Source organism: Gallinula chloropus (assembly GCF_964237585.1).
Source record: "Gallinula chloropus genome assembly, chromosome: Z".
Taxonomy (NCBI): Eukaryota; Metazoa; Chordata; class Aves; order Gruiformes; family Rallidae; genus Gallinula; species Gallinula chloropus.
Genome location: NC_140089.1, coordinates 37,756,633 through 37,828,073, shown reverse-complemented (window position 1 = coordinate 37,828,073; position 71,441 = coordinate 37,756,633). Strand labels below are relative to the sequence as shown.

Sequence of the window (71,441 nt, the reverse complement as noted above, 5' to 3'; positions counted from 1 at the left end):
TGGAGCATCAAAGTAATTAAGTGTCTGATACTTTTTTGATTGCTTAATCCCCCCCTTTCCTGGTTCAGTGTCTTCTAAGGACAACCAGGAAATCTTTCTTAGTGATTAAAATAATGTTTAGACACCGACATGGTTCAAAAATAGGCAGTGTTGTACCTTCATAAAACCTAACTGACTAAAAGCCTTGGAAAGTTTTTGGATCATAGTAATGCTCAACTGGAGAATGGCCTAATATTTCAAGACTACTTCAAAGCTATATTTGACTTAGATTGCATTAGGTGATTGCGTTTGCATGTATGTTTTAACAATTACCACTGTTGTCTTGTCTCCAGAACTTCCTTGTAGGCTAAAGGAAATCTGTTGTTAAAAGACTGTTCTCTTTTAATTGCTGAAATAACAGTATTTACATTTTCAAGGATGGTGCAACTGGCTGCAACAGTTTTATTCTATTGTAGTAATGCTGGAACCAGTCATTCTAATAAAAGAATAGCTACATTTTCTTGAGGTTAGAGATTTTCGAGTCTGGTTTATTTTCAAACAGAAGGTATTAATTGCGGGGGGGGGGGGGGGGGGGGAATATAAATTTATTAAGCTGACAGGTGATCCTTGACATGAACTGCATAAGGCCTGCGTGAATTTCTGTGACCTTTAGAAGACTGCTCCAGAACAAGGCAGTCTTATGTGTAAAACAAACAGCTATGGCAACAAGGATATAGGGAGTAGTTTGTAGGCCTGCCTTCTAACACATGGATCTTGCTGGGGTGAAGAATGTTTGCAAATGGTGAGTTACCTACAAAGGCTGTAGCACTGCAGTGGGCATGACAGGCTTGGTGTGGCTACACGGGCCTAGGCACACTAGTGCGTGTCACCTTCCACTGTTAGAAGGTTTGGTTTCAGTCGTGTGGCCATGTATTCTCTGAGTTGTTTGGGGATGCTTTGGGAAGTTCTCAAGCTTAATTTCTGCAGGGGTTTATCTCCCAGGTGCTTGTGTCGTAATAGAGCTGTTCAGCTGCGGGGTGCTTTTGTCATCTATCTGAGCCCGTCCTGTCCTCTTCCTCAGAACTAGCAGCACCACTTTAGATCCTTGCGTCTGCTTCCTTGTAAAGTGTGCCTGCTTCTGGTCCTCAGAGGCTTTGGAGCCTTCTGTTGCCCATTATGGCCTTTTACCAGTACTAGGGTTATGCTAGTCCCACTCTAGAAAGGTTTGAGTTTCTTTTCCTTTTCTGAATAGGTAAACTGGGATTGAGAACTTGCTGCATTTTTTTTTTCCTTTCCCAAACAAAGCTTGCATTTAACAGTAGAGGGCTGGGGTTACTTTTTTACTTAAATATTATGGAATTAACAAAGGTACTGACTGCAGTATATGAGAATTAAACAGCCTCATGCAGTGGCGAAAACCATTCCAGCTCACATAACAACTTAAACTATCAATGTTTGGGTTGGTTTGTAGATTTGGTTTTTCTGTTTGTTTTGTTTTCTATTAAATCAGATACCTGCTTTATGAAAGTGCATGTTGCTAGGGAATACAGTAGATTTCTGTTTCAGTCCAGTGTTAGATGACCCTTGGCAGTTGTGAACATATTTAGGATGTTTATGTGCCAAGGCTGGTAATGACAAGAGCGAGCTGTGGGAGCTCTGGTCTGATATCTGGTGCAGCATCTACCCTGGTGTGTATTCATCAGCTGCAGGCTTTGTTTTTAGGAAACATGAGCCTACCCAAGTGTTCCTGAATTTAGGTCAAGCATTGTCATTGTGTATCTGAGTGTTAGAACTGCAGATAACTGTGGTTCCTAATCTAGGCAGAAAATTAAACTTTCTAGTGATGTCTTTTCATGTGTATAATGTGAAAACGACAGTAAGAAATGCTGCATGACGCAATAGTAGGGACAATAAAAAGGTGCAAGGAAAACTAAGTTCCCTTTTTGTTCTGATTTTCTCCTGTGCCTGGTCCCTTCCCAGGCTGCTGTCTTTGCTCCTGTTTCACACCAACAATACAGAACTGCTTATGAGAAATTTCTTTGTACTTCCTAAAGGTGTGCAAGTTATCTCAGGTAAGGTCTTACATACACATCAAGTGTCAGACTTAGGATATCTAACTAGGTGTGGGCATGTTTTCATTAAGCTAAACAGGAGTTCAGATACTTTGGGCTGCTTCAGATTTTTTTCCTCAGATTGGCTCAGTAATACATTTCCACTAATTCTTTAACACCAGCCTGCATTGTATTGATAAAAATGACCCTGAACTCCATGTTCAGCTTCATCTAAACCAAAGTTGCATGTATTTTTCAAGCTATTTGTTGTTTGCTTTGCGTTGTTGTTTTTTTAGCTTTGTGTGGTTTTGTTTGGTTTTGTTGTGTCCATGTTCTAGGAGACATTAGAGAAAACCCATAAATCTCTCCTGCATGTCACTGTTAACAGCAGGGCTGTCCGTAGTCTGACTTGCTCTCTCCGTTCTAACATCTGCTTCATCATCAAGCTCTGCTTAATAGCCAGCAGATTTGACTGCTGGTGTCTCTAGCCTCCTTAGCACAACTTTGGATAAGCTGATTCTGAGAATCTCCAGGAACATATGGACTGTTCAGGCAAGGGACAATCTCTAAGGAGGGGCAAACAGCAACTGCAGTCTGGGAAGCTGTGTGAAAAGTTTCCAGGTCCTCCTCTTCCCTTGAAACCACTCCTGCCCACACATACCGCAAATCTGATTCTTGATGTTCCTTTGCCCCAAGACTGCTTCAACAGATGAAGCTTTAGTAGGTGTTGACTGTTTTTCAAATTATTTATTACCTATAGGGCCCAAACAAAACATATGCACCATCCTGAAGTTACCAGTTGTCTGTCATGTCATTCCCCTCACCTGAGAAAAAGTGTGTAGGGAGAGACCTTTCTTGCTCTCTTCATGGCAGAAGCCTTTGGTTTGTAGGTGTCAATAGAGATTTTTTGTTGAAGGAGGAGAAATGAGAGGATTTTATATCTTTCCAGAGATAGAAAGTAACTTGTGGGTATGTAGCAGGATGGTTGTCTCCTTTTTAGTTGAGTCTGAAGTGACTGAAGATGTCATCATGTTTCTGTCATCAGTTTACATGAAGTATGCTCTACATCTAATTAAGGGTGTATGACTGTTTTCATCTGTCAGGGATTAGAGCAAAAGGAAGCTTTCACTTTGATCTCGTGGATGTTTCTTTAATGCAGAAAAGCGCTGCTGTCACTCTTTCCCCATTCCTAGGAATATGACTTAGTTTCCCAACCGTGTTCTACAGTTGTCTTTGCGGTGCAAATGGAAATAAGAAAACTTAAGAACTGCTTCTGCAAAACCCATCTGTGGAATGGGCCACCAGCCAGATGGAAATCACAGCCCCAAGACTGAAATGTTGGTGGGCTTTTCTCCTGTTCCAGCCTAGGGAGCACAGAAGAGAGTAGGGGACTCTGGAACAGATAAAGAAAAGCTGACAGTTCTCAGAGGCCTATTTCCCTGTAGTGCATGTAGCTTGGTAAGGCTCCAGTGTTGCCACGATGCACTGCATGGTCTTGACAGAAATGGATTTTCTTTGTTTTGTAAACTGGTGAGTAACTGATGTTGGGCATCCACAAGAAGAGGGTTAGTGCAAAGTACAGTGAATCACAGAATATTTTAGGTTGGAAGGGACCTCAAAGACCATCTGGGTCCAACCCTCTGCCATGGGCAGAGACACCCTCAACTAGACTAGGTTGCCCAAACCCCCATCCAGCCTGACCTCCAACACTCAGGCAGGGAGCATGCACAGTTTCACTGGGCAACCTGTTCCTGTGCCTCATCACCCTTATGGTAAAGAATATCTTCCTAACATCTAATCTAAACCTACCCATTTCTAGTTTGAAGCCATTACTCCTTGTCCTATCGCTACATTCCCTGATAAAGAGCCCCTCTCCTTCTTCCTTGCAGGCCCCTTCAGGCACTGGAAGGCTGCAGTCATGGTGTCCCTGGGGCTTTTTTTTCCCCAAGCTGAGTGAGCCCCACTCTTGCAGCTAGTCCTCATAGGAGAGGTGCTCCAGCCCCTTGATCATCTTCCTGGCCCTCCTCTGGACTCACTCCAACAGCTCAATGTCTCTCCTGGGGACCCCGGAGCTGGATGAAGCACTCCAGGTGGGGTTTCTCATCAGAGCAGGAGTAGTCCCAGGAGTGCCTCCAAAGAAGGCAGAAATGCCTCCCTTGACCTGCTGGTCATGCTGGTTTTGATGAAACCCAGGATACAGTTGGCAGTGAATAAGCAAAGAATCTTTTTAGCTGAACTGTTAGACAGTTTCTTATGGTTATCTTTTTTGGATTTGGCTGAGGAACATGAGTTCCTGAAGTTGACACAAATATCTTCCTTAACAGCTTAATTATTAGATTTATGTTTGTTCACTTATGTGTTCCCAGTTAGGAAAATTGCACTGTGTTCTTTCCAATAAAACTTGGTGTTTGTTCTTACTGAAAAAAACACACCACCAGAAGAAGGGGAGTGGATGATAACTCCCTAACAGGAAACAATGGATGAAGGTATATTTTAGACCTTTTGTTTTGCTCTACAGATGCTACCCCACACAAACAATGGATGTACTAGTACTAGCAGCTTTGAATTTGTTTTCAAATAAAGTTGAAGGAAGTTGATAAAGTATGAGTCAGGCTTACTCCCTCTAGATACCCAGAGATTCTGTGCACTGTTTAGCCAAAAGCTGTACTTGGAAGTAACTTGTGCTTACTCTGTGACCTTGGCTTCTCTGTGTGCAAGGCCAGCTGCGGCTTTGCCTAGAGACAGAAGATGGACCCAAGATGCATTAAATGGTTTTTAGACTTTGTGTAGTTGCCTGGCTTTTAAAAGTACTTTGGGGAAGTTTTTGTAAGATCTTTGATTTGCTTCTTAGATCTACAAGGGGAAAATTTTGGGCTAAAAATGTGTGTGTGTGTGAATGACAGGGAAAAGTACCAAAGTTTCATAGGACAGGTAGTGGTATTAGTGATGATTCTAGCAGAACTGGCTTTGAGGGAAGGCTGGATTTTACCAAAGTATTTCTGCAATTAAGTAAAACTGAATGTTACCATAGACTACTATAGTCAGAAGGTTCCAAAAAGCTGTAATAGCCAAAACCCTGCCTGATTCTTGTCCTTCCCTAGTCAGTATTGCCTTTACAAGAGAGTAGTCAAAGCTATCAGAAGTCAGGATGCATGCAGGCTTAATGACGTTAGCGGTGCTTGCAGACTTCTAGTAGTACTTTGCTTTCCTAAGCTTCTTAATACTTTGTACACAGATGTTTGAAGTTGTAGTTGAATGAGGAGGTTTTTTGAACGTGGAGAAGTACTTCTTTGTTTAATTGAATTTCTAGTGTTTTTTAATATATTAATACACTGCAGATTTTTAGACTGCATACTCCTTACATATTGGCATACCATCTAGGTAGGTGAAACCATATTTTCCCTATGATAGTTGTTTGTAGTGGTACTCCCTGAATCCAAAAGATGCTTGATTTTATTTTGCTCTTTAAGATCAGCCCCATGGGTTACTATTTAGTAATGACTTGAGATAGCTCAGTCTGCAGATGTGACTGGATATTAATACAATCCAGTATTAATAAACCCAATACAAGTCACACAGGACTGTAAGTAATATAGAACCTGGCAAGAGCTACACAAGTCTTCTTGTTAAGAGCTAAGTATGTTACAGTGTAAGTATTGAAAACTGTCACTTTTCATTTTAGTGGTTTCTAAATGAGTAGCATGCAATACAGAGTCAGTGATACAGAAATATAGACACGTGTAATAATACTGGGGGTAACTAAAATGCACTGTTCACAGAGGGAGACTTGTGGCTGAAGTCCTTGTTCGTCTTGTCTGGTTTTTACATTTTTTAATTTGTTATTGCATAAACACATTGGTTTTCTATAATATATATTATTATATATAAAACATTCATATCTTGCAAATTTAGTATCTGAGTAGCAGTACAATGACATTACCATAGTCTTTTTACATAATCAATTACCCCTCTAAATACTGCAATTTGACAGTGCTGCAGCGTTTCCAAAATGTCACTGTGCCTTCAACGTGTACATCTCTCTCCACCTTTGTAGTTAGTACACAAGGTCGTTGGCACGCACAGTTACTTACCTCATGGCTAGAACAATTTTGACATAGCAAGTGGCTTCTGGCATAGTGTGAGGCACATTTGAATGACTAATAGGTATTATAATGGGAGTCTCTAGCTTTCTTAATTCCATACAAGCCACATAAGGAAATGTTTCTCCATGCCTTTTCTGAACAGATCAGATAAATCTCTTGCAACACTTCCAGTGTACAGGACTTTCTGGTACTGAGGAGAAAAGTTGATGCAAAATCTATTTTTATCTGTCACAGTGTCTAAAACAGTCTAAAGTTTTCTGTGCAGCTCCCTCTTATTCCCTGGATTGCTTTGAGAGAGAACTTACCTAGTGCTCCATTAGTACTTGAAAGATTATAGACAGCAGAGATTTAGCAAAGGATTAGTCAATTGGAGAGTGTGCATTATCCGGCCAGGCTTAGAACCGTGATTGTCTCTTCAATCATTTTCATTAGTGTCTTATTCAAAGATTGAATTATGTAACAGTGACGTTTCCGGGGAATCTGTTAGCAGTTTTTCTTGGGTTTCTCTCTCCTGCTAACTCTCCAAGCCTGGGAGAGGGCGAGGGGGAAAGCATTGTTTTGATGCTTCAGGCTCACAGCATGGTTTAAAGAGCAGCAGTTCAGATAAGTGGAGAGACATGACTTCAGTTGCAGCATCTGCATTTGGATGATAGCGTGTTGGAACTCCTGAGAGAGGCGGAATGCGGTACAAGAAATACATAACTATTTTAGAGGCAGCAATAGGTATTACTCCCCTTAACAAGAGGGAGCTGCTTCCTGAGGGTAGACATGCAAATCTGTGGCAACATCCAGGGTAAGTGTTAAAAAGCTATCAGTAAGTAACTGTGGGAAAACCTGGGCTCACCTTGAATCATGCAGTATTGAATGATGTAGCTTCTACAGTTGTGGTTCAACTTTGTGGTTTCATTAGAGATTTTTGTGTACTACTTGTCCTTAGCTAGTAGAATAAGTAGAAGGTGTTATTTCTAAACCAGGAGTCTGTTGAAGAACAGAAAGGATAAACAGGTGTATACTTCTCAGAATGAAAATGGAATGGCTGTTGTGTTTGTTGCTCACTGCTAACCTGGTGTGTGTACTCATGTTCTCCCTCTTCCTCATTTAAAAATGTGGGCGTTTTAATTTTATCCATGAAAGAACTAGCAGCTTCTAAAATTGGAAAAGAAAACCACTTTTCTCTGCGTATGCAACTTCCCTTCTCTGCTAGGAAGCAAAAGTTCATCGTTTTTAGGAATGCTGTCTTTTCTAAAGGAAAATTGCAGTTTTTAAAAGGAGTCAGTTAAGGCTACTAATGTTCAAAATGTGAAATACTGAGCCTTCTGGTCTTGTTAAAAACAATTCAGAGTGCTTTCTTTACCACACAACTTGAGTATTAGGCCTCAGGAAATTATTTCAGTTCATAACTGTTTCCCTCAAAATCTTACGGTGTGTGTGAAAGGGATTGGTGTCCTTTCCCACCTGCTCCTACATGAGTAGCATTGATGAATGGGTGTCTTCACAGCCCTTCTAGCCTCTCATATTTTTGTTAAGTGCTGGAATGCCTTGTTTCAGACATCGCAGAGGAATACAAAACATGAAAGGCTTTTGTTCAAGAGCAATTGATGTTTCTACTGGTTTGGAATAGTTTTGTGTTAGCAAGACTTCAAAGAAAAGCTTGGAGTAAAACTGTGGCTGTTTGGCTGTAACCAAACTCAGATTTATCCAGTAGTTTTTCCACAAGAGCACATCCTCTGATGGTGGTAGCAACAGTAAAAGAAATTAAAATACAGTGCACCAACTGATTTATTTCCCCCAGCTGTATCATCAAAACCCCAAAAACCAGTCCAGAAAATATGCTCGTGCCAACAGTTTCCAGGACAAGTATTCTTCAAGCTGGTCCTAAGTTTCTGGTACCATATTAGTGCATGCTTGTAGGGCTTTCTGTTAAAAATCTGCCCATTAGGAGGAGTTCACAGTATAATGTAATTGGACACATGACAGTGGAGTGTCCTAGACTGTGACTTCCTTTGATTGTTTCATGTAAGTTATCTACATGTCAATCTCTTTCAGTTTTGCAGCCAGTCTTTACATGCTGATAAAACAGTATGTGAATGCTCTTGGTACTGTGAGGAACTGCGTTGGAAAGAAATAGTACATTCTTGCAGAATTCCTTTGTTTTCAAGTAGGTTTGGCCACAAACACAGCTTGAAACAAGCCATCTGAAAATGAAACTTGCTTAACTGCAGGATCCATTGTTTTTTGTTTTGTAACTGGGACGGCTTGGCTTTCATCTGCTTCTGAGTGTTGGTATCAAAGGGCAAAAGACACTACCCCATTAATTTTTGGTTTTGTTTCCAGCATTCTTAATTGGGCATCTCCCTCCTTTCAGGGAGAGGTTTAGTTAATGTGATTGTTGTACGCACTTGGAATTCCAACTGGTTAAGATGTATTTGGATTATGTTTGGATTTGCCATTCCAACAGCTTCACAAAAGCAGAAAAGCTGTTGTCATTGGACTGTAATAGGGATCCCTTTTGTTTCTCATTAAAACTCTGAGGGAACTAAAGGTTGGTAGCCAGCAGTGGTGGCAAAGAAAACTGAGTTGAAGAAAAAGCACTCTTCTTTTTGTAGCCGCAAACTTCTTATTGAATATAACCAGAATAAGCAGATTAATAACTCACTTTGCTAGCATCAGCTTATCACTCAATTTCTGAAATACCCTGTTACATTCACATAAAAAAGGTGTTTTAAAAGTGTGTATGTACAAGAAAAAAAAAAAAACAAAACAAAAGCCCAAAACCATAATGAGACACATTCAGTATTAGGTTTTGGAAACTAAGATACAGACATCCTCTTCTCTCACCTCCTTACTGCACAAATTCAGTTACATGCTTAGCTAAAATACTTAATTTATTTCTCTTAATCATCTCCAGAAATAAAGTAGCATCAGAGTGTGATGCCAGCTCCAGTGCTACCAATTTTAAGCTGGGAAAATTGTGATTAAAACCTGGACTAAGGCACAAAAGAAAGCAGAGAAGGCAAATGTGTTGTTGAATTTATATTTCCATATGAAAGGCATTATAAAGTATGTTTTTCTACCTTGACTTTTGCTTGGGAATAGTGATGTGGTTTCTGTGACAGAATGATAACTTTTTGCCTCTTTAGGCAAAGGCAGAATGATGAGAGCAGTGCTACTTTGGGTTTAGCTTGCTTGTGTAACTTACCTCCACCTTCCAGAATAGCATTCTCTGCCCAGCCTGGAACAACAAAGCTGATGTTTCTTCATAATGCACAGCATAGCTCTTGCTTCTCTTAGTGATCATGTAAGATCCTGCTAAGCATATTTTTTTGCTCTGTGACTTGCAAAATCATACTTTGGTTTAAAACAATAGCTTATTACTTCTAGAAAGATGCTTTTATGCTGGAAGAATCAGCAGGGAGGGGAAAGGATCTTCCAGTTTCACAATATGATATCTGGCAGGTGCTTGCGCTTTTGATGTTTTCAAGAACTTAATCTGAGACCAAATGTATTGTAAATGTTTTAGAAGTTTTGAGTTTGCTTTTTTGAATTGGGGTCTCCTTCAGTATGATGCTGCTCAGGAAAAAGTGGGTGTAGCGCACAAGACCTCTATATAATGTGGGGGAGACTTGTAGATGATAGGGGAAGTACTGCAGAATTCTTTCAGTATCTTTTCCTTATGGCTCTCCACCTATCTAGAAATGACTAATGGGAGTATGAACCAGACTTTGAGAGAGTCATATCTGTTAGAGGGTAAAAAAAAAAAATCAAGAAAAAACTCCACAGAAAAAAACAAGCTATAAAGCCAAATGTTGTGGTTTTGTGTGGCAAGGTTCTGATGGAGGAGGGGGCTCTGCAGGGGTGGCTTCTGCAAGAAGCAGACAGAAGCTCTCTGCAGGCCCCACAGAGCAAACACCAGCCGGCTCAAGGCCAGACCTGCCGTTGAGGCCGAGCCCATCAGCGATGGTCACAGTGCCTCTGGGAATCACATTTAAGAGGGGAAAAAAAACCCAAAACATGCAATCAGCTGCTTTTTGCCACCAGAGAAGGGAGCGAGATGTGAGAAACTCTGCAGACACCAAAATCAGTGAAGAAGGAGGGGGAGGAGGTATTCCAGGTGCTGGAGGAGAGATTCCCCTGCAGCCTGTGGAGAAGACCATGGTGGAGCAGGTTGTCCCCCTGCAGCCCATGGAAGATGACAGGGAGCAGAGATCCCACCTGCAGCATGTGGAGAGACCCCACGCTGGAGTGGGTGGAAACATGGAAGATGCTGTGATTTGCGTTGAAGGAAACCTCTGGCAAGACCTGCAGCCTATGGGGCAAGTCCCATGCAGAGCAGGTTTGCTGGAGAGACTTGTGACTGGGGGGGGGGTCCAGGCTGGAGCCTTTCTGGGCCTGAGACTCTGCAACCTGTGGAAGTGACGCACGCTGGGGCAACTGGTGAAGAGCTGAAGCCCCATGAGAAAGGACTCATACTGAAGAAGTTTGTGGAGACTGTCTCCTGTGGGTGGGTCCCCACACTGGAGCAGGAGAAGGGTATGAGGAATGCCCCCCTCTCCCCTCACTAAAAAGGAAAAGAAGTCATGAGCGAACTGAACACCCCACCCTCGTTACAAATTTAGGTAACCTACTCTTCTAGGAAAGCGTGGCTGTACGGAACACTTTGGGAAGATGCTGTTAGAGAGGAATTAAAATGATCGAGATGTGTGTTGGTTTTCTTTCAAAAACAAAACTCAAAACAGCGAAGACTAACCACTGGCTTCTGTTTCTATTTCTGTCAAAAGCTCCTCGTTTGTCTTAGTTAAACCATTAATTTTCTTTCTTCCTACGCGGGATAATCAAGGGCTGGAACAAGGGGTGGGGGAGAGGAGGAGCCCTCTGACAAGGATGCTAAATGGAAGCTAACATACTGCCTGTGTAGAAGAGGGGTAGCTCAGGCCTTTTGAGCAGAGGAAGGAGTAGAAAATGACATTGCCAAATGACAGAAAATAAACATTTTTCAATGGGAGTTGTTACATTGCCAGTTGAAAACACTGGAGTGGGTGTATCTCACTGTTCTTACTGAGGTTATGCTTAAGACATGATGCTCTTAGCTTAGCTTGCTCAAGATTGTACAAAGTTATCAGACTAAGAATACATTAAAACAGAAAGGCCAAATGCTTTGTGGAGATGAACAGCAGCATGACAAATGTAATATAAGCATGCTTCCTTTCTATACCGTATTTACTTTGCAAAAGTGCATTGCTGCCTTGTGTGCAAGCTTGAGTGGATGCCTGACGTGGGTCGGTGCTTGAATTGAAGTTTGCAGTATTGCTGCAAGTGTAAACATTGCCAAGTATCTTCTTTATTCAAGCATTGTTTCCACTTGATTGCCAGGGAAGCTAAAGCATGCCAAACCAGGGAAATATGTTTTATGGCCTCTTTAGGACTTGTGTCCCAGGCTTCAGTCAGTCTTCTGTGTTTTTATGTGACTTAAATGATTTGTTTTTCAGGGAGCAAACTACTGCACTGCCATCTCCTTGTGAGTGGGACTGGGAGCACAGCTGTACGTCAAACCCAAAGCACCACACAGCAAGTAAACAGAGACACTCAAAAATCGTCGCTCCTCACAAGGTACTAGTCAAGTTGCATCAGCTAAAATTGGCCATTAGTTTCAAATGATGGATTCCTGTTGTGTGCTAGGTACAGTGCTAACTCCTTCAGCTATGATTTTAAAAGGTTTCAAGAAACTGTACTTAATAGAGCACTAAGTTGAAATCAGAACTAGTTTGGATTCCTGAAGCAACTTAAAATGAGCACACGCTTTTGCTGAAAGCTTGATGATGTACAACAGGCCTCTGGAAGAGGAGAGACTTCTCCAGTGATCTTAATATTCTGCTGAGGTTATGCAAATAATAACGCACAAGCCTGTACTAGTTCATCTCTTAGCTAAACATTGGTAAAGAATGGATTTAATCTATGGTGATGTTTTCAGCAAATATAAATATTTAGCATGGATTTGGGGTTGGTTAAATTACTTTAAGCATGGAGGGTAATATTAATGTGAGTTGCATAGTGACTCAGTAGAGTCCTGGGAAACAGAATAGCCACACACAGGGAGAGTTGTTTTGCTACATATTTTCTTATAGTACATCATTAAGGTAAATATAATCCTTTTGGCATCTTAACCTTGCTTTTGAAACTTTTTCTCAAGAGCTTCCAGAGAGAATATAAAATGCGTCATTAGTTTTATGTGTTGATCAAACATGCTTGGCTTGTTTTCTTAAGTCATTAACTGATGACAATTTTGAGGGAGCAAAAGGTTTCATGCTGGTGTGTTGCAAAATCGTAATTGACTTATCTTTCATTCTTGAGAGATGGATAGCTATGGCTGCTCTAGTAATTTACTTGGAAATGTGGATATTAGTTGTCCTGTCTTTCCAATTTGTGATATATTTAACCAAAGCTACTCACTAATTAGCTTAATGTTCTGTGAGTGGGGGAAGAGGGTAGTAGTTAATAAGTTTCTAAAGACACGAGAGAAAAAAGTTGGCATTATAAAAAAAAAAAACAACCCCCCCAAAAAAAGCAATCACTGTTCTCTTAGGGCACTGTGTGGTGGGAAATATGAGAATATCAGCAAAGCATGGCTAGACAGAAGTGTCCCAGCTGTGGTCGCCAGCAGACTCTTAGCATTAGCTTTTAATCATACAGTATGCAAATTTATACCAGGGAATATAGATACTTGCAAACCCAGCTTTTAGGGAAAGATACTCTAGAACCAGGTATCCACTGGAGAAAGACGCTTCAGAAGCTGCATCCAGCCACCTTGCTTGTGGGCTCCTAGGAGGTATGGAACTGGCAAGCGAATGATTGGGGTGTCTGTGTGCATCTGTTTTCTATCTTGATGATAGTTCTCCCTTGGACTCTCACCAGCTCATTTCAGTCCTTCCTGAAAAACAGCACCTAAAATGAATGTAGTACCCTAGTTGGGGCCTTGCTGTTGCTGAATGGGTCTGCAGAACTGCTTTGTTTCTTAATGAGCTCCTCAGCAGGAGATTTGCCAGTATAAATAGGATGGGGAGAGGCAGAGCTTTGAAGCATAGTTTTGTGCTCTGAAGGACTAACTTGGCTGAAGAACTACTGTCTGGAGCTTTGTTTTTTAAATTAACCTCTGTACCAGAAAAGAGAAAAATTAGCAAGAAAGTTCTGTGTATGTTACATCTTGTGCATTCTGCATATTCTTGTGCTTGTTGTTAATAAGAATAATAATCTCAATGAGAATGAAATCTTTTTCTTTACCGTGTTACCTTAATTTGAGCTGTAACAGTCAATTACCATGGTAAAGTTTCTGATGTTGTACGGCTCTAATTCTAGTGAGGGAAAGCAAATAAATTGCTAAAAGTAGAAGACTGTTTCATAACCTTGCAAGGAGTAGTCAAGAAGCATGGAGAAGGGAAGAAGGAAATGAGATGTAAGCAAAATTTACGTTCAAACAGAATGTGCTCAAAGTGGGGCCTTCTGTTTAAAATGAACAAGTTAGCAATGAGATTTCCTTTGAAGTGTTGATACACACTTTCATATGGTGTTTGAGGAGAAAAACAGTATACATTTGTGTGGTTTGGATCTGTTTAAAGTACTTTATATTGTTCTTCAGAATAGCAGCATTGGTTTTTGTGGCTGCTTAAATTAATAGAGGTCAAAGTGCTTATGCCAAAGAAAGTTGCTTCAGTTTGCACAGCCTGTGGGGGAAAGCGTGTGTCTGTGTCCATGTGTAGTCAGTGTCAAGTCCCGTTTCACTCTAAGCAGTAGGTCACACTGTTTAATTTCTTTACCAGTGTAATTTTCAAGATGCTACAGTGTAGTTTAAAACGGATGAAGTAATACAATCCATTTATGCTAAACACCATCTCCCCACTGTAATTTTTGTATTGACTACTATCCAAAACCTCTGCATAGCCTCCTGCAGACATTTAGTCTGTGACACATGCTGTACATCCCTATTTCCTAATTCACATATCCTTCACAAAGATGTAGTAACCAACAAAACAAGCAGTCTTCTGGGTTTTAGCTGAATAAACCTGTGATGTGTGGCATCTGGAAGAACTGATGATTAATATAGTGTATTTTTCTCAACAGTTTTGAAATATTAGTGTATTTCCTACTATTAATTCCTCTAGCACTGTTCCTAGCTGTTCAGCATATAACAGTGCTTGTCACCAGTATTTTTTGTTTAAACTGGGTTTTGTTTAAATTGAGTTTAGAACACTGGGCTTAGAACAGTGCTGCTTCTTGCTCTAAATCATCTACACGTCTAAATTGTGAAGTGTGTAGGTAAATCTGTATGTCTAGGCTTAAAAAAAAAAGCTTACTATGAGACCATCACAGTAGGTGGCCAGGTGATCCACAGAGGATTTTGTACTATTGATTACCCCAGGAAAAAGTATGTGTGAAGCGTGGGATACTGTTTATGTTGGGCTCTGCGTTTCTTCCTGGGACATCTGTCTGTGCTTTCTAAAATAACAGCCCAAGTATTGCTGCTTTGAAACCTGGCAAGTGTGTATAGCTGTTCATCCTGACACTAGACCAGCGACAGCCAACACACTGGCCCTTGCAAGCTGCGTGCCAAAATCGTTATGCTGCATAATCACAAGCTGTACTTCAGAAGTGGAGACGAGGCAGGATAATGAAAACGTCACTCTGCTTTAAGCAGGCACTTGCATCATGCAGTTGCCCAGAAATGACAGACTAATTCAGGTGGCAGGGGACCTCAGGAGGTTTCCAGCCCGACCTCTTGCCAGAACAGGGTCAGCTGAGAGATCAGGATAAATTGCTTGGGGCTTTTACCCTGTTGGGGTTTGAAAACTTCTAAAGACAGAGATGGTACAATATTCTGATGGTACAACCTCTCTGTCCTGGGCCCATGGCTTGGTTGTCCTCATGGGAAAAAAATTTCCTCCATAAATCCATCTGAATCTCTTGTTTGAACTTCAGCCCATTGTCTCTTTCTTATCATTCCATCACATGCCACTTTTAAGAGTCTGACTGCATATCCTGCTTTCTCCTCCTGTCAGCATCGGTGGGCTGCTGCTAGGTCTTCCAAAGCCGTCCTCCTCCAGGTTGAACAAGCCCAGGTACCACAGCCTCCTCTTTCTTGCAGGGACAGTGCTTCGGCCACCAATGTCTTGGTGGCCTTCCATCAGATTTGCTTCTACATATGGTACCATGTGCTGAGATAAAATCAATCAATCATAGAATTGCAGGGGTTGGAAGGGACCTCGAGAGATCATCAGGTCCAGTCCCCCTGCCAAAGCAGGCTCTCTGTCATGGGGATGCTGCAAAAGAGAACCCATGAATACTAAGATTAATGTGCCCTGAGTGTGACTTAACCCCAGTGTAGAGCTGCATTGGAACCATACATAGCTCCTGAGCAATTCAAGAGTCGGAGGTCAGGTACCTGCACATCCTCTAATCCTGAAGGTTGAATCGGTTAGGGCCCAGCTTACTATATAAAGAAGCGGACATAATTGGATTTATGAATCATTTAAGTAGGACTGGGCTGACTGATTTGTGTGATTTTGCAGGCTGATGACAAATGGCAGTCTAAAGAGATTGCCTGGAAGGGAAGAGGGAAGGGCTGTTTCTAAAAATACCGTGTTGCCAAACTTCTACAGTGCCTTTCATCAGAGGGTTGTGAACACTTGCTTAAAAACAAAAGCAAACCTGACATCTCTGTTCAGACAGTTGCACTAGCAGCCTAGTATCTCTTGCTGAAATCGATTCCCAGCTCTTTAAGGAGGTTGCCTGTTTGCCATGCGGTTTAGCAGCAAGTGTTGAACTTTAACATTTTAAACAAAGGAAAAGAACCGATTGTCAGAGCGGCTGGTTGGTGGTGGGAAGGAGACAAACAGAGCCTGAATCACAATGCAGTAACCGATCTTGGTTGCTGTAGGCAAGTCGTTGAAAAGCCTTATTTGTTTGTCAGGAGTAACTGTGAGAGGCAGCTGTCTGTTTTAAGTTTGCATCCTGTAGTGTTAAATAAGTGTTCTTCCTGCTGGTGCTGGAAGCAGCACCACTGCTTCATTGGCAGTAGCATTAGATGATTTACAGAGTGTGTCCTACGTTTAGCGTGACTCAAGCTACCCCAAGTGATCCCTCTAAATTAGTGCTATGGTAGATTCAGCCTGATTGTAGGCAAACAATGTCTGCCTTGATTACTTAAACTGAAAATGTCAATAGGAAATGTGGTCACTAGAAGTTATTTTCATGGTTCTCATAGAGTTAATACCAATTAATGTTTCCATGGAAGTTAATTTTAAAATCTCTGTGCACCTACATAACATTTCATGAAATCCCCTGCACATGATACTGCTTTGGGTGATTGCACATGCAGAAAGCCATTGCAGAGGACAAAGCTGCACATTTATAGCCCAACCTGTGTAATTTTGGCATGGTGTTGACACCTAGCTTTTATCCTTCATGATGCAGTCTACAGCTGTGCCTGCATGTCTCATTTCAAAGGGAGACAATGAGGGAGAAGTGCACGGAGACTTGCCTCCAAACACTCTGAAGTCCACGGAGACCTGCATAGGCAGAACAGACCACCATACTGATGGGTCTCTAGCCCCTCTACTGCTTGTGCTGCTGTCCCAGGTCAGTTTTGGCTAGTTTGTAGGTAATCTGTGTAGTCACTTGTGATACACAATGTCTTGTGGCATTTAAGAGCTGAATTGGGAGCAAAAGTTAGATTTAGTTATTGCTGCTTTGAGTTGCCATGTAGGGGGTTGGTTTTATTTTCCTTTGGCTTTCAAGGAAAGAGAATGGGGATGCCTGTGGCATAGCTGTTAGGGAAATTGGGTGCTTTGAGTACCTTTTCTCCTTTTTCCTGCCGCAGGAGGCAGGAGCTTGTGATGGCAAAAGAGCTCCTGCAGCTCTTGTCACTGGTTACTCTGCAATCTCCTATCCTTGCATCTTCTGTTTAGGTGGCATTATCTTCCCCTCATAGTCCTCCCTGTGTATCCACCTTGGAAGGATAGCTTGGTCAAAGGGCAGAAAGCACTCAGAAGGTGAAAGTCTGTTCTCTGTGGTTTATTTGCTCCATAAGTAACTTGTAAATTGTGATTATGCTGATAGTTAACATCAGTCCATGCCATCAGTATGGGCATCTGGGCACTTGGCCAGGCTCTAGCCTGAGCATGAGCACTAGAGGTCACTTACTGCTCTCATCTGCGTGCTTGTATGGAATGATTTATCTGCCCATTGTGACAGAATAGCTGTTTGCTTTGAGAGAATACGTAAGGCAGGAAAAGATGTGTCCTCTGTACTCTTACAAGTGAGAAATTTTATGGGCAAACATGGGAAATACTCTGATGAGCCCAAATGGATTATCTTCTATCTGTTGTTGCAGGAAACTGAATGGAGACAAATTCATAGGCCCTTCCCAGGTGATGATTCCTGGGAAGGGGTTGAAAACCAGCCTGTTTTGCTTGCATGGCAGTGTCAGTCCCTGCATCTGCGTTGCACGCATTTCAGGCTAGTAAAGAACATTAATCTGTGAGCTGCCCTACAGCTCAGAGAATAGCCTGATAACCCCACTGTTAGTCGTAACACTCTGTGGCCTCAGCCAAAAGGAGGCTTTAGGGCAAACCGTGGCTTTAGTCTGGAACAAGAAGTTATCCTCCTTGGGCTTGGATGGGATGGGTAGACTCCTACATAACCAGGCTGTGTCTGGTGGGGAAATCAAGTGCTAGCTTTCTGTCTTCTGGCAGAGCCTGTGGAGGGAGATCGCTGCAGGAGGCTGGTGCTCTACATTATGGTACCGTGAACATATGACACGTGTTAAAAGACTTCAGTCACGATCTAGTGGCTTCTCCTTTCCCTGACCCACCTTAAAACTGCTTTCTTTGAAAAAGCCATCTAGCTAAAACCAAAAATCATCTTGCATCTAAAACTACGTAGTCATCTGCAGCAAAATCCTACAATATCCTATCAAAGTGAAAACCAGCTCATGCTATTTTCATGCTGTCTTGTCCTTTCAGGGAGGTAAATATTGGACAGTGGCTTTCTCAGCTGACACCATGGTGTAATAGCCTATGCTGATGTTGCTAGCCAGTTGCCTCAGGATTGCAGAGGTGTGCAGAAGTGCTCAGCAGTGAGGACAGGGGCAGATGTTTTGCCTTGCCCCCCCGTGTCATGTGGAGAAATTCTTGATGCCAGATGCTATCACAGAACTCCATGTGTGTGAGGAGCCTGGCCCCCTCCCCCACTTCTCTAAGTGGTCTCAACTTTGCTTTTATATTGGACTGCTAGTGCTGCAACAGAAGTTGGATGGTATCACTCCTTTGGAAAACGGAGAGAAAGGGCCAGAGGAAAAAAGAGCAAAGTTTGTGCTTTGGCATTTTTCTGCCTGTTTCTCTGCAAATATGAGAGTAGGCCATGCAGAGTAACATGCTGTTTTCATTCTTCTTTTAAAAAGTGTTGGCTTAAGAAAGCTCTTCCCTTACAGTTTGTCCTCATTCTTAATTTCTTCCTTCCAAGAGTTGATTCATGTATTGACTCATCCACCCAAAATAATGTAACTCCAGGACGATAGTAGCACCAGGAAAGAAATCTTTATTTCTGAACACAAGTGTGGTTGAACTTCTTCTGCCAGTCGCCTTTCAGTGACCAGTCATTTTGCAAGCTCTTAGGAATGCTGTTACCCCAAGATAGTGCTTTTTTAAAATACGTAATTGCAGCCTCAAAACCAAGCAAATCAGCTTCTGAGTTAATAGCAGCAGCGTTGACGGTGGGACTGATGTGGAAGGCTTGTGAGGTGGTGGAAAACCCTGCCTAGACTGGGGAAAGCTATCAAGTTGTGTGTGGCTTTCAAATCTGTGTCCTCCTAAAAAGCAGAGAGAGATACAAGGTAGAAATGACTGTTGCAGTTCTGAGGGACAGTGTTCACAGCCCTGCTCCGTTGGATGAGCCTGGCGTCAGAAACGCTGCCTGGGCTTTGACCGCAGGCCCCATCCCTCCCGTTGGTCCTGTGACAGGCGTTGGCTACTGGCTGCTGCCAAGGGCAAGAACACAAGGAGTATTTTTGTAAAGGGAGAATAACAATTCTTTTCTTCCCGGGGAGAATGAAAATGTTTCTTCGCCGACCCGCGGCGTTTGCAGGCCTGATTGGCTGGCAGCGGAGGGCGGCCGGGTCCCGGCAATACAAAGTCGCTCTGTGGCGGGCTCCTCAGTGCGGGCTTTGTCCCGGGCGGGCTCCGGCCGCCCCCGCCGCCGTGCCGCTCGGGCCTCCGGCGCGGCCGCTCGCCTGCGCGGCTCACGCCGGCCGAAGCCTGACCGGTTTCCTCCGGACCTTGCTGGGCAGCGGCGCCGATGCGGGGGCGAAGCGTGCCCGAGTCCGGCGGACTTGACCGCTAGCGCCCAGGGCCGCGGCCGGCGGCGCGGCAGGCGATGTTACTATGGGAGCGACGCAGGGCTCCGCTGGGAGCGAACCACGGGAGCCCACAGGGGGGGCGGAGCAGGTCGGTAGCCTCCCCGTCGCCCACCGCGCTCCTCCTTCTGTCGCGCTGGCCCCTTGGCAACCCCCTCCGCGGCCGTGGTAGTGTGACCCCCCCCGGCAGGGACGCTACCGCGGCGTGGGGCAGAGGAGGGTCTCGGCGCCTGGGTCGGTTCCCGCCGCGGGGTGAGCGGCGCGCACAGCCGTGGCAGCCCGAGGGGCGGGTGTAACTTGCGGGTGTTAACAGGTATTTCAGACCCGCGACATGTGGCCGCCGCCGGGCCGGGCCGGGGCTACCCGCCCTTCAGCCGGAGGAGACGCTCGGCTGAGGGGGGAGGTGTCCCGGTTCGCGCGGGCTTCGGGTTTGCTTCGGGCTGGCCGGTGGCGCCGCGGGAGCGGAAGGACGCTGGGAGCCCCGCGGGTTGTGTGGGCTAAATCGGAGCGGGGAGCGCCAGGCCGGCGGGCAGGAGCGGAGGGGTGTTCAGCTCTGGGGTGCGGGGACCTGTCTGTCTGTCTGTCTGTCATGCTGGCCCGCCTCTTCAGCCTTGAAGGCTGGAAGGCGAAACTTAGCTTTCTATTTTAGTTACTGGGTGTGCTCGGGATGCAGATCAGCGTTCTAACTGTAAACGCAACTGTTTCTGTGGAAAAAGAAACTCCCAAGTTTGAAAAGGAAAACCCTCTTCTCCCTTTCCCTCCCCTTCCCCCCCCCCCCCCCCCCCCGGCTTTTTTGTTTTCTCTTTTTTATTTTTTTTTTAAGACTGCTCAGGTCTTTTTGTGGGGAAGGGTGTGTTCCTTCGCCTGTCCCTGAGCTGCAGGAACTACTACAGCTGCGGAACACTGAGGAGGAGTAGGAAGCAGCATCTCAGGGCTGGAGAGGCAGCGTGTGCTGTGCATGGCAGTGTGCAGGGGAACGATTTCACCTGTAATCTTCTCCCCCATCCCTGCTAAAAGATGAATGGAAACCGTAAAGTTTGTTTTGTGGCTTGTGTAGTTACAGTACTAACGATTACACGTTTCGTGTATGGAATCTGTGTGTGTTGGCTGATAGCCCACATTGCACATGTTACAGGTATTTACTGGCCGTCAGCTGATGTTTTCTTTTTATGCAATTATTCCCAGAGTGTGTGGGTTTGGGTTATTTGGTTTGGGGGTTTGTTTGTTGTGGGGGTTGTGCAGCTGATTTGGGTAACTATCCCAACTTTACTCCACCCTTCTTGCTCTGTAACCTTTGTCTCCTTTACTTGGTCGTGTAAACTCTTTGACACAGATCCCATTGTAGTTGACGTTTGTGTTGCCAGTACCTCTGCTGAGGTGTAATCATTTGCTGATGGTTTTGAGGAGATAATGGTAGATACTCAGGAAGGGTGAATATCCACAACAGCGAGTTGATGACTTGCCTTGTAGGGCTCTCTTGGGCGTGAGGTTTAAATGAGTTGACCTGGGATGGTTGGAAGGCTTGACCCTGCACAAATGAGCTATAGTAGCTACACAGCTTATGTTTACTGAGAAGTCTGTGCTGTCAGTCTCCTCCTGTTTGTTGTTTTGCTTAAATAGCTACATTTTTTGGACCTGCTTTTATCAGTATTGGTGGAATCCTTGCCCTTTTGGAGTTAATAAAGTTAAATGGCTTTTGAAGCTTTGAAGTTAAAGTGGCTTGGTAGTAAGTGTGGGTTGTCAGGTCTCTACAGAGTGCATGGGGTTTCTTCAAACTGTTTTAGGGTCTGCCTTTCTTGTAAAGAAATAGGGATTAAATAGCTTGGATACAACTTCTTTTTGTTTCACAGCTTTTGTTCGCCCAGTATGGAAGTAGGCTGTGTTGGCTATGAAGTCAGTGTCAGCTTCTCTGTCAGCAAAAAAGAGCCTGGGCTGATGTTTGGTGTTTTTTTGAGTCTATCCCTGAGGGGAGCAACTTCAGTTCCAGGAGGGTCTATGGCAGAGCACTCTGGTGAGGACACAGCAGGTTCCCAAAACAGGGGAACCTGTGGGGCAGCTGAGAGCTGCCAGGAGCCTGCTGCTTACGCAACAGCAACTGACACAACCTGGGCAGGGTCAGGAGCAATGGTGGCCAAGTCCCTAACATGGTGGCCAAGCTCCCCACACGTATAAAAGCCCATAGGGAGCACGGGCGACCAGGAGACCTGCCAACAGAGCAGGGAAATAAGGCATGGTGTAGCAGTTTGCACAGGAACAGCGCTGTAGGAATTTCATCCGACCTTCCCTGGGATAGGCACAACATGCAGACAGCATGCATGACAGGAGGATTCTCTATCCTCTCTCTGCCCGGCCAAACACGGTGACTTAAGAGATGGGGTCAGTGGTGACACGTTCCTGCCTGGCGCCTTGCCTAGCAGCTATGAGGCTCTGCAAGTGGAGCTGAACAGTAACTAGGATAAGGGTTCATTTAGCTTGGAGGTGTCGCCATGGTTAAGTCAGTCTTCCCACTGCATCAAAAATGCTTCTATAAAGAAAAAAAGCCAAGTCATTGTCATGGGAGTCTCCCTTCTAAAGGAAACAGAAGGCCCAGTGTGCAGAGCTGACCCAGTTCTTACGCAAGTCTGCTGCATTGCTGGACCTGGGGGTTAAAAGATGTGAACAGAAAGCTTCCTACCCTAGTATGGCCTTCAGATTACTATCCATTGGTGATTTTGCAGGTAGGCAACAATGAAATTGCAACAAGAAGTCCAAGGGTAATCAAGAGAGATGCCCTGATTACACCGATCTACAAGATGGGCCGAAAGGACCAGAGAACCACAGCCCTGTCAGTCTGCCCATGGTGCTGTGCAAGGTCCAAATGGGATAATCTGGAGTGCCATCACATGGCATGTGCAGGACAGCCAGGTGATCAGGCCCAGCCAGAATGGGTTTATGAAAGGCGGTTCCTGCTTGATTAACCCAATCTCCTTCTATGATAAAGTGACCCATGTAGTGTGTATGGAAAAGGCTGTGGATGTTGTCTGTTTGACATCGTTTCCCACAGCATTCTCCTGGCTGTTCATGGCTTGGACAGGCAAACTGTTTGCTAGATAAAAACTGGCTGGATGGCCAGGTCCAGAGAGTTGTGGGGAATGGAGTTGCATCCAGTTGGCAGCCAGTGACAAGTGGTGTTCCTGGGGCTCAGTGCTGGGGCTAGTTCTCTTCAGTATCTTTATCAACGACCTGGAAAAGGGTATCAAGTCCACCCTCATTACATTTGGAGACAACACCAAGTTGGGCAAGAATGTTGATCTGCTCAAGGGCAGGAAGGCCCCGCAGAAGGATCTGAAGATGCTGGATCGATGGGCCGAGGCCAGCTGTATAAGGTTGAACAGAGCTGAGTGCTGGGTCCTGTGCTTGGCTCACAACAGCTCCATTCACTGGTACAGGCTGGGGAAGAGTGGCTGGAAGGCTGGCTGGTGGAAAAGGGCCTTGAGCACTGTGCTCAGCTTTGGGCTCCTGTACTGCAAGAAAGATTTGGAGGTGCTGGAGCATGTCCAAAGAGCAGCGATGCTAGAACACAAGGAGCAGTTGAGGAAACAGGGATTTTTTAGCCTGGAAGAAAGGAGGCTGAGGGGAGACCTTATTGGTTGTAGCCAGGTGGGTGTTCGTTTCTTCTCCTAAGTAATAGGTGTTAGGATGAGAGGAAATGTCCTCAAGTTATGCCAGGGGAGGTTTAGGTCATGTATTTGGAAAATTTTCCTCACTGAAAGAATTGTCATGCACTGGAAAGGCTGCCCAGTGAAGTAGTTGAGTCACTATCCCTGGAGGTATTGAAGAGACTCATAGATGTTCCTAAGTGCAACATGGTTTAGTGGTGAATTTAGCAGTACTGGTTAATGGTTGGATTTTATGATCTTAAATGTATTTAACATAACCTAAACAAATCTGTGATGCTATTATCTTTCCTCCTGCTTTTTGAATATGAGAAAGCTCATGTTTTACACATAACTAACAATTAGGGATAAATTGTTGGTGTGGCTCTTGCAGTGGTTATATTCCTTATGTTAGAGTTAGTTATGAGGCCACAATTTTCTCTTTTGTAAATACAAGTTTGTTCAATATTTTGTAGAAAAAGACAGAAAAGCACCCTGGAGAAATACTATAGCAATGATTTCTAATTTCCTCTTTATTTTTCTTCATGAAGATATGCAAACAATACAAAATCTAGGACTGTACTAGGAATTCTATTTTTCACACCTTGTGATTACTGGAACTATGAGATGTGAGGATTCAGCTGACACTGGAAACATTTTTTGAGCCCTTTATGTAATGTTAAGTGGCAAATTGCAGTGTTTTCTAAGGAAGTCAGTGTCAGTGATGCTGCAGAAATCTGCCTCAAATGACCTGAACTGTATATGGTTTATGAACCAAATAGCACAATGTAATTCATGACTGTGATAAAATTGCAAATGAACTTAAAATCACTTTGTATTTCAAAAATATATTTGGAATGTATTTTTTTTACCATCCAAATGAAAAACTTGCCAAGAATTTTGTGTGATCTATGCTGAGAGAGACAAGGACTGCAAATACCAGCCTTAAGGCAGAATTATGTTCCCAAATGCATCTTATTTGGAATGTACAGTGGAAACAAATATATACATGCAATTATTCTTGATGCTATGTAGGAATAAAACATCATCTAACCTACTCAACAGCAGGTGAGATGCCTTTGTGAACCCTCCAGGCATGTCTATCCAGTAACTTAATACAGTACAAATGAAAATGCTCCTTGAAGGCCTGCAGTGATAGCAGTTAACTAAGCAGGCAGATGATTGTCAGCAGCTCTCCAGGTGTTTGTGTCTCGTGTTGTGCCTGATTAAACAGCAGGCAGTGTCTCTTTCATTGAATCACAGGGGTTGGAAGGTCCCTTGAGAGATCATCGGGCCCAAGCCCCCTGCCAAAGCAGCTCCCTAGGACATACCACTCAGATAGGCGTCCAGACGGGTCTTGAATATCTCCAGAGAAGGAGACTCCAGCACCTCCCTGGGCAGCCTGTCCCAGGGCTCTGGCACCCTCACTGTGTAAAAGTTCTTCCGCATGTTGGTGCGGAACTTCCTGTGCTCCAACTTGCAGCCACAGACCACTGAAAAGAGTCTGGCTCTTTCCTGCTGTGGGCCACATTTCAGGTATTTATAAACGTTAATAAGGTCCCCCCCTAAGCCTTCTTTTCTCCAGGCTGAACAGTCCCAGCTCACTCAGCCTCTCCTCATAGGGGAGATGCTCCAGACCCTTAATCATCTTCGTAGCCCTTCTTTGGACTCTCTCCAGGAGATCCCTGTCCTTTTTATACCAGGGAGCCCAGAACTGGACACAATACTCCAGGTGGGGCCTGACCAGGTCAGAGTAGAGGGGGAGGATCACCTCCTTCGACCACCTCTTCACATGTTCTGCTGCTGGAGTATCAATTTGATTAACAATACAGCATTAGTGCTTCAAAACAGAATTTTGGATAACTGATTCTTGTTAAAAAAACACTGTGTCAAAAAAAGAAAATCTTAAAAAAATCCAGCTGTGATCTGATGGCATCCCTATACAGCTACAAGAAATTATATACCTATCCACTATTTATTTATCTGTTGCTTACAAATTTATGTACACAGCCTGGCGTATGTCTCCCTTGCACATGTATGCCAAATCTGTGGTAGGAAACCATTTTGGGTGCTCACCCCTTGCAATTGTTTTCAGAGAGAATGTAGGATGCCCAGCAAGATTGTCATTCCAGGCTCCACAAACAAAGCTGTGAGAGGCAAATTGTTGGTCTTTGACTGAACTGAGCAGCTTACTGCCAGGATCAGTGCTTGGCACTGATTGCTCTTCTTTCTGAGTTCCAGCACTGCAAAATTCTGCTGGATAATGTGGGCTTCTTATAGTAGCCAAGGCTGAGGAGTCTCCAGTCCGTGTTTCAGAAGCGTTCTGAAGAGCTAGAGAACAGGATGAAAAACGATTTACATTTTTTATTAATTCTCCTAAGTAATTTTTATTCTAGAAATAGGAAGTAGTCAGTGGTATTGGTTATTCTGTTCTTAGGAGTTGGTACTTTTTTAAAGCAATGGAAGTGACAGTAGCGTAGCTGATTAGTAGCATGTGTGTGTGTGCTCAGTAGATGATGCAATCATAACTCCTATTTCTGTTTAGAATTGTACTTTGCATTGTTTTGTGTCTGGACTTCATAATGGTTACCGTTTGGCTGTACGCTTTTATATATTTTCAAAGACTTAAAGCTTCCTGAAAGTCCTACAGTTTAGTGTCCAAGTAGGGATGTTGTTTTCAACTCGGTACTTTGTCAGGAAGTCCTTTTTATTTGCTGGCAGGTGACAAATGCTTGTATGTGCTCTACCTTAATACGATGAGTTACTGTGTCAGGTTGCAGGAACCTTTGGGCCAGGCCTTTAAAGATACAGTGCTGATGGCAGGTGAATGCCTGCTGGCATTTCCAGCAGCTGCCATGCACTCAGTTCTGCTTTGGCAGTTGTGTTTCCCTAACTGTTCCTGCACAGGGCACCTAAAATGTTTTCAGATTAGATTAAGATGGGGGAAGAAGGTGGGGTGTTCTTCAGTCGAGTCTGAGATACACTTGTTTGGCTGTTGGTAAAATGTGACAAGCCCTGTACCAGATGTACTGTTGGTACCTCAGCCTTTTCTGTCTCATGTATCTGTGTGAAATACTGATCCTGCTACGTCAGACTAGATTATGCCTCGAATATCTTTTGTCATTTTCTGTATGGCTTTTTGTTTGGCAGGTTATTACGATACCCCCTTATTTTTAACGTTGCTGTGATGTTAAACTATAGCATTTCATTCACTAAATTTCACCCATTAACTTCTCTGCCTGTTGTAACAGTCTGACTTAATTTTCCATTCTCTTCTAAGCTTTTTTTCCTGTTTTACCTTGTCAGTAGATATGTTCTGAATGTCTTGTGCAGCAATATGGATGGATTAAAAGTCTTGGATCGCAATGATTTAAAAAGGGACTACATTTCCCTCCCCCCACCCTTTGTAAGGCTTGTTTGTTTATAGGCAGGTATATAACTTCTTTCTCAGGGCAGGGCGGGGGGTGGGAGGGGAGTAGAACGCTTTTGTCATGGTTTGTTTCTGCTTTGTGTGTCAGAAGGTTCTTGAAGTGTATAATGCACTTTTATGTGGGTCAGACCACAAGAAGAAAACTTTCTATTCCAAATCTTGGTTGAGAATGAACTTGCTGTTGCTACCAAAGTGAGCTTATGACTGAAGTCATAACTTAGTGGAACCATTTCTGAACTTTAATCGTTCTGAGATGTTTCTTTTTTTTTTTTTTTAGCCACATATGCAAAAGGATTATCTTGATTTTTTTCTTTCCTATTTCTTTTCACAGCTTCTTGTGGTTTATGAATGTGACTAGTCACAAAAGGAGGGATAAAATTAGTTCTGCCACTCCCTGATCTTTTTCTAGCCAGCTTACTTTTCCTGAATTCCAGTTTGCATCTTCAGTGGAAATGGTATTTTACTGCTTTGTATGCATGTGTTGGTTTGGTTTCATTTAACAGTTGGAGTGAAGCCTGGAGTTCCTTACAGTGATGGTACATGCACATAAAGTGTTGCCTTGGTCAAAAGATTGCATCAAGGGTTCTAATTTCAAATTCTTCTGCTGACATCCTGTCAAAGGCAGCAAGAACGGGTGTTGATAAACTCTAGTTAATGCTTTGGTAATGAATCAGCCAAGTGAAAGTTACTGTGTTGGTACTAAAGAAAACTTTCACCAACTCTCCGACCCCTTGTGTGGTTTTCTTGGGTTTTGGTTGACTGTTGCCATTAATGCAATTGGTAGGAATGATTCCTATGTAAGCTGGGGGGGGGGGGTTTGAAATATTCTTTATAAGAACATGCTTGCTTAGGCATTAGCAAAGTTGTTAGGGCACAGTATACTTTCATCTTCACATCAGTCCAGGTTTTGGCTGGGATAGAGTCAGTTTTCTTCCTAGCAGTGAGTATAATGCTGTGTTTTAGATTTAAGGTGAGAACAATGTTGATAACACACTGATGTTTTGGGTTTTGCTGTGCAAGATTTACACCAAGGACTTTTCAGCTTCTCATACTGCCCCTCTAGTGAGGAGGCTGGCAGTGCACAAGAAGCTGTGGCAGGACATGGCCATGGCAGCTGACCCAAATTGGACAAAGGGATACTTCATGCCACATGATGTCATGATCCAAATCCTTGGTTGAGGCTGACTAGGGTTACAACTGCTTCTTGGGAGCTATTAGAGCATCAGCCAGTGTGGTTGATGAGCAATTGTCCTGTGCATCACTTGTTGTTGTGTATATTCTGTATATCATCATCCTTTGCTGTCCTATTAAACTGTCTTTATCTCAACTCCAGTTGTTTTACCTGCCTCCCAGCCCTGACACTCTCCCCCATCCCACTGAGACGTGGTGGGCGCAGTAACAAGCTGTGTGGTTTTAGCTGCCTGCTGGGTTAAACCACTACTAAATCCAAACTTGCAAGAGAACTGAGAAGGATTGTAAAATACTTTTTTACTTTTGTACTGTGCTCATCTGCTCTTCTGTTGTTTCCTCACCTCAGTGTTTTATTAGTGTCATCAGGCAGGTGGTAAGTTTCAATGTGACAAATTTATATTGGATGGTAGGGTGCTGGTGATGCTCTCCCAGAAAAATTCAGAGCTCTGGGGAGCATTACAGTTAGTTTTATTGTTTGAAAAAGCAATTATACTCCTTTGAGGCCCTGAGGAGGAGACTTTGCTATGGGCAAATGGATTTTGAATGTGTTACTTGGAAGCAGGTATAGCTGGCTTAATCCACTATTTCATGGTAATTGAGATGTTGGGAGGGACTAGGTGATTTGTTTGTTTGTTTACTTTTAGTATAAGACTTGTAAACCTAAACCCTTCAAGTGCAGCCCTAAGACTTGCCTTTGCACCTATCTGTGCCTATACCACTGGGTGGATGACAGAAAAATTAGTGAATTCCTTTTTTGAACAACAGAATTTGCTTTTGTTTTAGACAAGGCATGTTAAATTTTAGGGGTGAACTTCAGCAACGCTTTGTTTGTGTCACGTCTGAGTAGGCTGTTGAGACATCTTGAGAGGGAGAGTGAGTGATGGCAGGAGTGTGGTGGTTGAAGGAAAGGAATGCAGAGGGGCATGACTGGTGTGACTAGAAAACAGCTGAGAGTTGACTTAATCGAGCTGTTTTGGCGTGTACCTGAATGATGCTGAACATATTACTGCAAGCTTAAGGCAGCTTAATCGCACAGAGATTTGGCATCTTTTGAATTGCTTTTTTTAGCAGAAATTTGGCTTTTATTTATTGATCTTGTGTGCCAGGGACCCTCTGTTTGATGTTTGTGATGTGGCATTGAGAATTGTATGAAATGCATTGTATTTTGTGAGGTTTCTGGGGGTTTTAGTCTTAGATATGGCCAAATGTACCATTACAATTGATTTGTTATACAGAGCCATATTCAGGTTTGTGCAGTCACAGAGGACTGTGTAATAGCAGAAATGCTCAGTTGGTCACTTCTGCTTCCCTTTTTTGGTATTTGAATTACAGGTGCAGGAAACTGAAGCATTCAAAACCAGTAGAAGTTGTATCACTGAAGTTTAATAAAATTTATAATCAATGCTTTGGACCATGGAATCCGTGTGGTGCTTTGGTTTCTATTTTAATTTATTTTTTTTTTATGTTAAGATGCTGCAAGAGAAAGCTATACTTTGGCTGCAGACAATAGCTGATTCTTAAATGAGACACAAGCCATGGTGGCTGCACTTAACGCTTTCCACAGTAAACTTAGGGGCTTTTTACTAGCTTATCTAGCATAATGAAATGGTTTATGAACACCTAGCAAGTTAAATTTACCTCCCCATCGAATCCTGAGACGGCAAGTACATCAGCATAAACACAGTGGGGGTTTTTTAATGATGCTGAACAAGAAGTGGTCTTTTTGGATTCAGGTTGTGCATGAACTGCTCGACCAGCACCTTGATTCTCAGACTTAATTTGCACTGGCATCTTAAGGAGATGAAGGTATAGAAACAGTGTGACTGGAAAGAAACACGTGAGGTTTTACAAAGTGGATGAGGGTGGCTAAGTCAGTGAGCCTTTAAAGCTCACTGAAGTGTTTAGGCAACCTGAGAGTTTGTTGTCCCTTCAGCAGTGTTGCCTTCTCCTAGTGTGTACAAAAAAGCTTAGAGGCTCTTTAGAGGCAGCTTAGTCTCTGTGACAAGGCAAAAATCTAGGAAAATAGTTTTGGAAATGAAGCAGTTAACAAACTCTTCACTTTCTGGTGTGTGTATATACCGCTGTAGTATGTACTGTGCATACAGTATCTAATGTGTGTGCAGCCATATTCACAAGTGTAGTTGATCTGTCAGCTTTTTACCTTGGTTAACTTTGATCTTCTACTGAAATTGCTTGGCTTCTAGGTTTTTATCTCCTGAAACCTTGCTGTGTAAGAAAGGGGTAGTGGGGAAGTGTACTTCATTGCAAGATTGGGTATGTGTAGCTCCCCAATAAGTGTGGCTTGTTGTGTTCTTTAGAACCCCTTCCAACACCTTTGGGATGGTAAATTAGCATTTTCGAGGCTTTTTCTGATGGACAGGTGCTGCACATACCAGAACTCTAGGGAAAAACAGCTTTCCTCTGTGAAGTAGTGTGTGAAAAGGAAGAAAACTTTGATGAACAAAATGTTAGCTCCCAGAGTGCTGTTTCTCCAGACCCAGAAAAAATAAATTTGCTGCTTTTTTTTTTTCCTGGGGAGGGGGGGTGGGTGTATGTGTGGGAGGAGAGGGTAGGTCAGGAAAGGTGAGCAGAATAGGGGTCTCTATTCTTCTCCAAAATAACAATTTTGTATTTCACTTGAAGCTGTCCTGTCACAACTTTCAAACAATTGTTTGTTTCCTGCTGAGGTAAGCACTGGAACAAGTGCAGCATAATTTCACCAGGGGTGGTGACAGAACTGTAGTTGGGCAAAAGACAGTGAAGGAGGCTGGCTCTTGGAACAGAACTAAGCTGGCTTTTAACGAGTTTCAGGTTTTCAGTAGGTGGGACCTGTGTATCTTGCAGCTGTTATTTTGGATACAATCAGTTTCTTTTTTTTTTTTTCCCTCCCCATCTTGAATAGGCTTTTGTTTGCTTTGCAATGGGACATTGTACTGGGTTTTGATTATGCATATATATGCATCTAAGCTCAGTAGAAATCAGTAGTAAAACGTATAAACTATTCCATGTTTCTTCCACCCCGTCCTAAAAAAGTTTAGACGTTTTGTGTGTATATTTTTAATTTGTGTAGCATGGAAAGGTTGTAAATTGAGTTTCTTGTTCTAAGCTTGTTCCTCTGTGCTGGGTAAATATACTGCTGCTCACCATTGCTCCCTCCCCACCCCCTGGAACTGTTAACTGAGGATGCCACCCATCAAAGCAGCTCCAGCAGATTTTTTTTGCATTAACCCCCTTCCAGTAGTTAAGAGATGGAACAAGCAGTGGTTCAATAAGCATCATAATTCTGAAAAGGTACCAGGCAATCCTAAGTAACTGTGAAATGATTAACTGTCGTTCTTACTTGCAGAGATCCCAGGCCCTGTGAAATACAGATGGATGAATTTTTTTAAAATTCCAGTGTGTGCTGCATGACTTTTCCAGTGTAATGGGAAATGTCTTTCTGTCTGCAAAATTAGGACCTCGTGGGGCTTCTGGAAAGCAAACTTACCAGGTTCAGGTTAAAAGTAGCCTGGAAGAAAAAGTTACACACCAAAAATGTACCTACAATTCTTCTTTTTAGTGTCATTGCTAAAATGTATTATTTCTAGCTTTAGGTATAACTCATCTAAAATTGGTTCAAAATCTCATTTGGAAATTTTCAGCTACCCATTTCCACAGTACCTCAGTGTGACAGAGGCATCATGTGCATGGTTTATCTTTGGAGCACCAGATGTTTCAGAACGTAAAACTGCTGGGGGAATATGTTTATTTCCTCTGTATAAACAGTGTGATTAATTCTTGAAATAATTGTGGTGGAAAGGCACTTAAGCTTAATAAAGCTGGAATTTAAAAAAAAAATAATAACAAAACCCAAACCGGTCTGATGATAGGATATATACTCAACATTGAAGAAATAAAACAAAATCCAGCTAACATCTTATTTTAATATCAAATTTCCTGTATTTCTGTAAAGTTTGGAAATAGGATTTTGGCCTGACAAGATGGTTAGGCCTTCTTAGAGTTTTTAAAATGAAATTATGTTTATGAATATCACTTCAATGGTAACCTGTTTATGAAATAAATAAATGAAGACTGTAAACAGCAAGTTAGACATGAGCCAGCAGTGTGCCCAGGCAGCCAAGAGGGCCAACTGTATCCTGGGCTGCATCAGGCAGGGGACTGTCCCGCTCTGCACTGTGCTGGTGAGGCCTCACCTGAGTACTGGGTGCAGTTTTGGGTGTCAAGAGGGACACAAAACTATTGGAGAGTGTCCAGAGGAGGGAAACGAGGATGGGGAAGGGTCTGGAGGGGAAGTCTTATGAGGAGAGGCTGAAGTCCCTTGGTTTGTTCAGCCTGGAGAGGAGGCGGCTGCGGGGAGACCTCACTGTGGTCTGTGGCTTCCTGACGAGGGTGAGTCAAAGGGCAGGTGCCCATCACCTCTCTTTGGGGACCAGTGACAGAACCCAGGGGAACGGCACTGAGCTGTGACAGGGGCGGTTTAGGCTGGGCATTAGGAAGAGGCTTTTTACTGAGAGGGGGGTCGGGCACTGGCACAGTGGGAAGTGGTCACAGCCCCGAGCTTGGCTGAGTTCAGGAAGCATCCGGACACTGCCCTCAGTCACATGCTCTGACTTGGCTGGTCCTGTGTGGAGCCAGGAGTTGGAATGAGGATGTTTATGGGTCCCTTCAAACTCAGGGTATTCTATGATTCTAAGATGCTGTGTAGCATTGATTCTAATTCTTCAGAACAGTAATACTATACTGAGTGCCAAAGCAATAGCTTGAAGTTGTATTTCTCAAACTCGAAAGAAATGCCGTATTAACATGTTTTTATGGGGTAGGGAGGCAGTGCCTGCCTCAGTCGCAGCATCACTGCACCATCTAGTGTCTCTCTGGGGTAGTATACGTTGAATCTCAGCCCTGACTTTTGCTGGCCTGCAGGATGGTCTGCATTGTGCAAAAATAATTTGTCAAATATTTTGCTGCTTTCTTTTTTTCCCTGTAATATGAGGTTTCCTACTTGTTTTTCTGGTCTGCTCGGGACTTCTAAATGCCCTGCAAATTAAGTAGGAGATGGAAATGCAGCTTCTGGTGCTTGTGTGACTTTTTGATACGCAGCATGACTGTGGAAAAAGAAGCAGGCTTTCTTTCTATTCATCTGTACTACATGACCTGACTTGTGTGTGTATGTATATACATTTTTTTTTTTTAAGATATCAATATATATCTGATTATACTCTAGTATTACGTTAACACCTATGAAGCCTTCGTAAATGCTGCTTATAGAATACGGGCGAACAGACAAGGTAGCCTGTTAATAGCTATCATGACATGCTGGGATAAAGTGTATATACTTGAGGGTAATAATATGTTGTTTTATCAAACATTACTTAAAAGCAGGAGAGAAAGTAGTTTCCTCATAGTCTTTGGGAACTCTTATTTTCTGTCTTGCCCATGACAAGGCTTTATTCTGTGTTGGTTTTATTTCTGTGCTCCTAGCTGGATGGTTGGGCCCAGAAAGTGGTGGTAAATGGAGTTGCATTCAATAAAATCCAGAAGCCAGTGACAGGTGGTGTTCCCCAGGGCTCAGTGCTGGGGCTAGTTCTCTTCAGTGTCTTTATCAATGACCTGGAAAAGGGTATCGAGTCCACCCTCATGTTTGGAGACAACACCAAGTTGGGCAAGAATGTTGATCTGCTCAAGGGTAGGAAGGCCCCGCAGAAGGATCTGAAGATACTGGATCGATGGGCCGAGGTGAACTGTATGAGGTTGAACAAGGCTGAGTGCTGGGTCCTGTGCTTGGCTCACAACAGCTCCGTTCACTGGTACAGGCTGGGGAAGAGTGGCTGGAAGGCTGGCTGGTGGAAAAGGACCTGGGTGTGTTGATTAGTAGCCAACAAAGTGTGATCCAACTGTGTGCCCGGATGGACAAGAAGGCTAACAGTGGAAGTAATACGACACATAGCGTGGCCAGGTAAAGTAGGGAAGTGATCTTCTATCTGTACTTGTTAGTGGTGAGGCCATACCTTGAGTACTGCGTTCGGTTTTGGGCCCCTCACTACAAGAAAGATGTTGAGGAGATGGAGTATGTCCAAAGAGCAACAATGCTAGAACACCTGTCCTGTGAGGAGTGGTGGTGGAGGGAACTGGGGAGTTTTAGCCTGGAAGAAAGGAGGCTGAGGGGAGACCTTATTGCTGTCTACACCTGCCTGACAGGAGGTTGTAGCCAGGTGGGTGTTGGTGTCTTCTCCCAAGTAACAAGCGTTAGGATGAGAGGAAATGTCCTCAAGTTGTGCCAGGGGAGGCTTAGGTATTTAGATATTTAAGACATGTAGATGTGACACGTAGGGTTGTGGTTTAGTGGTCAACTTGGCAGTGCTAGGTTAATGGTTGGACTTGATCTCAAAGCTCTTTTCCAACCTAAATAATTCTATGATTGTACGTTTAATCTGGAGCCTTCCTACTCTGGTGCCCTCTTCCAACTCAGATGAAGATGAAGCTTCATCTGAGTTGATCTTAGCTGCAGAATTCTGATGTCCTTCTGCTTTATCATCTGGTATTCAGTTGTTGTTTGCAAGCCAGTTCAGGTCACAGAAATGGCAGGAGAAATCCAGTGGAAAAAGATTAGTAGCTTTTTGTCGCTGTAGAAAATTGCATTGGCTTACTTTGAAGAGAATTCATGGAGTGAGTCAAGATGCCACATGTAAATGAACAGGAGGAGTGTGGAAATGGCTACGGACAAAAGGAAGTTGTTGTTCTGTGCATGTTTTGCAGAACTGTACCCAGCCTATGATGGAGGTGTTTGTTTGGGAAGAGAAACCTGCATTGCCAAAGATCAAAAGGGCTGTCGGTCTTCTCTGAACCTTCCAAAGGTGCGTGTTTCTAGGGGCAAGGAAACCCTGATGAGCCTGAGAAGAAAGCAACTGGAAATCAACACATTTTTATGAGCGGTTTCTGAACTAAATTGTGACCTGAACTCAAAATATTTTAAGAAATTTCTGATTTTCGTCTTTCTTCCTTTCCCAATGTTTGTCGTGAAATGTTTGGCTTTAAATACATAGGAGGAGGCAGTTTTCCTAGACAGTATCTTAGTGACATGGACAGATAAAAGTATCCATGAAAACCAGCTGATTTCTTTTTTCTTCCCAAAATAGACAAGGGTATGCATTACTTGGCTTTTTATATGTACAACCTCCACAGTTTTATTTAGGTGTTTCTTTAATACAGAGTTAAAACAAATAAAACTATTCCGTGACTATGTGCTTTACTCGGTAATCCAGCAAAAGGGTGCCTATTGCCACTTTCTTTGCTGGCTTCTTTTCAGTGTCCAGGTTACATGTTATTCCTCTCTCCTCTTTTTCTTTTTTCTTTTTTAATTCAGTTGCAGAATAATTAAATCATTTCAAAACTCAAGTCTGGAGCCTCTATTTTGATACTTTTTTTTCACGTGCTCTGGTAAATTTCTGCAAAAAATCTTACAACTGGAGATGCTCTTCCATCACTGTGAACCATTCAAAGAATGCTAGTGCAGGGATGGCTGTTATGGGCAGATTGTGTGATAGCCTTCAGTATGTTTAAGCATTGTCTGTCATTGACCTGCTGTGAACTGGATTAAGTGATATATTCTTAATTAAAAAGCACACAACTCATCACAGCTACAGATCAGAGATCCACTGTATGTATGCAACTTTTTTTTTCTCCTTCAATCTCCTTTGACTTTTCTCTTTTAAACAGTTTTTGTGCACTGGCAAGTGTGGAGCATGATGCTGTGCACGTTAGTACAATGCAAATGAGACCTAGATGCGTTTGTCACTTAAAATTCTCAGGAGCCTGGTGAACACAGCGTTGTTGTTGCCCTTCATCTCTTCAGTTCTGCACAGGGCTGGATTCTAATTCAATTTGCAGTCTGGAAAGGCACTTTGAGTGTCATTGTGCAGCCAGCAGTAGAGGTGAATGCAAGTTCTGCTGGCGGAATTTTTCCCCATTAGCTGGCTAAAACTCCCACAATGGGAGAACGTCGACCCCTGTTTTCCTATTCCATCGGTTGTTTTGGTCTGACACTTCTGTTTGACAGGAACAGAGGAAATCTGTGTGTTTGCTTCCTTGCACAACAAGTCTAGTACCCTATCCGCTGAAATGAAGGAGCCTGAATTACGGCCTTGGGTCTGCAGCTGATGCTTTTGGCACTGGGTATATTTTTAAGGAGTTGTTTTACGAACTGGAAGCAAAATCTGAATAGTACTGAGCCCCGTGTCAAGTAATGACTGTGGGTGTTATTGTCATGCTGGATTCAAACTGTTCCCAAAAGAAGTAAACAAAAAAAGCGCCTTAATTATTGCCTAGAAAACAGTTCTCTTCTGATGGCTTTAAACATTTCATGCAACTGAAGAAGTAATGATTGGGTTTTTGAATGCCTGGAATAGACACCTTGTACTTATGCAGCATTTGCCAGTGCTGTTGTAGATTGAATTTACAAATTATAGCAAGTTAATAACATAACTTCTAAGTGAAAAAGATTCAGAAAAAGTTCTTGACATCTTCACTTCTTTTGCATTAAAACCGATTTGTTTGTTTGTTTCTGTTAAGACATCCACCTCATCAAATCTGTGAAATACAAAGTATTAGAAATGTTATGCTCTGTTTCAGGGTTTTTTTAAATGGGTCACTTTTAGGCAAATCTTACCTTGAGATTAGTGCCTCTCAATGCATTTTGGAAAAGCAAATGCTTATATATTAGCAAGATATTTGTTCTTGTCAAGTAATTTGGGATAAAGCAAAGGCTTTATCTAACTGCTAATTCTCTGTTGGTGGAAGGGAAAGCAAGTATTGTTTGCACAGTTCATCTATACTTTTTTTTTTCTCCCCTCCTTCAGAAGGTGTCATCCCATTGCAGAGATATACCTGATTGTATAGTATGTGACTCTTCTCTTATTCTAAAGTTTCTGTGTTCTGATACTACAGCCATCTTAAGTGTATCAACCGTTCTGTTTTTGCTCGAATGTTTTAAGGAGAACTGATGCTCTCTTAACATAGAATTGTCCCTTATGCACGTTTCTTCTTCATGCCTAGAGGAGGAGGAAGAAAGTTTCTGTATTAGAGCAATTGCATTCATCCAATTCTGCTGGCCAGTGCAGAGATGGGATCATAGTCAAAATACAGGATGTTTTGATTCAGTCTTCACAACAGAAAAACCTAAAGAACGAAAGAACCCTCCGTGTCTTCCACCGTTGTCCAAATTCTTACTCTTCAGCAGTTAAAATTGTTCCACTAGTGGCAAATGCTGTCTCTGGATGGAGGTCTCAGCATTGTGTACTGAGCTTGGCATGTGTTCCTGTCTGTTGGTTGCCTGTAAAACTTACTTAGAAGTCTAGGGGGAACAGTTCGCTTAAGGCTTCAGTTTCACAGCATTCATGTGGCATAGATGGAACCGATAGCTCGACCTATTTTCCCCTCAAAGTCATCTCTTGGGCTGAATAATTACCTTTTTATTCCTACAAATATCTTACTAAACATTTGAGAACAGAGGGAATGTCTTGCTTTTTTTTTTTTCTTTTTCTCTTTTTGCTTACTGGAGCCAAGTCCACAGTTCTGCAAGTGATTCAGTGCAATTTTAAATGTGCAGTAAGGGCTTGCTCACATGCCTAGTTATTTCTGCATGAGAACTCTAGTTTCAGCAGTTAAATTGTTAAGACTTGACAGAGGCTGCTAAACCAGTGTTACGTTAATGGAGTCAAGTGCTAATTTTTACTATAAAATGTTATAGTCAGAATATTAATTTTTAAGTAATCTGCACTGTGCTTTCTAAGCCTTTTTTCAAGTTAGTTCACGGTGGAGTGAACCCATACGTGCTTGAAAGAAGAATTTGCTATGTAACAATCTGTTTCTGACATGTATTTTTCTTAATAGAATGCAAGATTGCAGTGCTGCTTTTTTCTGGACTGTCTTAAAGTGAGAGTTAGTTGAACTCCTGGTAGCTTTCCCTACTGTGGTTTTGATGTGTTTCTGTGTGAAACTGACGGCAGGATTTGTTTGAGTATGTAGGCCACTATTGTATTAGAATTACATAACCCTGTTGAGTGGTGGAAACAGATGAAAAGACAGGGATATACGGCGTCCCCTCACAGATTATATCCTGCAACAATGAAGACAGCTCAAGCTCTGCAGAGAATGTGGTCACATGCAGTCAAAAAGTTGGGGATTTTAAAAGGGCACGTGAGTTGCTTTTTGTTGCATCTTGCTCCAAGTCTTCCCTCCTCCTGACTCCCCCTCCCCCATAACCCTCCCCTCTCCCAACCCTCTTTTGCAGCCAGATAACTGTTGTGGCAATCCTTCTGGTTTTGTTCTTCCAGTGTGAATGAAGTTGTCTTCAGCATCTCTCAGTAGCAAGTAATTGCATAAGTCTCTGATGACTGTCAGGGAGAGTTGCAACAGCTGCCTGTTTGTAGCATGCTTTTAGCACTTTCACTAGTTTACTGCCAAAGATTCTGTTAAGCAGTCTATTTTGGGTGTGTAGAAAGCACCTGTCGTTTTGGTATATGAGCATTAGGCAGATTTAAGCAAATCCCGACTACAGTGTTTTAATTAGAAGTGGACTGACTTTAGTTGCTAATTAATTTAGACTAGATAATTACGGTAATTTGCATTTACTGCAGGTAGCCTATTATCTGTGTGAAACCTGGATAAACTTGCAAAACAGCTACTTTTAATAACTGGAGGTGGAGCTTTTTAACCATTTTTGCTGCCTTTCTCTCCAGCGTTTTGGGGTGCTGCCTTGCAGTGAAACTGTGATCCTGTGAGGGATGTGCAGGCTGCTTGGGATCCCTTCGTGTTTACTTACAGATGAACTATGAAGAGATTGGCACGGTGACAGAGGCTTTTTGTAACCTGTCACTTGATGTGCTCAGAGGAGAGGCTTCTTACTAGTAGTGGAGCACCAGAATTTTGTGATTGTGGTTGACACAGTCTTAGTTCTTATCAAGTCCTCAACTAATGATTTATAAGATTTGTATTCTCTCCCTCCCTCTCAGTCTTCTCCATTAATCTGTCAGTATGGGTTAGCATCGTGGCAGTGGCAAGCAGCAGTACGTTTCATAATGTTAAAGAGATTATTGCTTAGAGATTTGAGGGAGTACAGATGTGTTTTGTGCCTTATGGGCTTCCAAGGTGACCATTCAGTTCTCTGAACTGTTACACAGCCTGCATAGCTTTATCAGTATGGCAGAACTAGTCCTGTTGTCTTGTTAATTATGTTGCACAGAATCAGCTTTGCAAGTACATAGTGTACTTTCCTTGGCTAACATAACAGAAAATGTGAGCCAGTTTCCCAAGATGCAGCTTCTAAAAAGGTATTAGTTTAACAAATACTTATGATCTTAAAAGTCAATTATTAATTAATTAACTTCTGTTTAATGTTGAGTAACAGCTTCAAGCTGAAAGTAAACCCCCAAAATTTACACAGAAGGTACCTGAGACAGTCACTGATACTATGAAGAACTTTTTCTAGGCACAGGTGAGATGATACTGTAGACCTAAAATCTTCTAAATCCTAGTTGTAGTGTCTGTAGGCAGTAGTTTCTCTTCCATTCTTATTACTTAGTTTGTGACCATATACCATGAGACTGACTTGTCACAGTAAAATTCACTTCTGTCTGTTAGCTTGCAGTGCTGGTTTTACTACACTGTGTATGTCTTCAGTTGCACACAACGTTTTGCTTGTTCCACTGCTCGTGCGGGGCCTAGTTCTCCGCAAGGGAATTCCTCTAAGTTTACGTATTTCCTACCCATAAATCCAATCCCAGTACCTTCACTGTGCTTTCCTCAGTCCTTTTTCTGAGGTGGTGTACTGGATAAGCAGTCATTCCTCAGGCCCTCCTTCATTGGGTAGTGTATTGAAAGACCTGTTGTGGGAAGAATAAGGCAGCTGTGCTGCTCTTTGTCGTGGTGGATGGTAAGCTCTCATCAGTTGCATCCTGCCTGCCTTGCTAATTTGCCTGTGCAGAACTGGACTCAGTATCTAGGCTGGGATAAGAACTGCATACAGTGAAAACTGATTGATGTTCTTGTCACATGTCTTAGGCTATTGCGGCTTTTGTACAGTGAGAAGGATGAAAAAGATTTTCCATCTCCCCTGCTTCTACAAAATTTGAACCCACCTCCTTGTCCTTCAAATTTTACCCATTATTTGATACTGTCTGTCATCTTAAAAACTTCCATCAGTGAACTCAACTGTAATTTAAATGACACTAAGGCCCTTCTTCAGCACAGACTAGGTTTCTGCTAGATTTTTTTAAAAAATCTCACATAGAAAAGCAGGACAGCAATGGTATAGCTGGTTGACTGTTCAAGCTTTTTCATACATGCCAGACAAGCAAGCCTAATCACTTCTATTTACTGCAGCATCACAGCAGCTCCCAGAGAGTGCTTAGCTGCACAGAAATTCCTTTACTTAGGGAAGGTTCTCTGTGTAAGGGAATACATGTAGTAAGACGGTTCAGTGTCAGCCAGTTGAAGGGTCAGACATGCCCTGGTTAAACGGGAATTTCAGATGAAATAATTTCGCCGTGTGCTTCAGCAAAGTAATTCACTGACTGAAAACGTACGTGTTTTAATGCTAACAGCTAGAAATGTCACTCGTCCTTGTCTGATCTAGATGAGCAGAAATGTAGAAATGCTTCCTTGTAATGCTTTTATTGTAAGGCATCCTCTTCCTCAGCTATCGTAAATGCATTTGTAATTAGACCCAAAAGGTTCTGCAAATTTGAGAGCATTGCTCATTTTCTGGGAGAACAGTGGGAATTTAACACTGCTCAATGCTGTGTGAGTGCTGGATGTTTTGCCTAACCTTTCAGAAACTCAGAGCTGTGTACGTGTGGTTTTTTCCATAGAGCCAATGTTCAGTGGAAAATGTAAGCCTAGTTCCTGTTTGGGGTGCTCAGAATCCACTGGACGAGTACATCATGTGGCTCTTTACATTCAACAAACAGCATCCATAGCTTGCTATATAAACAGTTGTTTACTGCCAGAACACGTACAGGGGATGCTTTAAAGCTGAGGCATACTCTTCCCATGTCACTTCTCTCTGTTTTGGCATTTAGTTGCTCATACTCCCTTTAATGCCTCTAAAAAGGCTGTTCAGTCAGAACTGAGCAGAGTCTGAACTTTTCTGAGCGAACTCTTTGCTTCCCAAGACAGACAGCTGCTTCCAGCAGTAAGAAGAACCTACAGCTTGAGTCTGTGCATGCATGTGCTTGTGCAGTGCTGGGGTTTTTCTCCTGCAGTGGATGCCTTGCATTTTGAAAAGTTTGCAGTGACTCAAATACTGCAGCTCATTTTCCCTTCCTTTTCCAGGACAGGCACCGAAGGGGCTGTCTGTGTACTGTATGGTGCATCACAGCTGGGTGATTATTCAGTATTATATTTTAAGCTGTGGTGTTGGAAAGATTTCAGGTTATATCATGTAAGATAAACTGATAGGTTCAGGATCAGTTTTAAATGGAAATGGGGGTGGGGTGTTTCTGAGAAATGTCATAGATATACCAGCACTATAAAGTGATACACTCTGCCCTCCTCTAAAAATTAATTTATTGAGGGGCACCTAAGTACTCAGTTATGTAATTCATCATGGATAAAATATTTTGTTAAATCTGTGTGAACAAGAAGCAAAAGATCTACAGGCTGGTTTGTTTTGAAAACTTCAGTTTCAACTGCTGATTGTGCTTCATACTGGAATGGAGAGGTCTTCCTTAAGTATTTTTCATGTTGTTTGAATCGGGCCTGTACAAGGCTAGTGTGATCTGAACTAAATGCTTTTGCTAAAAGAGACTTTTCCCGGAAATCCAGATGAGCTGTTAAGTGGGTAAAATGTGAAGGAATTCTACCACCCTGAACCCACTAGGGTTATTCTATTTTAAAAGAAAAATAATCATAAATTGAAATATATACATACCAATTCTACCAAATTATTAGAATACAGATATTATTTTTATACCTGTGTTTTAGTGGGGTATTTCATATTTCAAATTAGATAGTAGTATGCTTTGTGTTTTGCTAATTGGTTTCTGTGTGCAACAGGCCCCAGGCATGGAAGAGCTGATATGGGAACAGTACACTGTGACCTTGCAAAAGGTGAGTGCCTGTCATATTTTTAGTTTTCAAATATTCCAGCACTGGTTTAGTCTAAGTATGTTTCACAGCAGATGCTATTAGCATATCTGAGTCTAGGATTAACTCGTTGTCCAAATCAGATAGATACATTTTTCATTTTAAAGCTTAATTGCTAGTTACTCATACAGTAGTGTGACTCTTTAATGTTAAGAGTAAATTTAAATTGACAGTTGAAGTGCTGGATTTGCTACTGCTCGGTCTTTGTAATGACAATATAATATGCTATAGGTAAGCCACGCAGCAAAACTCATCATTGAATAACCTTAAAAACAAAGCAGGCTGTTCCATCAGGCAGCCCTGCATTGGATGTTAACATGTCCAGGCTTTATAATAATCACTGAACATGATTCCACTGATTTTAAAAAAGTTATTTATTCGTTTATGCTTTAAAACCTACCAGTGTAGAACCTAGTGCAAAACTACTGTTATAAAAATTTCTGAAAAGTGAAACCTGTACATGTCACTTGACAATTCCACTAGTAAAGGAGGAAGTATCTCATGTAGAGTTCTCTTGAGTTAGAAAAAGGACACAACTTGTTTCCAAGTTGTTGAATGGCCAGGCTGCCACCCTGTGGTACAGGATGTGTCCTTGGGCAACAGCAGTGGTGGTGGTGCTCCCACTGTTCATCTTGGGTTCAGTAATCCACATACTGTGTGGGTTACAGTCTTCCACATGTTCTGCAATGAACTTGATGACCTAAGGTGAAACAGTCATCTTTCCTACACAGACTATTTTTGTCTTCTGAGTTGTTGAGGGAAGGTTTTCAGGTTACAGAAGTAGATAGCAGAAACACTGAGGAAACAGACCTTACTTCCCATGATTTCCAGCTTTTTAGGTCTTGGATGTTGTGTAAATGGTCATTATGTCTTTGTCCCTGAGATGGGTGTATACTGGTGAAGTGGCAAAGGGCTGTTGAACTTGCTGCATCAGCACTCCTGTATTTTGTCTTGAAGCATGAAGCTGCCCTCAGTAAAACTAAGGTGCAGCAAGTGAAGTGCTGTTTAAGAAAGCCCATAAAATACTGCTTTTTTACCTCTATAAAGAAATAAACACTTAATATTGACGTTAGTGGAATACAAACTGGCATGCAATGAGCCCACATGCTGAGTGTGAGTTGGGAGAAAAGCACAACTTCAATTTGGTGTATTGCTTTGCCACTACGTTAAAACATTCTGTTTAAATGTAGCATAATTAGGAGCTGTATGCTAAATAGCTGATGAAATTAAACCTGTGTGTTTAACAAAATGTGGGTTTGTGTACGCTTTCTTGTCTGCAGTTCAGTTAGCTAACAGTTTTCAGGTCTGGTGTTGGGGACTTGCTTCCTTTTGCAGCTTATTAAGTATTGCCCTGATTTTATAAATGCTGAGGTAGGGCTATTGTGAATCTATTTATATGACAACAGGTTTGAAATCAGTTATGTATTTAAAACAGTTGATCGTGAGTGAGGATAAATTTAGAGAATTCACAAGTTCCCTGTTTGCTTTTTGTAATAAGTCATGATCTTTTTTTTAATTTGATCGTACTGCAAAATAGATGCCTGTTCCAGTTTCCCAAGCATCACTAACAAAATACATTCCTCTAACAATAAATTTGGTGTGACTGGGGTACTAGCACACAGGAACATTTAGTCTTGTTGCATACCTTTGTTAAATGCGTTTCTTACTAAATCTAGAGGTGCTGTGTATTTCTAAAACTCTGCATGCAGCCATCGTATCTCAAATAATATCAAGGTAGAGTGCCATCACAGGCACACTTGTGTTGTCTTTCTTTTTCCCTATTAAAGTTCTTGTGGATGGAATTGAGATTGGTTGTGCTTGTTTTTGTTGTGAAGGATTCGAAGCGAGGATTTGGGATTGCAGTTTCTGGCGGCAGAGATAACCCTCACTTTGAAAACGGTGAAACATCGATAGTCATTTCAGATGTTCTCCCAGGTGGTCCAGCAGATGGGTTACTTCAGTAAGTAATTATTTATTTCTCTGTCTGGCATATTTTGAGGGGAGTGGTTGTAGAACACGTAAAACCATCACACAGGCTTGGTGAAATCCTGGTGATTTAATCTACTAAAGGTTTGATGCCCTCTGGAAATCAGAGATGTCTGGTTTAAACTGTAAAAAAACCCCAACCCTACAAAACAAACAGAAACCCTCCCAAAAAACACACAAACAAAAAAAGCAACAAACAAAACCAAATTCCACTGGAGGTGTTTTCTTACAGAACAGCAAATAAATCTATTTCAGTGCTGTTTAGAAGCTTTTATAGTATGTTTCGCTTAAGATTTTATTTCTTTTAAAGAAACTGTAGAAATACTCAGTATTATAAAACATTCTTCCTGTTCTTCCTCCAGAAAACATGCTTAGTGGTCAATCATAAGTTTACACAAGAGCGGCTTAAGTCAGCCCAGAGAAAGGTCTTCACTGCTCAGAGATCAGGGGCAATGCTAGAGGATGGGAAAGAAACAAGTGTTTGCTAAATATTTATTTTATGTTTGAAAGGAACAGATATGGAAATAAAGTATTGCTGTAGTTCTCCTGGTAACATCATCCTTGGTGAGGCAACATCTTTCACAGACAAGCAATTTTAAATCAGTAGGCTGAGATAAACAGTTTCTAGTCACATTGCTCATCAGTTTTTCATCCTTTGACCTAGAAATCTGATGAGGGCTAGGCAGTTTTGAGGAATGCTGAAGCTGTGCAGTAATAGTAACTTGAAAGGATAGATTCTGGATATTTTGCCAAACATTTTGTTTTGGTGAGGGGAGGAAAAGGCTAGCATGGGAATTACTGAACGACTGGATAAAAGGGTTATTGTGAATCAGGCAACAAATCTTTCTCAACATAACTGTACAAAGCTTTTGTTTTGTAGCAGTGATCACCACCACCATCATCCATCCCATTTCATAATAACCTCTAACTTGGGGGTAAAATCACGTCCACAAACTATGTAAGGTTCTAGGACACTGGATGATAAGGCAATACCAAGGAACTCGGGCACGTTCAGACAAAACACATTCTGAAGGAAACTGAATGCAAAGCCATTCCTCCAGCAAACCAGAGAACGAATATAAGCCCAGCCATCAGAGTGTGTGGGGGAATTGTCCTGCAATCCTTTTTTGGGGAGAGAGAGCATAAATAGTTGCGGACTCTTGATGTAGTGTTACTTGGCTGGCCCTGTGTGGAGCCAGGAGTTGGACTTGATGATCCTTACTGGTCCATTCCAACTCAGTGTATTCTATGGTTCTATATAACATTAAGCTTGAGACCATCTTGGGATGTATGGACTGTGAAGAGAGATATTTTAACACTCATGTAAAGCCAGGATGAAATTGATACTGGAATATAACATGCTTTTCTGGCATACTCATTCAGCAAAAGGAATTGGAAGGATACAAAAGATCCACAAATATCATTCAAGAGTTAGAAAAAGTGCCATATAAAGAGAGGCCTAAAGAATGAAACCTTATATAAAAAGAAGATTGTGATGTGACTTGATTAAACTGAAGAGAAAATAATGGGTACTAAAGATTTGTCTAGCAGAAAACAGCATGGCAATCAGTAATTGATTGAGCTCATGGTTTTAATCTCTGCACTTCTTGCACTGAAATGCCTTTCTGGAAGACAGGGGCTTTAAATCAGTCGCATGTTGTAGGGCTGTCTCCTGGGAGTGACTGAGTTAAAAATTAAATGGTCTCTTTAATGTGCAGGAAGTCTGAACAGACAAGTTAGTAGCACCTTTTGATCTCTTGTGTTAGGGCAGGGAGGACCTTTTTGTGTATTAAGTTTGGTTGGTATTTTCCCTGAGTCACCTTTCTTCAGAAAGAATACCAGTCTGTCAGAAAAGTGTACTGGAGTGGTACTTGTCAAGATTTGTCTAAATATTGCCTCGGCTGCAGCAGTTTGAAGCTCTCTTGAAATTCCTATGCTGGTGTGAAAAAAATCTGTCACTAGGTGTGAAAGACTAGGATTTCTGAAAGAACTAAAAAAAAAAAATTGTCATCATATTATTAAAAACCCCAAAAATTTTCTTTTGACATTATGGCAAGGTACTGAAGCTGAACATAGTACATGCACACAGGTAGGCGCCTCTGCCCAAAGTCTAGTTTTTGCTTCTGAAGCTTCTTCTACTATTTAGGCATTGTAATGTTTGTATAATGAACATTTTTCATGAAGACTTCTTTTAAATCTATTTTTTTTCCTTCTCTCCCCCACCCCCCATATCTTCCAGAGAAAATGACCGGGTGGTCATAGTTAACGGGACCCCAATGGAAAATGTTCCACATTCTTTTGCAGTCCAACAGCTTAGGAAAAGTGGAAAGGTGGCCACCATTGTAAGTAAATTAAAGTAAATTACAAATGTATTCACTCACAGCAGCATGCACCGGTGTAACCAGTAAAGACTTTGGTTTTCTTCTATGAAGTGTACTACAAATTCTTTTACTGCAAAAGTAAAAGAATGTGGTTGCTGATCTGATCTTATTTTTTTTAATTATCCTACTGTTTTTTGTCCTCCCAAATACTAAGTATTTCTTCTGCACATGTAAATCTAATTTACTGATTATTCTTCAAATAGAACATTGGAGGGTGGGAGGTGGGGTTGGGGGTGGTGTTTCTGGCGGGGTTTTCTTTTTCCCCAACCTCTGTTGGAAATGTGAACAGTATTAATCTGTTGAATGTCACATTCTAACCACTGGAGGCGGTTTTTGCCTTTGTTTCCTGTTGTACTGAACAGGTAGTGAAGAGACCACGGAAAGTGCAGCCTGCGGCGTTGAAGAGAAGCCCCTCCCTTGACTATGAGGACAGAGCTTTAGATGTAATGGATGACCATGGAGAATTCGATGGGAAAAGCGCCAGAAGTGGCTACAGCGACAGAAGCTGGCACAGTGGTAACGGGGGGCGCAGCCAAAGCTGGGGAAACAGCCTGGATCAGAGCTACAGAGACGAGCGGGACAGGGGGCGTAACCGAAGCAGAGACCGCGGTCAGGAGCGCAGCTACAGCCGCGACCGGAGCCGTGGTAGGAGTGTCGACAGGAGCTTGGATCGAGACTATAGAAGAGATCGGAGCAGAGGAAGGAGCATTGACAGGGATGGTGGCTATGAACAGGACTACAGAGGAGACTACAGCCCACCCGGTTATAGTCATGGATCGCAAGCTGATCCTAGATACATGAGGGAAGTGAGGAGCCGTAGTCGGGACAGGCTTCGTTCACGAAGTCCTTCACCTGAAATGCACCATCAGCATCAGTACCTAGGACTGCAGGATCAGAACGGGCCCATCAGTGTTCTCTTAACAAAAGGGAGACACAATGAAGGTAGGCATTGTAGGGAAGGAGTGGAATTGGCTTCAAATGCAGGTTGTCCTTTTGGTGGGGGAGGGAGAGGAGCTGACTACTCTCTGCTTTTACAGGTTAAATGTTGAGGTTTTCTGACTGGTCGCTTAAATTGTTCTTTTTCCTGGCTGGCCTGTTGCCCCCAGCACCTTGAATTTTGAACAAAGGACTGTTCACCCATATTGTTTCAGTCTTTTCAAACCAGTGTGTCCTTTGGTTTTCTGTATTGTCTGCCCTGTTCTTCTGGTTCTCGTGGGATACATGGATCTGATCACAATTCAGATTACACTTGGCACATCTATGAAAGGGTCAGCTGTGACGATTGAAGAGTAGACTCTGCTTTTCATAGTGCATTTGCTACTACCTTCCAGTATAGCTAATGTATTCCAAGTATTGGTTGGTTCTGAATACTTCAGAATGCAGGTAAAAAATACTGAAATAGCAACCTCTGAAACAAGCCTATCCTTGCTTAGTGTTGGAGTGTGTAAATGAAAGTCAAAGGTCTAATCTTGTATGTACTGTGAAAAAAAGTCTATAAAGTGTATCTGAGATTAGGTTGTACATTCTTTACTGGTTGTTTTTTGTTGGGTGGTGCAGGGTTTTTTTTCAGTGGGGGCAGGTAGGTGGTTTGTTTTGGGAGGGGAGAGGTTGTGGGTGGTGGTTCTTTTCCTAGCCTGCCTGTTGTGATTTTATAAGATTTTCTGCTCATGTGAACTTGGTATGCAGGAGCTAACTTCTTTTTTCATGACTCTGGCAAGGATCATGGGGGGTTGGACTCAACGATCTCTTGAGGTCCCTTCCAACCCCTACAGTTCTGTGATTTAGGGCTCTGAAACAATTTCCCTTCTTTCTATTCTTCTCTTGCTTACATTATAGTTTCCACTTGTAAAGATAATGCAGATAGGTACACAAATAAAGACAAATGTAAGGTGTCTCTGCTAAGTTTTATACGTAGCTAGTAATTCCATAATAATTTATGCCACACACAGGGATACTCTGCAGCCTTGCACGATTGTGGTGGGTTTTTAAAGCTGATTATCTCTTTCTTTTCTGTTGCTCTAGGATGTGTGTGTTTTGAGTGTCGCCTTTCTTTTTAAGTAGCAAATATACTGATCCAAGTAACTGGGATCAAAGAGGGGAAGAGGGGGAGGATAGGAAAAAATCCTTTAGCTGAAAGAACGGAGACGCTGGGGTGCAAGTAGGAGAGAGTCAGCAGGCAGCAACTAGTTAAAAAATACCAATGGCTCTTCTGTTAGTGCTTTTCGACCCTTTTCCCTCTTAATGCCATGCAAAATATGATACAGAAAGAGAATCTAGTTCAGCATGTTAATAAGCACCTCCAGAATGACAGCATTGCTTTCCTGTTGAAGGTGCAGCCTAGTCATCCGTCATTGTTTTTAGATTTCTATTTCTTCTTGTTCTGGTGACAGCACAGAAATAGTCTAGGGTTGAGTGATTTTTATTAGGTGCACTTTCTTCCTCTTTTGCCATGGTCTAATGGGGGGAGGGTGCACATACGCTGTGTAGCTTAAAAAAAAATAAATCATCCTGGCTCATTATCTAAGCTGCAGTGGTTTGTTTCCCTTCCTTCAGAGTATGGTCTCCGGCTTGGCAGTCAGATCTTCATAAAAGAGATGACCCGCACCGGCCTAGCGACCAAAGATGGCAACCTCCACGAAGGGGACATCATTCTCAAGGTCTGTTCCCCTCCTGCCGCCAGCACTTCACCGGGCAGGCGTTACAGGGGCTGCTCTGGAACAAGTGATCCTGTAGCTAAGTTCACTATTAAACTTGTGTGTAGCACGGACTTGTTTGATTACTTGTAGTTTCATTATTGCCTCTTTATGTCCAGATCAATGGTACCGTGACAGAGAACATGTCCTTAGCGGACGCCCGGAAGTTGATTGAGAAGTCACGGGGGAAGCTCCAGCTGGTTGTCCTCAGGGACAGAAAACAGACACTGCTCAACATTCCTTCGCTGAATGACAGCGACTCGGAAATGGATGGTGAGGTTTAATGTGGATAAACCATTCTGCACTCTATGCAGGGACAGAATGGAGCGTACAGTGCTTTTCTGTGGTAGGGTGGTACTATGTTCTTTAAAAAAAACCCCCAGAAAACCCGCAAACAAGCCTAAGAGCCAAATAAGCATCAAGCCTGCTTCCTGTAGGTTTCACCTTTAGGTGAAAGAATAATTTTGTAGTAATCATATGCTTATGTTTTGGGCAGGGACAGAGGTAGAAGCAGCAATCTTGTTCTGGCACGGTCGGTCTTCTCAGAACAAGCAAGTCAGTTGCTTTCATAAAAGACTTGGTTTTTTAAAATGTGGATTGGATTGGTGTCTCCTCCTGACAGCATTCACGTTGATGACAGCATTCAATGAGAAGGAAAAAATGTCTGGACAGGAGGAAATTAAGTTCCCCGTGGCGACTGTCTTCTATTTACAGTATCTATTTTGTAGAGATCATCTCTCACAGTGTATGAAACACATCTCTCAGCATAATCTTGCTGTGGGCAGGGCTCAGGATGTTTAGGGGAGTGGGATGTTATGTTATTTAGTGGAAGGTTCTCTGATGTCAGAACACTGCGAGCAACTCTATGAAGGTTTCACAGTGAAGATACAGTTCAAGTCAGAGAGCTAGTCTGTCTTGTCACCAAAAAGTAATGACACGAGGACTGTTAATGGGAAGGGCATCTTCAGTTTGGGAACTTCCTGACACCTCAAATAGAAGACTGCTAACACTAGTTAAGGAGTCTGTGGTGTGCTCAAAGTAGATGTGTGAAACCTTCCTGAAGTATTTTCAGGGCGTTGGGGGCAGATGAAATTTTTTAATCCAAGTGAATCCAACTGGGAAAGGAATTAGGCTTAAAGGTTCAGTATGTCTTATCTGTGAGAGCTTTGTAAATAAATGTGGTGATCTGATGTGCAGTTAATTTAGATCTTGGATTTCTTGGTTTGCCATTGTCTTTACAGATATTTCTGAAATAGAGTCAAACAGATCATTCTCTCCTCAAGACGACAGATTACATCATTCTGACGTAGATTTGCATTCATCCAATGAGAAGCTGAAAGAGAAACCAAAGTAAGAAATGGTCTTTTCTAGTCCACTTTTCTAATGCTTGTCAGAGACATTCTTAAAGCATATAGCATTACCTGATCTCTCTATATTTTTTTTCCTTTTTCTTTCTTATAGTGCAAAAGATGATTCATCCAGTCGGATGTCCAGGATGGGAGCAACGCCAACACCATTCAAATCGATTGGTGACATTGCTACTCCTGCTGTTACAGTTGTAGACACAAACAATGAAGTGAACTACCAAGATGACCCAGCAGGTCAGTTTGAAGTTTTTAGTTGCTTTTTTTCTTCCTGGCCACAGAATGTCTACTCCCCCAGTCATGCTGACCTATCTACTTATACTCTTCGTGTCAACCACATTCTATCACACAAAGAAGAGAACTTTCCTAGCTTTGTGGTGCAGAGAGAAAAAGTACCTGAGATGATTTGAAAGCAGTTGCTTATTGCAGTTACCAGCTCAAAAATGTAAATACTCCCCTGCAGCATCTACTGTAGCCTGTTGCCCTAAGCAGCCAAACAAAGCTACTCCTGAACTCTCATCTCACTTGCCCGAAAGAGTTGTATATCCCTCCCTTGTCCTTTTTTGGGTTTGATTTTTTTTTTAAGAATTTTTTAAAAATGGGGAGGTCCATCAGCTCTATTCAAAGAGATACTTGACATTTGAAATTTATTAATCTTTGGCATGGAGGGTTTTGATTGCTATCTGATAGCTAAAAATTACTGCTATTTACGATGTTTTTAATAGCTTAGTAACTTTTATTGGCTTTTTTACATATAGTGACCCAACCAAAAGCAGTTACAAGAACGATTCTTAAACCCAGCCCTGAAGATGAAGCAATATATGGGTAAGGTGCCACTTGCTGGCTTCTCTTGCACTCAGTGTCCTTCCGGTGACTCTTCCTTGGTTGTGTGGGCTATGATGGTTTTGCCCATTTGGAGTGATACTCCCTTCATAGCTTAATGCCAAGAAGATTTATAGCTTCGTGCCTAGAGGAGATGACAGGGCTTCTAATTGGCTGTGCTTGAGTTCAACTTAGTTTCAGAAGTATCTGCCTGGAAGGCAGAGACTTGCCTTCTACCTAGAAGGTAGGTATAAACACCCTGTAATTCTGGACTTGTGTGGGAATGTACACAGTGGTATATTTTTATTCCTCTCTATTTGTTGCTGTGAGATAGTATTTGGAGTGCTGTGGCCGTTTTGGAGCTCCCCAGGACACAACAGACACTGGTACACTGGCGTGAGCCTAGGGCATCAGCCGCTGCAGCCTGTGACACATGAGAAGACAACAGAAAACCGGGTTTGTTAAGCCCGGAGAATGGAGGGCTGAAGGGGCATCTTACCCCTGTCTGCAGCAACCTAATGGGTGTAGAGAAAACAGAACCATACTCTTCTCAGAGGTACAGCAGTAGGATGAAGAGCAAGGGACACAAGCTGGAACACAGGAAATTCTGACTTGGTAGAAGGGAGGAAACAATTTATTACGAAGGTGGTTAATCAGTGGAACAGCTTTCCCTTGTAGGTTATGCTATGTCCAACACCACAGGCAGTCAGAGACATAACTGGTCAAGTCCCTGAAGAACAGCTTTGAGCAGAGGGCTATTCTAACTCGTGCAGTTTTATAGAAATGGATTTTACACCTCTTATTTCATATGTACACAAAAGACAACCCTCCCCTTCCCTGAAATACTAAGCTACAAAGAGGGTGTCCTCTATTTAATTTATTGCAAGACAAGGCCAAACCTGTGTGTTTCTGTACAAACTGCATGTTTTCTTTTGAGAGCTTCTAAATACAGAAATTGAGAGGAGAGGAGCACTGAGACTGTAAGAAGCCTAAAGATAAGGTTGTAGTTTGGAGTATTTTCTCCAATTAAGTTCTCTTCTGTGTTAGGCCCTGAATATATTGTCATTGATGTGAAATTAATCAAGTGATTATTTTGGTGAAGGGGAATTTATAATACAGGCTTAGGGTATTACTGAGAGAGCCTGACAGATAAATACTGTCCTCTGTGTTGGAAGGTCACTCAGGCATAGAGCTTTTCTGACCGTAAAAAAGCTGAACCTAGACCAGTAGCCTCTCCCACTGCAATGTGAAAGGACTGACTGTTAATTTGCCAGTAGACTGTACTTGGAAACTTTGCTCATTACAAGACAACTTTCATAACTGCTAGGCATTACAAGTGCTTATCTCCAAGTCTCTAACCTGGAATATATTCTGGGAAGCTTTTAAAGATAACTGCTAGCCAAAAATACACCAGTTCTAAATACCATCACTGAGTTCAGCACTGCAATGTCTCCTTTTGTACCACAGCCAGAGGTGTTTGTGTGGTGGGAGGTTTGTTTAAGGTTTTTAGGGGGGGCAGGAGGTTGAGGGGGAGGTGTGTGTGCTTGTGGGTTTTTTTCAGTTTCTTACTGTGGTTGAATGAATTATGTTTCCTTTGGCTACCAGCTTCTTTTTTTTATCCCCTCTGTTTTTGTCTTCTAATAAATGCATTAAACTGATTTCTTCTCCTTCCAGAAAAGGGAAATAAGGTATATATACACCTACCTCTTTCATGTACAATTTCAAGAGGGTGGGTTTTTTTGTTGTTAACTGCTGGTTGCTTGGAACACTTGTAGATTTGGAGATATTTCTGGTAATTGAGCTGAAAAGCAAGAACCTATTGCAACAGATCCATGTCTGAATTCAGTAGGCAAAAGGTTGGGAAGAGATGGATAAATGCTTTTAGAAAACATAGTCATTGAAGATTTTGCATACTGGGGAGCTGATTTATAAAGCCTCAGGAAGCTGTTAAATATTTAATATTACTGAACTTTGTTTATATGCATCCTAGTTTTCCCACAGAAATGACTTTTCAGAGGAAAATGTCCTCAACTGAAGTCCAGGCAGGATTCCAGATTCTTTAAGAATGTTATTGGGATAACTTTAGGTCTGGTGTGAGCTTATAACTAAATTAGTTTGTTTATTAACTCTGCCTTAACACATGTAGGTTAAACTGCAAAACACAAAAAGGTAAGTTGGTAAATTACTAGTTTAAAAAGAAACAAAAAGAAGAAAATTTATCATGTGAGCATTGTCCTGGTTTGTTATTTGATATTTGACAGCTTGACAGGGGAGGTTTAGGTTGGGTTTTAGGAAGAGGTTCTTTACTGAGAGGCTGGTCGGGCACTGGCACAGGCTCCCCAGGGAAGTGGTCACAGCCCCAAACTGTTCTAGAAGCGTCTGGATGCTGCCCTCAGTCCCATACTCTGTCTTGGCTGGTCCTTTGTGCAGCCAGGAGTTGGACTTGGTGATCCTTATGTGTCCCTTCCAACTCAGAAGTCTTCATGTTTTAGCAACAGAATTGTAGAATACCCTGTCTAACAAACATGCTGACCTACAAAGAAGACAGCTATCAACTTAATTATGACAGTTCTCAAGTGTATGGAGGAAAAAACAGGGACTTCAAGATCAGGGAGTTTTTTGCCTGCTCTGTCAAGTCTGCATATGCCGCTCAGGTGCTCCTCCTGGTTCAGTTTCCTTTCAGAACAGCACAAATCCTTTGCTTCCTTTCCTCACTGAAGAGATACCTGGGTAATGCAGCCTATATAGCACAAGAAGAGGCTAAGAATACTACTGATATGGTTTTATTATTGTGTTGGGCTGTTTTCTTAAACAACCTGTCACTGCCATGTGCGTTACATCTGGCCTTTCTTCCTTCCTCTGCCTGTGAACCTTGTAGCCCTAACACGAAAATGGTGAGATTCAAGAAAGGGGACAGCGTGGGCCTACGACTGGCTGGTGGAAATGATGTGGGGATATTTATCGCTGGAATTCAGGAAGGCACTTCAGCAGATCAGGAGGGACTGCAGGAAGGAGATCAGATTCTGAAGGTATGAGTGTAACTGAGACCCAGAGGTGGAAGTCACTTCTGTATGACTTGGTTTGCTTCTTGGTAGGAAGGAGTTATGATCTCAGGAAGCTGAGTTACTGCTTTGGAAGTGGGTATGTACGGTGGAGGGGGTCTTAGTGAAATGTGGTTTTGAAGGAGGATTGTATATCAGGCTTTAGTTTGCTTAAGACTTGGTATAAGGGGTAGATAGAAGAAATATTAATCAAGAAAAGTGCCTAAGACAGGAGAAAAATGGTTCTGTGCAATGTGCCTTCCTCATCTTGGAGTGGGAAAAAAACTGAGGCTAGCTTGTTTTTCTTCTTTCATCTTTCTCCAGTTCCTTGGGTAACAGTGATTGATTTTTCCACTTCCTGAATTATATAATCTATGCCATTTTATCCTCTTATATTCCCCTCCCCCTCCCCCCCCTCAAATAAGAGGCTAATGTAATTTTCTCTTCTGCCTCTTTTCTTTTGTGATAGCCTTCATTTTCAAGTTCTTTTGGAGCCAGTTAAAATAGAAGAAACGATCCAGCAGTGCACACCCAGGAGCTTGCTATTTCAGAAAGATTACTGTTAATGTCTGGAGTAAAATGTTCTTTATGGCAACAGACTTTAAGAAAAGTTTAAAAAGGGACGAGGGAAAAATCTGTGGGTGGTTATTTTATCGTTGATTTTTTTGGGTGTTGATATTAATTTTTCTGTGGGTTTGCTGTGTTTGGGGTGGATTTTTTTTCTACGTAGGTAAACACTCAGGACTTCAGAGGCATTGTTCGGGAAGATGCTGTTTTGTATCTCTTAGAAATTCCCAAAGGTGAAACGGTGACAATTCTGGCTCAAAGCAAATACGAAGGTAGGTACTTTGAACAAAATGTGTGTATATCCATGAAGCTTTTAAGCTCTGTTCTGTCTGTGAAACCAGAAATGTTCTCTCTTGTGATAGCATGTTAGTTACCCTCCTTTTCAATAGCTTGGAAGGTAACTGTGAGGGTCATACAGATGTGCATGTGCCATGTGTTTCTCAGAGCACTTCTTCATCTCTCTCATTATTAGCAAATAGCATCTCTTTAATCCTGAAGAGTGGCAGTGTACTGCATGTTCCTTCTGCTTTTCTGTCTGCAGCAGCTGACCCAAAAATCCACTGTTAGCATTCCCTTTCTGCTGTGCCTTGGCAGACATAAGGCATTCAGTCAGACAGCAGCAAATGGATGGTTTTATTGATGAGATGTTAAGGAGCAAGCAAAGCCTCTTGCTTTCCTGTCAGTGACACAGCCTGCTGTAATAACTGAAATAATATAGCTGCCAGCTGCTCTGGGAAGGTAAAAGTGCTTCCTTCCCTCAGAGCTGTAAGGACCGTACAGAGTACAGAACGCTCTTGACAATGTGCTTGTAGAGCAGTGAATGTGAAGGCTGGTTTTTTGCATCATTTTCAGTGGAAGGACAGAATTTCAAAACTGTTGCTTAGAATGACAGCTTAACCTTTCTTTCAAGTGTAAAAGAAATAAAGGGAAGTTTGTGTTTTAGTCTACAGGGACATCATGGCCTGTGGCAGAGGAGATTCATTCTTCATCAGGAGCCATTTTGAGTGTGAAAAGGAGTCACCACAGAGCTTAGCGTTCACCAGAGGGGAAATCTTTAGGGTAGTTGATACACTGTATGATGGCAAACTGGGAAGCTGGCTGGCTGTGAGAATCGGAAATGAGCTGGAAAAGGGCCTCATTCCAAATAAGAGCAGGTAAGGTGGCATCCTGTCTTCCTCCCTGTAGGTGTCACGTCTTTTTTTCCGGCAACTTCTGGACTTCTCTCTTCTTTCCTTCGCTCATGTCTAACTGGCAAATTACCATTTGCAAATTCAACCCCCTCAGTTCTTCAGTGAAAGCGCCTTTGTCTTTGACTAGTTTTGTACAAATGAACTCTGTGCTTTGTCTGTCAGGGCTGAGCAGATGGCCAGTGTTCAAAATGCCCAAAAAGATGGCTCAAGTGACAGGGCAGACTTCTGGAGAACACGTGGCCAGCGGTCTGGGGTGAAGAAGAATCTGAGGAAGAGTCGTGAAGACCTGACCGCGATTATATCTGTGAGCACAAAATTCCCAGCTTATGAGCGAGTTCAGTTGCGTGAGGGTAAGTGACATTGCTGTGAGCCCTGTGTGCCCCTTCATCCCTGGCTGGTTTAGGGTCCAGATGGTTTTGGTCAACTCAGGGAGTGACTTTGACTAACTTGGGTTCAGTGCTGAATTAGAGCAGCAGGAAGGGGTGACGTTTTTCCCAGACTGCAGATTTCTGGATGCTGTTAACTACTCCAAGAAAAAAGCTGTCTGTGTTTTTAAACTGCTGCTGTTCTTCTTTGCCTCCACATGAAACTTCAGCTTCAAGGTTTAAAGTGAAAGCAGCAAGAAACAAACAGGCACTTCTTGCTTCCTCAGCTTCCCCCTGGCTAGCTCTACAAGTAAAATCCATACGCCTGAGACCAATCACAATCCCTAGCTTGCTTATAAATACCAGCTTTTCATTACCTTGAGAGCAAATAAAACCCAAGTATATTCAACAGATTGCACAAATGTAATCAAGGTTGATGTGGTCCCTCTCCGTGACACTGAACTAGCTATATTACTAGTGATCAGGAGCAAGTCAAGGTAATTCTCTGGGTATTCACACATGACAGCATTGTGGAACAAAACAAATAGCAAAAATTATTTTAAAGGAGTTCCTAGATGTCAGGGTGAAGGCTGAGGAACAGAATTACATTCACCCCATTAAGTCATGAGGACTGCATCTGCACTTTCTTTTGACATCAGCATAACTGAATTTTCCAGCTTTTTGCTTCCTCGAGCTGCCCTGCAGCTGGTTTAGCATTTGTATCTATTCTCTCTAAACCTACTGAGTTAAGGTTCTTGCTGTTTTGCTGGATGGAAAGATTATTGAAAATCTGCTGTGAGTTCTCAGAATGTGGATTCCTCTCAATACATCTTCATTAGAAGGGATAAGGAAACTGTTCAGTGAAAACAATCTCTTTTGTTTTCTAAGATCATAAAAATAACTTTCTGTATGAGTTATGCTGCTGCACAAACTTTTGAGATACAGTTTTTAAAATATATATTTTAATAACCTCAAGTTTATCAATAGCCTCACACAGAAATTAAGGATTTTGTCTGTTCCACTTTATATAGAAAAACAGCCTTTACCAGACTTTATTTTACTTGACTTACCTTTTCCCAAAATATTTTTCTTTCAGCTGGTTTTAAGAGACCTGTGGTGATATTTGGCCCTATTGCAGATGTTGCTATGGAGAAGCTGTCAAATGATTTGCCTCTTCTGTACCAGACAGCAAGTAAGTTGTCCTTCTAGCTTCCTTCTCCACTTGCTTAGTCAAGAAAGACAACTTAATAATCGAGCTGCCCAGCCACTCCAGATAACCTAAAACGTTCTCTTTGCAGAGACAGAACCCAGAGACGCGGGTTCAGAGAAGTCGACTGGAGTCGTGCGCCTGAACACTGTGAGGCAAATCATTGAGCAGGTAGAGGATTTCTGAGAGAACTGGTTACACTCAAAAGCATGTTCTTTGATTTGTTTGCTCCTAGAATTTCCAGAGTCCTCAAGTCTTCACTGCAACAATTTCTGCAGTAGGCAGATTTGGCTTAGTGATAGGGCTGCTTTGAAATTCTCCAGCAACAAGTTCTAGAATTTTGATAGCTGGCCTTCAAGTAGGAGGGTGGACCTGGTATGAGGAATTAAATTCTCCTTCCTTGATCCATTCCAAATTTGAACAGAGGGACATCTGTGTTTTACTGTATGCTTTCTGAATTTGCTGATGAGGCTTTACTGTTGTGCAGCGCTCAACTTACTGTCATCAGAAACTTAATGCCTTAAATTGCTTTGCAGTTACTACTGTTGAACAGAGCAGGAAGTGACCATGACAGGCTAAGTGACATCCACTGAGACTGAACTGACTCTTTATAACGCTGTTTAGAGATCAAGTGAACAGGTGGTAATCAAGTAGCCTAAAAAAACCCAGGCAGAAAGAATGTACTCTGCAGCTTACTGCCTTAAGCCTGATCAGACTGATGCCAGAAGGGTTAGAATGTCATGGAGTAGTCTGTTCAGAGCTTGGGCACCACTGAAGCACACATCTTGCACTAAAAGTAGCTAAGAAGGAATGTATTAAAAGTGAAAGCTAGCACCCAGAACAGCTGTGGTAGAAGCAGGTTGAGAAAACAGCTAGTCAGCTTTCACTACCTATTAAAAAAAAAAAAGTAAGTTGCATTTTACTTAGCACACAAGTTATTTAATATAAGAATGTGGAGATTCGGGCAAAAGCTGTTACAAAAACAGACCTGAAAGGAAAAGGCAGCCTGCTGTGGCTTCTGAATGTGTGCTGTAATTGTAGAGAAGAAAGTCCAACAAGTTGTGGTTTTACTTGAAGAAATATATCCTAGTGTTTCTAGGATATCCTGTTTTAACTGCCTCTTGTTCCCTGCAAGCAGCACACTAACTGGGCTTTCTTCTTAACAGGATAAACATGCTCTGTTGGATGTGACTCCTAAAGCAGTGGACCTGCTAAATTATACCCAGTGGTTTCCAATTGTGGTATTCTTTAACCCAGACAGTAAGCAGGGTGTGAAAATCATGAGACAAAGACTGTGTTCCACGTCTAACAAGAGCTCGAGGAAACTGTATGAGCAAGCAAACAAACTGAAGAAAACCTGTTCCCACCTCTTCACAGGTAAGAGGATGAATGTACATTGAACCTGCTTACAAAGAGTAGTGGATGTGACTGTGTGAGTTTTGAGGCATCCGCTTACTGCTCTGCATATTCACTCATGCAGCTGTAAGTAAAAGAGTGTGAAGGGAGAGTCATGAGCAATCCCTCCCTTGGCATCTTTCAACGTTCCTTATTCTGCCAGATTCCCCTACAAAAGAAACAGGGAGTCGGCCTACTGTTGCTAAAAGAAAAGTGATTTAATAAGCTTGGGGAATGGACAAACAATAAAATAAAATGCCATGCTTCTGTCAGTGGTCTAAATGAAATGGCTGTTTAACGTTCTCACATAACTAAAAACGTGGAACAGCCAAGACTGGATAAGGGATCACATTGCATTTGCTGTAGATCTGTACTTTTTCCTCCAATTTTTACAGCCACCATCAATTTGAATTCAGCCAATGACAGCTGGTATGGTAGCCTGAAAGATACAATTCAGCAGCAGCAGGGAGAAGCAGTGTGGGTGTCCGAAGGAAAGGTAAGCAGTCAGTCAATACTGTACTAAGCTATACAGATGTCTCACAATATCTCTTGCCAGTAAAAATTGCTCAAAATGTTTGTCAGTGCTGGATAGGTGAGACAAGTAGTCTGTTGATGTCTTTCTTGGCAGCAATTATTGCTTTACTGTTGTTCTTCTTGTCACACTGTGGAGCTCTCATTTACTAATGCGGTGTATGACTAAAGGAGAAAGGCAAGGAGGGGTAAACTTTTCCGGGACTTCCCTTTCCGATTCTGTATTAGAGTCTCTTTCAGTTGTGCAGAGCCATTGTTAAGGAGTTGTTTGGCATGATGTTGAGACCTTACTAGACCCTCAATGCTTACATATTTCATTTTCATTCCAAAATTCTTCCTGGTGTTTCTCTAGATGGACGGCATGGAAGACGATGCAGATGATCGTATGTCTTACCTCACTGCAATGGGTGCTGACTATCTGAGCTGTGACAGTCGGCTGATCAGCGACCTGGAGGATACAGATGGAGAGGGAGGTGCATACACTGACAACGAGCTTGATGAGCCCGCAGACGAGCCAAGGGTTTCATCCGTTAGCCGTTCCTCTGAACCAGTGCTTCATGAGGAGGTGAGGCGGTTGTGTTTTCAGTAAGGTTGTACTTTCGACTTTTTGAAAGCCCTGTGGCTTAAAGAGAGGGTTTGTTTTGGGGTTTTTTAAACTGCAGCTTTATCTTACCTCTAATAGTGTTTTAGAGCCACACAGTATAGAGCAAAGTAAGAGTAGCTCTGCTTTTTTGCCTAACACTATAAGTTTCCTGAAGATGTCTCATCACCTCGAACTTTGCAGTTAAATCTGCAGTGAATGTGGGGAGGTTGCTGACAGTCATTTGACTCCTGGTTACTGTTCCCAAAAATTTGAGAGAGAAAATTACTTTATTACTGGATACTGCAGTCATTTTATCTGTTTTATTTCAGAGTTTAAAAAAGTTTAGTCTGGAACCAAGGGCTCATTTGAGAAAAGCTGGTAGCAGGGAGATCCTTAGAGATCCAAGTCCACCTCCAGCATTCAAGCCTGAACCACCCAAGGTAAACTTGTAGAAACAAATCTGAAGTTCCTCTTTCTGGAGAATTCTCCAGGGTGGCCCTTTAGGAAGAATAATAGAAACGATCAAAGACCAGAAAAGATGTTACCTGCGGAGAGAAGGAATGACTGAAGGTGCTGCAGAATCAAGCAGAGAGAAAACTTAAAGATAACAGTTCTCTTAAAGTACTTGTGATTTCTATATGGAGTAAGAAAGCAGACTCCTTTTTTGTCTGATAACAAATTGAAGGGCACTTTTTAATGTAGGCTAATCATCAGGAAGAGCATATCTGATGGCTGTTACTGTGAAGCGCAAACCCAGAATCTACCACCACTGAAATCAGTCTCCATCACTACAAATTGATGTCAACTGTCTCCACCACTAGAAGTTGATGTTATTCCAACCTTGTGGGGGGAGGTGGGAGTGGGGAAGACGGGGGACGGGGGGAAGACGTTTGGACACCAAATTCTGTTTCAGCAATGCCTGATATCCCCTTACCCCAAATGTCTGTCTTCATGAGGACGGGTGCCCCCTCACGTACTGCATGTATTCAGAATACATTCAAGTATGCCTTGATGAAGGAAATCAGGCAGAGTGGGTCATGTAACAATAATGAAGATGGAATAGAAAACAGACTTGGGTCCTGTGCACTTCTAAACTCCTGGTAATGATATTCTACACTAGGTAGTACTGATAAATCTTTTGGCTGGTCAGTTTTCTCCATGCTGCCCCCACCACTCTGTAGTTCTGGTAATCCTTAACAAATGGGACAAACAAGCGTAAATGCCTGAGTTCCCTGTGCACTGATGATGTAGTGTGTGACTGCTAGGTTAATGGTTGGACTGGATGATCTTAAAGGGCATTTCCAAGCTAAATGATTGTATGATAATGTGATGCTGTTGGGCCAAAATGTTGCAGCAGTTCAAACACCTTTCAAGTGTTACTTCAGATGAAGATCAATGCTGTTAAATGCTCAGGCAGCATGATTAATTCCAGATTAAAACTTTTGTTCAAAATTGAACTCATGAAATTGCCCAAGTAAACTTTTGAGTGTTTTATACTCACAGGGAAAGCTACAAAGCAAAGAGGATCTGTATGACTTCCCCAAGAACTACGACTCCAAAGCAAGTAACGTTGCCATCAGCAGTGAGACTGTACCAGCTAAAGCACCACCACCCCCTGTTTCTGTGAAACCTGCCTTTGGGCGTCCCATCCTGAGAAGCTCTCAGCCAGCAGTCTCACCTCCAGAGGAGGAAGAGGAGGCAAAGCTGGAAGAGGAAGGAAGCGAACAAGAAAATAATCCAAAATCTGTATTGAGGAAAGTGAAAATATTTGAAGAGATGGATCATAAAGCAAGGATACAAAGAATGCAAGAGCTACAAGAGGCCCAGAATGCCAGGGTATGAAGAGATGTATTCTTCCCCTGTAGTCTGCATCCTGAAAATTAAAATCATGCCCTTTGCATTGTGTAACTCCTGGAGAGAGTTTAGGAAACCACACATACTGACATTCCATTGTGTGGATTTAGTTGTAGAAGAACTTATTTTAAGGCTGCATATTCTAACTATAGAAAGCTGACTTATAATAACCCCGCTGCTTTTGTCAAGTTGTTTTCCTGTACATTTTAAATTACTACTATAGAGAGAGATTATGTAATTGTAAGAATATTAATAAGTCCAATTATCAATTTGTGCTTTAATTGTTTCAGATGTAGCTGTGACCTGGTGGGATCTGCAGTCGAGGATCCCTAATGTCTAGACTTAAAGAAACAGTTATTTTCTTCTACTTTCTTTTAAAGCTTGAAATAGCCCAGAAGCACCCAGATATTTATGCTGTCCCTGTCAAAACATCGAAGTCAGAACAGAACTGGCCCCAGCCTATGAGGTAAGGTGTATCCAGTTTAAAGCGTTCTGTCTTGATTGTTAACTTCACTAGAAGAAGGAAAAGCAATCTTCCCAGTTGTTGTTTATACAAATAACCCTGCCTTGGTGAATCCCTTTGCTCTGCCTCAAAGATTGCTGTAAAACTGGGGCAAAGTTTCAGTGAACTCTTAATTATTTTTAAGGATTCTTTTTTTTAGTTCATTCACAGTATTTGAGTTACGTTGGCAGAAACACTGAATTCCTTTGCTGCAATATTTGCAGAGCCAGTATTTTGCCCCAATCATTACTGCTCTGAAGCTTTTCTGCATTCCTGCTTTTCTGATATCCGTTCTTCCTGCTCTAGATACTCCGTGACTGTTAGTCTACCCTAGCTAATAATTGCTGTTGTAATTACATAATAACACTTAATTCCTTAAATGCTTACTTGGTTACAGATGTATGGAGTGGGGAGGGAAACTGAGGATGAAACTTGCCTGAGGACACACACTATTTCACAAAAGTAGTTGTCTTTCATTGCGATTCAGTGACTTCTACATTGGTTGATCACTGCGGCATCTTACACTGCATGCTGCGTATTTCGGTGACTCAAGCAGTGCCCTGTGCAAGAGCTGACACACTGTATTTGTTTTCTACTCTGCAGGACTTTTAGTTTTTTCTTGTCTTTTAGTGGTAAACAGTAGAAATGGGACTTAATTTTCTAGTGAATCAATCCCTTTGATATTGTAGTACGTACCCTAAAATGCAAACATATAAACCACAGTGTGTTTTATTTCCAGGTTTTCTTGGACCCAGAAGCATATGTTTATACATAAAGTAGTGAAAATCTTTAACCCCATATGCAGGCAGGGACAGGGAGGTGATTGTCTCTCTCTGCTCTGCCCTCATGAGGCCACAGCTGGAGAACTTTGTCCAGATCTGGGGGCCTTAGTACAAGAAAGATGTGGAACTGTTGGTCCAGAGGAGGGCCACAAAGATGATTAGATGGCTGGAGCACCTCCCCTATGAAGAGAGGCTGAAGGAGCTGGGTTTGTTCAGCCTGGAGAAGAGAAGGCTGCAGGGGAAACTCATTGCAGCCTTCCAGTACCTGAAGGGAGCATAGAAACAGGAGGGGAATCAACTTTTTAAGAGTGTAGACAATGGCAAGACAAGGGGGAATGGACTAAAGCTAAAGAAGGGAAGGTTTAGATTAGTTGTTAGGGGGAACCTCTTTACAGAGAGAGTGGTGAGGTGCTGGAACAGGCTGCCCAGAGAGGTGGTTGATGCCCCATCCCTGGAGGTGTTCAGGGCCAGGCTGGATGGGGCCCAGGCAACCTTGTGTAGATCCAGGCCTGGAGGTTGGTGGCCCTGACTGTGGCAGGGGTTTGGAACTCTGATCCTTGGGGTCCCTTCCAACCCAGACCATTCTATGATTCTATGCAGAGTATTTGCTTACCTCCTAAAATTGGTGTGGTTGCCTTTTTACAGGAACATCAGTGATTGCCCTGGAGGGAGTGTTTAAGCAGTGGGGCAATACAGAAGGGTGATAACATCTGGGGGGTTTTTAACAATGTGGGATTGCAAAAATCATGGCTTTTTGAAGAAATGCGCATTCTTGGCAGACTTTATTTCTATATATCTGCTTAGTGTCACACCAAATGCTTAGCACCACAGCGTATAAAAAGCAAATGCATGTGTTACTTTGGCCCACGTTTACAGATGAGAGCCCTAGTGAGAACCTTGAGTGAGGAGAGAAGGCCATCAACTTAGCGTCACATAAGAAGCCTTTAGACTTTAGGACAGAAAAGTGGGGATGTAAAAGAAGCAGAAGACATAGAAAGAACCTGGTGCAAAAATAATTGAGCAAAATGTCAGTTGGGGTAGCAGCAATGTCTGAACCTCTCTGCTTGGTGGGGGAAGGGGATGTGGGGGAGTATTTAATATTTCTAAATTGGGCGTTCTTCCAGGTAGGCTAACTAGTTCAAATCTGAACATCAGCTCAATGAAAACAAGATGTCTTTGCAGATACGCTTACCACAGCCACGCAGTTGTTGATGGGCTAGAAAGGGTTTAATTTGCTCCATCTGCTTTTCTACATTGCACACGGCCATGAAGCCAATACAAAGGATAACTGGTGCTCAGCTTTTCAGAATGCAATTAAACATTCTCTCTCTCTCTCTCTCTCTCTCTCTCTCTCTCTCTCTCTCTCTCTCTCTCTCTCTCTCTCTCTCTCTTTCCCTGTCTTGCTGTTAGCTCCAGGCCTCCAGAACCCCAGAAGCCTCCTGTTAGGCCGTACTTGGAGAACCGTGGCAGTTACGGCAGCGACGCGGAAGAGGAGGAGGAGTACCGTCGGCAGCTCTCAGACCACTCTAAGAAGGGGTACTACGGACACCCGTCAAGATACAGAGACACAGAACTGTAGACTTGCTAGGTTGTGCACGTATAAAGCTCTTTTGAGGTTTCTTCCTTCACAGCCAAAGCGGAGCACTTGCTAATCGTGACAAGCTGTCTTTTCATTGGGGGTGGTGTTAGAGGGTACGCTATCCGACTTAGACATATCTATACGCTGGAACTGGAAGAGTTCATTTTTGGGGATATTACTTTGTTAGCATCTAAGAAAAGAAATCACTTTTGCCTGAATGCTGTCGCCTGTTTTATAAGGACCAAATCCTGAAAGTTTGTGTTATTTCTTGGTATTCTTACATTTTAACATAAAACCCCTTTTTTTTTTTGCTTTATTAATGCTGCCTTTTTGAACTACTCTGCTGTGTTATGAAAGGATGATCACAGAGATACACTTATGAATGCAATAGAACAAAATTTGAAAGTGTATTTGAAGAACAGTAAGTGCCTTTAACAAGAAGTATCTTCAGCTGTGTGTTTTGACATACGATAACTTGGTGCAAAGCCATAATATACTAAAAGGGGATTGACTGTTTCACCTGTCTTTTTTTTTTTATCAGTTCCATGGTAACAGTTTACCTTGCATGTTATTTTTCTATGTTCATAGATGCATATGAAATATTTCTTAAATACTGACTGTACATAATAAAGGTGCAATTGACTGGGTTGTTGGTAAAGACCAGGATGTCCTTAAATGGAGAAAGTGATGTAGAAATTCAATCATGTACTAAAATTTACACAGACTCCAAATAGTAAAGGATATATTCTAGACAAGGGTCGTGCATCTCCTTTTTTCTTTTCAACAGTGAGTGTCTTCTGTGGTCTCTGACGTTCATGAGTATACGTGTAGCAGTATGCTGTCCAGGGTCTCATCTCCTGCTGTCGCAGAACTGGGCAATACCACTGCTGACGTCACTCCCCAGTGTTCTGAACCTCATTGTAAAATCTGTTGTGACGTAACAGAAGACTGAGGCAGAGCTCTGGGATTCCTGCAAGAGCCTTACCTTTCAGAGCATTAACTTTTGCTTCCCCGTTCCCGCTCTTTACCCTTAATTCTGCTACACAGAATGCAAACTCGAAAGGGTCATACAGGATTTTTTTGCTCCTGCAATATAGAAGATAATGGTCTAATGCTCTCTTAAAACAAAAAAGGTAGAATTTTCATGGAAGCAAAGGAAGAGTTGCATCTCAGAGGAGGAAACCTGTGCTGCTCAGGACAGGTTAGAATTGTAGAACAGAATCGCTGAGGTTGGAAAAGACTTTTAAAATCTTCAAGTCCCAACAGTGCACACCTTGAGCACCACGTCTGTGCACCTTTTAAACACCTCCAGGGATGGTGACTTAACCCCTTCCCTGGACAGCCTGTGCCAGAGCTTGAGAACCTGGAAGAAATTTTCCCTGATAATCCAAGGAAAACCTCCATCGCTTGCATTGTGGGAGACCAACACCATTGTGCTGGGAAAGAGTTGGTTGGGTTCTGCGTGGAAATGGGGAGCCACAGGGGTGGGGCTGCTTGGGGGCTGGGTCGCAGAGTGCAGCTCCGCCTCCTCATCCCCACATTTCCCTGAGGGTCCTACAGATTTCATTTGAGGAAGCGGCTTGCCATCTGCACAGGGGCCCAAGAACATTCTGGAATAAGAAGTGTGTAAGTCCTCAGGGGCTGCAGCTAGAGGTAGAAGTGAGGCCACAAAGTGTGAACGCACAGAGCTGCCCATGCTGCTCCCCTACTGCTGGGGCAGTCGTGGCTCTGTACCAGTTAGTGAGACTCTCTTTTAGCCAACACTCCCCACCCCCCCACGTCTCTCTCTTCCTCTTCCCCTACTTAATCGTTTTAAATCCACGGCCTTCCAACAAATTTTGCCAAGTCCTTATCTTTTACATTCTTACTGTTCTGCTTTGCTCCTATTAGCATATGCTAACTGCTTATTGAAAAATAACGAATATGTATTATTTTACTGCATATAGGCCACTACTTATGCCTTGGATCTGCTCAGCTTTGCAAAGCTATGTGCATGTGTGCCCAGCACTGCAATAAGGAAATGCCTTGATTTCCAGTTCCTACTAATTGGTATTCAGGATGTTCATCTGATACTTCACTAACACCCTCAGCCCCATTTTCTGCAGCCAAAACCATATCACTTACTACTTCGTGGGTAATTATTCTGTGGGACTGTACTCCTTGGTGGTCAGTATGTGGATACTCTGCCCTTTATTGCAGCCAACAAGTCGTATTAACAAGAGTGTGTGTTCCTTTCTGAACCCTTAGTGTATGATAGTGCTCATGATCTCTGGAATTCTGTAAGGAAGCATTCCACAATTAGCATCACAGGCACACAGACTCTACATGGAATAAATACCCATCCAATTTATTACCCTACTCAGACACAGAGTGAAACCGGAGTCAGATAATGGGAAGAAAAACAAGAAGTCAGAACACCTCCCCTGTCCTGTCTTAGCAGACTTCACTTTATTAATGATTTCTCCCTTTTCATCCCCCCACACCCCCCTTCAGTGTGATGTGGAAAGGGGCAGAGACTGGGGGTTTCCATCATTTTCTTAGGAGTTCTCTTACTTCTTAGCTGGGGGTATATTTCTCACACCCTTCCCCTGCCGCATGTGGAGTCCGACCCACAGGAGACAGTCCTCCATGAACTTCTCCAATGTGAGTCCTCTTCCCATGGGGCTTCAGCTCTTCACCAGCTACCCCAGTGTGGGTCCCTCCCATGGGGTACAGTCCCTAAGGCCTAAGCTTCTCTATCTTTCTTTTATTAGGGGCTCCAGATCTGGACACAGTACTCCAGCTGGGGCCTCATGAGGGCAGAGTAGAGAGGGACAATCACCTCCCTGTCCCTGCTGCCCACCCCTCTTCTGATGGAGCCCAGGAAACCATTGGCCTTGTGAGCTGCAAGAGCACACTGCTGGCTCATGTTAAGTTTCTCATCCACCATGACACCCAGGTCCTTCTCAGCAGGGCTACTCTCCAGGAGCTCTTCTCTCAGTCTGTGTATGTGTCTGGGATTCTTCCAGCCCAAGTGCAACACCTTACACTCTGCAGTGTTGAACCTCATTAGGTTCGCCCGGGCCCACCTTTCCAGCCTGTCAAGATCCCTCTGGATGGCTTCCTTTCCTTCTGGGGTGTCGACCACACCACTCAGCTTGGTGTCATCCACAAACTTGCTGAGGGTGCACTCAATTCCATCATCGATGTCATTGGTAAAGATGTTAAAGAGCACCGGTCCCAAGACAGACCCCTGGGGGACCCCGCTTGTCACCGGCCTCCACCTGGACATAGACCCATTGACCTCCACCCTTTGTCTAAGTTCTGTTAGCCAGTTTCTTATCCACTGGATGGTCCACCCATCAAATCCACATCTCTTCAATTTAGAGATAAGGATGTGGTGGGGGACTGTGTCAAAGGCCGTGCACAAGTCCAGGTAAATGACATCGGTCACCTTCCCTTTATCCCCCGATGTCACTCCATCACAGAAGGTCAGCAGATTGGTGAGGCAAGACCTTCCCTTGGCGAAGCCGTGCTGGCTGTCCTGGATCACGTGCTCATCCCTCATGTACTCCAGGAGGATCTGTTCCATGAAATTCCCAGGCACAGAGGTGAGCCTCACCGGCCTGTAATTCCCTGGGTTTTCCTTGCTCCCTGTCTTATAAATGGGAGTGACGTGACCTTTTTTCCAGGCCCTGGGGACCTCTCCTGACAGCCACGACTTTTCAAATATGATGGAAAGCGGCTTGGCAACCACATCAGCAGCTCCTTCAGGACCCTGGGATGCATCTCATTCGGCCCCATAGACTTGTAGACATTCAGTCTCATGAGGTAGTCTCGGACTTGCTCTGCCCCTACAGTGTGTGTGTGTGGGGGATTTACTCCCCCAATTCCCACCTAGAGTTCCAGGGATGCAAGGTTCTGGGACTTGAGAATTATGAAGTCAAAGAAACAGGTGTCAACTGCTGTCCCAAATGTGCAAAGACATCACTGCTGCACCAACTGAGACTGCCTGATTCCTATCCAGAAGCTGATTCATCACCTGGAGAGTCTGAGTGATCTGTAGAACCCATTTGCCTTTTAACAGTCTCCTACGGCCAGCTGTGGTTTTACATGGTGGGGTTCTGGTGGAGGAGGGCAGGGGGAAGCTGCAGAAGTGGCTTTCACAAGAAGCAGCTAGAAGCTTTCCCTAGGCCTGGCAGAGTAAATACCAGCTGGGCTCAAGGACAGGCTCACCTATGCCAAGCCCATCTGCAATGGTCACACTGCCTCTGGGAATCACATTTAAGAGGGAAGAATGCAAGCAGTCGCTTTTTTTTTTGCCACCAGAGAATGGAGTGAGAAGACATAAGAAAGTCTGCAAACACCAAGGCCAGGGAAGAAGCAGGGGGAGCCGGTGCTCTAAGTGCCAGAGAGAAAGACTGCCCTGTGGAGCTGGTGTCTACCAACACTGCAGCCCATGGAAGGTGAAAGTGAGCAGAGATCCTGTTGGGGAATGGCTCGCAGAACGGGGCCATTCGGATTATATGCAGCTGGTGGGCCAACAGAATGACATTCACCTGGAGGGAACTACTGCAAATGGCCTTGACATGCCTAGGCCAAGCTAGGCCTCCGGCACAGCTGGGGGGGGGGAGGCTCGGCAAGGTCGCCGTGTCCTTGAAGGGGGAAAACAACCCAGGCATAGCCGGCTGGAACCAGTAGAAGGGGAATTCCACCTCGAACAAGAAACAACAAGTGGGTGTGTTATGCAAATGCGACCTTTTCGGGCTTAACCTATAGGCAGGCTGTATTTGAGATGTATCCAGTGCTGGAACATATATAAAGCTACAAGCTGCGCAATAAAGTTGGCACCCTGTTATGATTCATATTGGATTGCTGGTGTCCGTTTTATTTTCCTTCTCGTCAAGTGGCGCCCGAACAGGGACCCCGATTTTTTTCCAGCAGGGGTCAACCTTGGAAAGACGAGAAGACAGTTACCGGTGCGACGGGAGCCGGTGTCGGCGCCTCCTCCGGGAAGAGGCACTACGAGCCTGGGAGGACGGCATGGAGCCGGGAGCTGCGAGTTAGGAGCGCTCCGTCGTAGGAGTAGGGGACGCGCGGAAAATACGGCTGGCCAGCATGGATAAAGAGATAGCGTTTTCCCTACTTCAAACCTTTTTAGAAAAGCGAAAAGTTAATTTTAATCTTAAACATCTGTCCGGTTTGTTTGCCTATGGTTGCACAAAGAAATTTTTCAAGTCAGGGGATGATTATTTTGATTGGAACCGGTGGAGGGAATTTGGCAATGAACTTTGGAACGATGTTATAGATGGAAAAAAGGAAGCCAAAGCCCTCCAGGTCCCCTGGCGAGAGACTATTAATGCGATCGCCAAATATAAAGAGGAGAGAGCCCTGGCTGTTTCGGTGTCAGCGAAACTTGATGGAACACGAGGGGTGGCTTCTCAGGTGGAAAATCACCAAGCGCAGGCTTTTAATTTGTTAGCTTCAGGACCGCCTGCTGTCGGCCTGCCAGTGAAAGTCGCTAAGACCCCGGCAGAAGCGGAACAGCGAACGCAGGAGGCTGTTGCCGCGCTATCACCCTCTAAACAAGAGTCCGACGTTGCCTGCGTAGCGGAGTTTTCTTCTCCCTTACCCTCCGCGCCACCTTTGTCAGTGGCTTTGAACCCTTTTCTACAAGATATTGCGGTCCAGACTTATGCGCTGCCCTCTCGGAGGGGCTCTGTTTCAACACTGAATCCTTTTGTAGAAGGTTACGGTCGGGCGGGGACTCCCCTCAATTGTTCTAATAGTAGCTTTAGTGATTTAGATAGCGATGTAGATTCTGTGAAAGAGTTGTCTGATTTGTTTGAAAAGTTGTTTAAGATTTGTCAAAAAAGAGGGGGGAAACCAGAGCCGGTTTTTGCGAAGCAGCCTAAGAGAAAAAGCAAATTGCGGATTAAGGGCAAAGCTGCAGATCGGGAAATACGGGAGGAGAGAGAGCTGAAACTCCCTCGTCCTCGCTGCCAACCATGGCCAAAAATAGCAAAGCAAGCCATGGAAGCGGGTGACGTTGCAACAGCAAATGAACTTTTAAAAGCCATGCCTGTAATATATAAGCAGCAAGGGGAGGGGGATGATGTATATACCGCGGGTGAGCACGACCCGTTTGATTGGAAGTTGTTAGTACAACTGAGGGACACCGTGCGTCAGACGGGTTTACATAGTGAGCCTAGTAAACAGATGCTTCAGTATATTTTTTCTGCGAGTGGTATTATTTTACAGGAAGATATTAAACAGGTGATAAGAATGATACTTACCCCGTCGCAAGCCATGCAGTATGAAAGCCACCTTCAGCGGCTCTGTAACACTGCCGCTACTTTGCCCAGGGCAGAGGGAGATCCGTTAGCGGGGGTGACGGCAGCACAGTTGATAGGGACTGGTACTTATTTTGGGGTGCAGGCTCAGCTAGGGCTTCCTCCAGCCGTTTTACAGGAGGCTATGCGATTGGCACAGATAGCCCTAAGCGAAGTTAAAGCTGGTAGCGTAACTCCATCGTATTTGTCGGTAAAGCAAAAGCCGAACGAATCATATGCCAGCTTTTTGGACAGATTGCACCAAGCTTTAGACCAGTCAGATCACCCTGAGCATGTAAAGACTACTCTTGGTGAGAAATTGGCTTTTGAGAATGCGAACGCACGGACTAGGGATGTTTTG

General features: G+C 43.0%; 1 protein-coding gene across 1 annotated transcript; it reads left to right on the top strand.

The window, feature by feature from the left end:
- Positions 1 to 11,619: 11,619 nt before the first annotated feature.
- On the top strand, positions 11,620 to 65,518 carry TJP2 (tight junction protein 2). The gene is made up of 23 exons (XM_084278907.1): positions 11,620 to 11,740; positions 41,838 to 41,891; positions 43,763 to 43,887; positions 46,153 to 46,255; positions 46,657 to 47,236; positions 48,848 to 48,951; positions 49,107 to 49,260; positions 50,229 to 50,337; positions 50,449 to 50,588; positions 51,110 to 51,176; positions 54,052 to 54,202; positions 54,945 to 55,053; positions 55,725 to 55,935; positions 56,134 to 56,321; positions 57,433 to 57,528; positions 57,635 to 57,714; positions 58,710 to 58,920; positions 59,334 to 59,434; positions 59,822 to 60,034; positions 60,382 to 60,492; positions 61,556 to 61,888; positions 62,287 to 62,372; positions 64,601 to 65,518. The coding sequence occupies exons 2-23, from the start codon at positions 41,847 to 41,849 to the stop codon at positions 64,767 to 64,769; spliced, it is 3,486 nt and encodes a 1,161-aa protein (XP_084135033.1). The 5' UTR covers positions 11,620 to 11,740; positions 41,838 to 41,846; the 3' UTR covers positions 64,770 to 65,518.
- Positions 65,519 to 71,441: the final 5,923 nt, after the last annotated feature.

Coding starts and splice junctions, on each gene's coding strand:
- TJP2 (XM_084278907.1), top strand. CDS start 41,847: ATGGAAGAGCTGATATGGGAACAGTACACTGTGACCTTGCAAAAG. Junction 50,589..51,109: donor CTACCAAGATGACCCAGCAG/GTCAGTTTGAAG, acceptor TTTTACATATAG/TGACCCAACCAAAAGCAGTT. Junction 62,373..64,600: donor AACTGGCCCCAGCCTATGAG/GTAAGGTGTATC, acceptor TCTTGCTGTTAG/CTCCAGGCCTCCAGAACCCC.